This window comes from Lithobates pipiens, unplaced genomic scaffold (genome assembly GCF_037356315.1).
Source record: "Lithobates pipiens isolate NorthernLeopardFrog02 unplaced genomic scaffold, aLitPip1_a1.2 Scaffold_18, whole genome shotgun sequence".
Taxonomy (NCBI): Eukaryota; Metazoa; Chordata; class Amphibia; order Anura; family Ranidae; genus Lithobates; species Lithobates pipiens.
Window position 1 is genome coordinate 491987612 of NW_027507758.1, and position 72089 is coordinate 492059700.

Below are 72089 nucleotides of genomic sequence, written 5' to 3' on the forward strand. Positions count from 1 at the left end.
TTTGTTCTTTCAAATGATGTCACTGAGCATGCCCAGATCTCCCCTGATTTACGGCACACTCTCTATGTGCTTATCTGTTATCAGGACTTCCTTCGGCACAACACTGAACTCCCGGGAGGCTGCATAGACACTCAGAGCTTCCTCCTACACACCATGTGACATCACATGCAGTGTAAAGCAGGGCACGGGACAGCATAGCTGAAGCTGATAGGACTCAGGCAAACACTAGATAATCAGCACAAGTAAATACTATGAAATAAAACAAGTCAGCTATGAACAGGGAAGCAGGGTTGCCATAGAAACGTTGGATTGAGATGGAGGCTTGGTTAACAGGACAGGAAGTGCTCAATGTAAGGGCGGAAATACACTCCACTGTGGACTCAGAAAACAATACTTAAGATGGCGCTGCCTAACCCTGGAAACAAGTTTTTTTAAGTTTCTTTAAACAGTAAGTAATATGCGATTTGGGCTGGATTACAGTGGCTATAGTCTGATAATTACTTATTATAATGGACTAAATGAAAAGAAGCATCAGAGTGGGAGAGTTTACTTCCTCTTGAAGTTAGAAGGTGACTGCGTACCATGTACAGCTGCACCAGATTCTGAGTTCTCCACTTTTAGTAAATCTTTCTCTTTATGTCCCAGGAATAAACAAACATGCTTTCTGGATACAATGACTCTAGTAAGACAAATACAAAGCTGAAAGCCACAAATACTAGGGCTGCATCGATACCACTTTTTTTTATTTTTTTTTTACCGGCAGGTACGAATACCGATACTTTTGGTCAAGTACCAATACCAAGGACGGATAACTTTGCGGTGTAATATGAGCCCATAGAGAATGAATGGGCTCAAATTGCACTGCAAAGAATCGAATACGAGTTGAACAGGAACGCGGTGCGATTCCTGTCCGAATCAGATGTGGTTTGCAGCACCGCTCCTGTGTGAACCCAGATAAAATCACTGCTTTCCTGTTCAAATTGCATGTGATTCTTTGCAGTGCGATTTGAGCCCATTCAATCACAAAGGTATCGGTTTCAGGATTCGGAGCACAAGTACTCGTGTAAATGCTTAGTATAGGCACTGATACCTGTTCGGGTCCAACCCTAACAAATACAAACAAAAAGAGTAAATAATGCATGTATTAGTATAAAACTTGCAATTTTATTATTAAATCCCATATGTACATAAACCCTCAGTTGATAAAAAAAATAAAAATAAATTATACATTCCTGATCAGTACCTTTTTGGATTAATCTGGCCATGCTAACATCTGCCACAAATCAAAGAAGTAATTCCATAAGGATCTTCTAGCATGCCACAGTTAAAGCTGAATAACAAGACATTGGATGTCCTATAGCTGCTTCAGGATTGTGTACAACCAACCTCTTCCATGGATGCCTCTATGAATATCATTCTAAAGGCAATACCCCCTATGTCAGCTGAAACTTCATTATACAAGGAGATGTTTTTCAACGGGAAAAAATATGGTAATTAAATATAAAAAGGAAATCATACAGCAAATACTATCATGATATGCATGATTCACTTAACCACTTAAGGACCAGGCCTCTTTTTCAGACACGGTGTTTACAAGTTTAAAACAGTTTTTTTTTGCTAGAAAATTACTTAGAACCCTCAAACATTTTATATTGTTTTTTTTCTAACACCCTAGAGAATAAAATGGCGGTCATTGCAATACTTTTTTTCCACACTGTATTTGCACAGCGGTCTTACTAGCGCACTTTTGGAAAAAAATTACTTTTTTTGAAAAAAAAAGACAACAGTAAAATTAGTCCAATTTTTTTTTATATTGTGAAAGATAATGTTACGCCGAGTAAATTGATACCCAACATGTCACTCTTCAAAATTGCGCCCGCTCGTGAAATGGCGTCAAACTGTTAGCCTCAAAAATCTCCATAAGCGACATTTAAAAAATTCTACAGGTTGCATTTTTTGCGTTACAGAGGAACGTCTAGGACTAGAATTATCGCTCTTGCTCTACCGATCGTGGCGATACCTCACATGTGTGGTTTGACCGCTATTTTCATATGAGGGCGCTACTCACGTATGCAATCGTTTCTGCGCGGGGTGTTTTTAAAAACATTTTTTTTCTTATTTATTTTAATTTATTTTATTTATTTTTACACTGTTTTAAAAATAAAATAAAATAATTGATCACTTTTATTCCTATTACAAGGAATGTACAACATCCCTTGTAATAGAAAAAAAAGCTTGACAGGTCCTCTTAAATATGAGATCTGGGGTCAAAAAGTCCTCAGATCTCATATTTGGACTTAAATGCAATAAAAAAAAACAACAAAAAAAAAGTCATTTGAAAAAATGACATTTAAAAAATATACCTTTAAGAGATATGGGCGGAAGTGACGTTTTGACGTTGCTTCCGCCGTCCTATGGTATAGAGACGGGTGGGGGCCATCTTAGCCTCACTCGTCTCTATACCCAGCTAGGAAGAGGACCCGATCGCCTCCACTGCTACCGACAGTTCCGGTAAGCGGCGGAGGGCGCGGGAGGGTGGCTGGCAGCTCTCCCGCTGCCGAGACCACCATTATCGCACAGACGACCGGCGCCTGAAGAGATGGATATCTCGGTTGTGGCAGCAGCTGCTGCCGTTACCGAGATATCCCTCTTCAAAAATAGGACTTACATCGGCGTGCGCTGGTCGTTAAGTGGTTAAAGTGGAGCGCCGTCTGGAAAAAAAATTCAAAGTCAGCAGCTATAAATACTGTAGCTGATGACTTTTAATATAAAAAGGACACTTACCTGTCCAGGGACCCTGCGATGTCGGCACTCCAAGCCGATTCGTGCAAACAAGCAGAGCTTCCCCTTTAGGGTGGAGACACACACAAACAGATATATATATATATAAAATCTGTTTTTGTGTACACCTACCCGGAACCGGAATAAAAGAAAAGGCCCCGCCCTCCCTGTTAGTGGACTCACACAGTGCAACACGCAAGTAAATTAAAGCATCCTACAATCTTGAGCAGGGATCTCCAACTGTGGCCCGGGGGCACATTTGGCCATTTGCTTGCTTTTATGCGGCCCTTGGGGGAATGTTTCATCCACTGATACTAACAATGGGACATAATCAACCCCCACCCCCACCGATGAAAAGACACAATTTCTCCCAATTACACCAAAGATGGGGCACAATTCCCCCCCCCCCCAATGATTCCAACGATGGAGCACATTTTTTCCCAATGACATCAACAATGGAGAACAATTTCTTCCAATGACACCAATAATGAGGTCCAATCATGACACTAGAGATAGGGAACAATTCCTCCAAGTGATTCCAACAATGGGGCACAATTTCTCCCAATGACACCAGTGATGGGGCACAATTACTCCCACGGAGACAAACAATGGAGCATTATTTTTCTTTCAATGATGTCGGGACCATTTCTACTCCCAGTGGCCTCAGTCTCTCCCCCCTAAAACCTGAAGGACAGTAAATCGGCCCTTTGTTTAGAAAGTTTGGAGACCCCTGATCTTGAGGAATGTAAAAGGTGTCATGTTCTCAAATTCCTTTACAACTGATGAGCCAGAAGAATAACCATTAATAGCAAACAGAAACAATTATCAAGGAGATTAAACTGTGATCAACATAAAAACAACACGCTGTCTCCCTATCATGAAGATAGACCTGCATATTTCTACCCAATTGGTGACAAAGACCTGTAATGACTTGCTTTTAGAGGTTTCCTGCTATAGATAACAACATGTAAGCCCTGGTTCACACTGATGCGATTCATATGCGTTCCAGAACACATGGAATCACATGACAAGTGAAATAACATGATTTTCTATGGTGTCCGTTCAAATATATATGCAGTCTGAACGCAATATTTTTTTAAAAAGGGTCCTGTGGGTGTTTGGTGCGTTTCAATGCGATTTTCATCTCCACAGAGTCCAATGGAAACTGCATATAAAACGCATAGGTGTTCAAAGACTAAGCAATTCCTGTGTGATTTCTAGCAGGCTATGGTGTCTTTCTGAGACGCTTTTTAGATAGAATCGCAGCTGTATCCAAGTCACATTGGAATAGCACCTGAACCCACATGAAGTCTCACTGGACATTACAAAAGCTATTAAAGAATGTATTTTCTTTTCATTTAGACAGTGAGATATCAGTCTAGACTAAAAAAAAAAAAGTAAACATTAACCAACATAAGTGGAATTCAATGAAGGAGTGAAAAGTGCAATGCTCATGAACAAAATTACAGACCCCCCCCCGCAATCAGAAACAACTTCTAATTGTAATTGGGTTCAATAAACCAAAATCAGATTTGCTGCCATGGGTTACTTGACTTTGTAAACTGCCATTGTGCTTCGAGCTGTTTACAGTAAAAGTCATTTTGTTTGAATTTCACTTCCTTGTTTTGTCTCTGATGTAACTGAACTTTGCCAATTCAACAAGTTCCTTCTTTCAAATGCTATGTGGACTTCTGCTTGTGCTTGTAAATTGTTCTGAGTAGCATTCCCGTGCAAATCAGGGTGACAGCAATAGTCACAATACAAACAACTGGTCCATGTTGTTCAATCCCCACTGGCACTTTCACCGTTGTGTTGTCTATAACCTGTGAAGAAAGTAAAGATATTGTCATTAGTCAGGGATACCGTGCTTCTCATTAGTAAAGTATAACACATTCTACAAAACATTTCAGCAGAGCTAACTCTAAATAGACTAGCTCTTTTTAATGGAAAGGTGAAGGTTTTATTCAAGGGCAATCTTTCCCCACCACATCTATGGTTGTGAGAATGTTGCATTTAAATTATTATTCTGGGAACACTGAGTTGTTCTCAAACAATACAAAAAGTACCTTACAGTGACATATGCTACATGAACTAAATTAAAGCACTTGTTATTGCTTTATGTGGCTTTGGAATCATCCCTGCTGCTACCATCTAGATTTGCCCCACGTCATCTTTTTTTCTAGAAACAAGATTCAACTATAAAGTAATTCCCATTGTCAATATAATAGTCTGGCTGTTCCCAGACTAAAAACAAGCAGAGGTATGTGTTTTGCTAGTTAGTAGTTATATCCATATTTCTCAGAAGGCAGGCATAGAGAAGTTATTAAATGACCAGAAGCAAAAACATGCTTGCCTACCATTGCCTAATTGACAGAAGAAAAACTAAAAAAAGGGGCTCAATTTTGGTAAGAAATTATAGTTAATATAGAAAATCCATTGACACCAGGAAACAACATTTCCTAGGCTTTTTAAAATATTGTTATGCAGAAACCAACTGGGGAACATCACTTTTTCCTCATAAAAATAAACATAGCTTTAAGTTAAACTGAAATATGATTCTAAAATAATTTTTCATCAAATGATTTGTGAGTACGAACAGTGGTAGGTCTTTGTGAAAGTTGTGATATAGAATTAGAGGTCATGGTTGCAAATAGGGGATCCTTAGGGGATCTAAAGCCTTGTTACTACTCAGTTTCCTTTACTCTACCCAAATACTATCTTGCTCCTTAATAATTATATGAGAGGACCTGGGAGAGAAAGAGGGGAGAGACCAGTGGCATTCATCAATGTTGCATAATTGCCCAAAGCTCCAGGATATTGAACGGGAGAGAAGATTCCTCCGAAGGCCAAGTCCCCTGCACTGACAGAACTCAGGATTCCTCCCTCAGCTGGCATTCCTTGTGAGGATCCTCCAAAAGATGGGAAAGGAAGGACTTCCCTGGTTGCACAGACAATTTTCTAAACCACCAAGCCAGGGTACAAAACAAATCAGTCAGTCCAGGGGTCAGTACTGACTTGTTCAATGACGGTAAAATATTGCATTTAGGTGTGTGCAGTGAAACTAGCCAATGGAACTGCCTTGATAGATCCAGGGTTCTTGTGCAAAATCAGAGTGTTGGATGACTCCTGGACTGGAAAGTACGAGTCTGAGATCAGAAAGTTGGAAATTTCTCAAGGAAGAAATACTCTGGCCAGAGCTGTCTAGGACTACTCCAAACAATGGCAGTCATAGCAGGTTAGAAGGTTCAGTGTCCATCCAAACTGTTGTAATGTCTGCACAGTCAAGGCCACATTGTTTGACAGAGGCTGCACCAACTCTTCCTTCAACAGGAGGTCATCTAAAGATCCCACAACAGGGATGCCATGAGTAAGCAGCAGGGACAGTCCTGGGGACACCGCTTTGTGAACACCATTGGTGCAGATGAGAGTTCAAATGGCAGGTCTACAAATCTGAAAAAGGCAGGCCACTGCAAAGCATAGGAAATGATGGTGTGCTGGTAAGGTGGGGACATTCATGTACGCAGTTGATGTCAACAGAAGCCAGGAATTCTCACTGGCGAAGGGAAGTGGTGACAGACCAAGTGGATTCTATGCAAACATTTCTTGGCTCCAATGAAGACATTGAGTATTTTAGGTGAGAAACCAAGGAGGGGAATAAGAGAAAAGCTCTAGCTTGTAGCCCCAGCCTCGCATCTTGGATACAAACCGTCCAAGTGTCTGCAGAGGTTAATAACCACTCTCCCCCCCCCCCCCCCACACACACTTTGGAAAGATGGGGCACACTCTCTCTCTTTCACTTTGTTTTTAAAAAATTATTATCACAGTAAATAAATTATACAAAACCTCCACCCTTAGCATAGAGTGACAAAAACAGGATGGTAGAAATACAGTAGAGCCTGGATGCATAATTGTCAGAATATGGCTAAACAGATACTGGGAGGTGGTCTCAATCTAAAACAAGTGCAGAGCTTATTGACAGAAAAAGACAGATCCAACAACAGATTAATCAAAGCAGTACCACATAAAGATCCACGGCCGAATGAGAACCTGAGAACCGGGGGAATAAATAAAATAATTTCTTTACACAGCATGGGATACTATGAGAGGGGAAAAAGGGGGGGGGGGGAGACAATCAGCCAATGCCAGGATAAGGGAGGAGAACGTTGGGAGAGCTCAGGATGAATAAAAAAAATAAGGTGAGAAAAAAAAAAGAGAGAGAGGGGGGTCCAAGAGTGGAAAAAGGGTACAGATTGGGGGTGCCCTGGAGACACACTTTCATGCCGAAGAAGGTTTGGCATACTAGGGGCCCCAGACCTTGTGGGAGGACTGAAAACCAACTTAGGGGACTTTGGATGTGGATGTTGCATGAGTGGTGAAATGAAAAAGACTTTTCTTAGCCATAAGTGAGGGACAAACTTTCCCAGTATGGGGTTTGGGCTTCCTCCGCTGATGAACATGGGTACTCTTGCGACCAGTGACATCCTTGGTAATAGTATCCAGAGTAAATCTAAATCGGTGTTGTTCCTACAAGCATGTGCTGAGCCTCATCGTTGTTATTACAATAAAGCTGACCGTCCGCTCTAAAGAATGGGTAAAACCCCTGAAGCAATAACCAGTAATATCAGGCAGTTTTGTGACCGATAACGATACTTCTAAAAAAGTGAATAATCAGTTGCACGGATAATCGGTCCCTAGTGGCAGAATCCCTTTTAAAGGTTCTTTGCCAAATCAGCCAGGTTTGGAAAAGCAGAGACACAGCTAAGATGGGAAGAAAAGCAGGGCCTGCTGACAATAACAGATCTAGAGAAGATTTCCAACTTCTTATCTGGTCTTCAAAGACAGGTGTATCTTCCACAGAATGGTGGTTGCCTTGTTAAAGAGGAACACTGTTGGATCCACAGTGGAGACAGACCATTTTACTTGCAAACCCCTCTTCAATTAGGTACAAGGTTAATGGGGGGGGGGGGGGGACATGGGATAGACTCTAACAGCAGAGGGCTGCAGACTTTGGCCACAATAGTAGGCATGCTGCCAGCATCAGAAAAGGCTGCCGCTAGTGGCATGTTAGCTGAGGCACCTGCAGCAGCTGGTCCTTCGTGTCTGGAATCAGATATGTTGTGACCATGTGGCAGTTAGGCAACATAAGACTAGGGATATGTGGCAAGCCACAGCCAAAACCCAGACCGCTGGTAGCAGGAAGGGGTCAGATGACAGGAGGTTATCACAGATACTGTAGGTGGGCAGCGAGAAAAGAGCAGGATCAGAGTTCCACATGGTTCTTTGCAAAGCAGGAACTGCAGCCAGGAGGTACTTTCTCAATACTGAATGGCAGTAAAGTGAGTGTGGATCGCAATTGCAATACTTAGAAACACGAAGAAAGTGAGAAATTCAAAGGCGTTCAGCAACTAAGTCAGTCAGATAGCTTCCAGTGCTGAGCCCTGTCAGCTTGTTTATAAGTCTTCAGAGACAGGGCAAGTGTTGCGACATTGTTAACGGATTGTAACCGGAAAAACACTCCGTAAGTAACTTGCAACCAGAATGGGGTCTTAAAAGGGCAGGGACTGATGTCAATACACAGTATGTTAAGCAATACATAATTGTTGGCACTGTATAAATGTCCTATGCAATTGTAGAGATCAGCTCTAGCAGTAAAGAAAATGTTTAAAGGCCAAGTTCACATTTGGAACATGTTACATGCTCCTGCCAACTCTCCCCCCTCCCTGTGACAGCAGGCGGAGGTCCTAGCCAGCAGCTGTCATTTCTTTTTAAAAACAGCACAGCTGTGTGGGCTCTGCCCCCACAGTCGCATCATCATTCATTCACAAATTCCCATGAATGAATAAACTACAAGTACTATCTGCAACCATTGCAGATGGACTTGTAGTTATAATGGGCTGTGGGGGCACTAATGAGTGCTTTCAGTGTCCACTAACATGTCCTCTGGCTTTCATACAAAAGCCTGTGCAGAGGTATGGGCTGAAATCAGTAGGACATGTCTGCAGGAATCCACATTGCACCAGTGATCTACAGATTGCAGGTGCAATGCTTTCAAAACTTGAAAAATAATAAGTGCACATTTTTTAGTTTTTAGTTTTTTTTTTATATTTGCTTTTATTATTATTTCTGTAAAGGTGAACTTATCCTTTAAGAAAAAAATAGTATGAGCTAAAATTGGTTAGTCATTACCACAAGAGAGCTGAAAAAAAAGTCAATCCGCTAGAACACTAGCAAAATACAGAGGCATTCTGGTAGTAGTGTGGGTTATTCTGGACTGGCCTACAGTTTTTTGGTTTGCCAGTGTTCAATTCTCCCATAGGCAACAGCATAACCTGAAAGTGAGAGACTTCCTGTATCCCTAAATGGATGAGAAAGAAATGTAATTTAATAACATACAGTGGGTATAGAAAACAAACAAACAAACAATCACCACATTTATAATAAAAACATTTTGTTGCTTTGCAGCCTGAACGAAGACAGGCACTTTTTTTGTTTCATCTAGCTGTACTTACTTATAACATTCAAGTGAAAGATATAACATCAACAACGACTGAAATGCTCCAGGAAAGCCATTTTCATGCTGAGCTAATCAAAATGATCACAGCTGATCACACCTGAAAGTCAAATGGCTTTTTGTGTCATTGAGAAGGTGATTAGCAACACCTGATTGAGTTTACAAGTCATTTTTAGGAGGGGCGATCCTTTTCCAACATAGTGATTCCGTTTTGGAATTTTTGTAAATTCTTTGACATCTTGGAGTTATATCTTTCACTTGTTATAAGTTGCACTGAGTAAATACAGCTAGATAAAACAAAAACTGTGCCTTTTATCATTTCAGGCTGTAAAGCAACAAAATGTGATTATTTTAAGAGGATGATTCTTTTCTATACCCACTGTATTTGCATTGGTGTTGAGTGGTAAATGTTATTCAATATCATATCCGCACTGCTGTTCCAAAGGAAAGCCTATTATCTGAGATACCAGAGTAGTTTTCTTCATCCAACCCCAACTTAACTATCTACTGCAATGGTAGTCAAATGGTGAAAAACCATTGAGTTAGGACATTATTTACAAGTAAAGCAAAGTTGGTTAGTAAATTCAGACCATGCTGTTATAATGCATGCCTATTTCTATTTACAGTATTCTTTGGACTATAAGACGCACTTTTTTCCCCCAGAAATATGGGGGAAAATGTGCATGCATCTTATGGTGCAAATATACGATTGGCACCGCCTCCCGCCGTGATATGGAGCGATCCGCGGCCTCTGCCATAGGAAAGGCCGCGGCTTCAGCCTAGCTCCGGAGCGGCGGCCCTCTTGGAACAACCGCCGTTTGCAATGTGATAGATCCGTCAAATGACGGAGCGATCACTTTTAAACAAACCGGCGTCATGATGAAGCCGGTTCCTCTCTCCCCTCTGTGTACAGATCTGTACAGTAGAAGGGAGAGATCGGATGGCAGCAGCGCTGTGGGCTGCATCTGTAGCGCCCACATCGCTGCTCTGTGACAAGTGCAGTCACAGCCATCCCACAATACCCTGCCAATTCTTTCTATGGTAATGGTCACTCTGCATTTTCTATGGTAATGGTAACTCTGCATTTCATGGGCACTGGAAAATATTTTAGTACACCATTTGGTTCAGAATATTTTTTTTTCTTGTTTTCAACCTCTAAAACCTAGGTGCGTCTTATGGTCAGGTGCGTCTTATGGAGCGAAAGATACGGTATGTGTATTTTAAAGTGGATCTCTCACACATTACAAACTTTACAATTATTATCCTAATTTAAAACTTGAATGTAATGTACAGATGTACCATGGGTCACTATAACATAATGGAAATTGTCTGCTTTCCTAAGAAATGTGACAATGATTGACTATTACTATTTATAAATATGTATGTGCCTACATGAAAGCAACAGCATACAGACATACAACAATGAAGACAGAATAATCTAGTTTTGAATATATAACACACCAGTGTGTATGGCAGATCCATCCATTCACATTCTTTTTCAGTTGAAGATCCACAAGGGGCTTCTACTAAAGGGTGCTTTGTGCAATCCCTTGGAGGAAAGTCTAAAAATAAAGTGAATACAAAATGTAAAAGTACACTTCAATCCAGTATAAAAAAGGAAAATTAAATTTGTACTCTATGCAAACAAAATCACCTGCCAAAAGAATGGTAATCATAATTAGCCAGTCTTGTGATCCAAGCATCCCTGCCAAACAGCAGAGCCAACTTGTAATTTGACAACACAGAGCAGTAGCACAATTATGACATCCCTCTGTTCTCCCCTCCTGCAAGCATATCCACACTGTTATGCCCCATACACACGGTCAGATTTTCCACTGGAAAATGTGCGATCAGATCATGTTGTTGGAAAATTTGACCGTTTGTGGGCTCCATCTGACTTTTTCCGTCGGATTTTCCAACGCACAAAGTTTGAGAGCAGGATCTAAAATTTTCCGACAACAAAATACGATTGTTTAAATTGCGATCATGTGTAGACAATTCCGACAGACAAAGTGCCACGCATGCTCAGAATAAATTACCAGAAAAAAGCTATTGACTACTGGCCCGTTTATAGTCCCGTTGTACGTATTCTATATGTCACCACGCTCAGAACGATCGGATTTTCTGACAACTTTGTGCGACCGTGTGTATGCTAGACAAGTTTGGGCCAAAATCCGTAGGAAAGAATCTGTCGGATTTTGCCGTTGGAAAGTCCGACCGTGTGTATGGGGCATAAAGCCCCATACACACTATCAGATTGTCTGGTGATTTTTTCCATCAGATTTACCAAAACCATATAATATGAGGTCAAACCTTAGGGGTTTCAATGTGTATGCAATCAGGCAGGCCCTGGTACTACATGGTTTTGGTAAACCTGAAGGAAAAAATCAGCAGACAATCTGATAGTGTGTATGGGGCTTAAGAGTGAAAGCACTAAAGAAAGCAATAGGCTCATTGGTTTAGCATTATACCCATCCTTCTCCCAGTCCTGCCGTGCAGGAGGCGTATATCAAGACATATTAGGTACTTCTGTTAGTTCTATGTAAAATATATGTCATGATTTTCTAACAAATAAATAAAAAGGTATAGTGGTTATTTACAACTGCCTAGAGTCATCTGACTCACTAACAGTATAACCACTATAACCACTCTATGACTCTAGTTTTCATTTTGTGTACTTGACTGTCTTGCTAGCAGATGTAAAAAAACATGTTCACATGGTCCTGAGTGTGAAGGTGTAGGGGAGTGTGTTGATCACTGGGGTACAACAGAACAGAATTTTGTGAAAAGACTGCAGTCTTACCAAAAGCCCTGTAAGAAATTATTTTACTTTGGTTAAATGGGATTATAAAACATGGGATTATAAAACACAGAGTAAGGTACATTGATTGGCTTTTCTTACCCAGCACAATTGACATGTTTTCCATACAGTAAAACATATGTATTCTTCTGTTAAATTTTTTTTTAAAAATAAAGATTTTACAAAAAAAAAAAAAAACTTGGGTTTTTCCGACGGATGTTGGCCCAAACTTGTCTTGCATACACACTGTCACACAAATGTCGGAAATTCCGAACGTCATGAATGCGGTGACATACAAGATGTACGACGAGCTGAAAAAAATTAAGTTTAATAACCAGTGCGGCTCTTCTGCTTAATTCTGAGCATGTGTGGACTTTTGTGCGTCAGAATTGAGTACACACACTCAGAATTTCCGACAACAAGTTTTGTTGTCAGAAAATTTGTGAACCAGCTCTCAAACATTTGTTGTCGGAAATTCTGACAGCAGATGTCTGATGGAGCATACACATGGTTGGAATTTCCGGCAACGAGCTCACATCAAACATTTGTTGTCAGAAATTCCGATTGTGTGTAGCGGCATTAGAAGCTGCTCCCTTAAGCCCCATACACACTATCAGATTTTCTGCTGATTTTTGTCTTCAGATTTACCAAAACCATGTAGTAGAAGGGCCTGTCTGATTGCATACAAATTGAAACGCCTAAGGTTTGACCTCATATTATATGGTTTTGGTAAATCTGAAGGAAAAATTCAGCAGAAAATCTAATAGTGTATATGGAGCTTAACTCACCAGGCACAGTCCTGACCAAGGGGAGGGAACAGTTAGGCTTTCAGATCTTGTGTACATGGGCGGTAAAATGAATTTACCATATATTATATGTGTGTACTATGCAATCACATATGACAGAATTAAAGCAAAGCACAATCAGAACTCAGATTACCTTAACTGATTCAAAATACATTTGTATACTAGCACTGCCACTGCCACTTGCTTGGCTTTCACGTGGACCCTCTTGCTTTAAAACATGGAGTTACTGACCCAGGAGAAGTGTGACTTTAATTTGACTTTGCTGATCTACATACTGTTTCTGAGTGATTCAGATCGTTTTAAAACGAGTGGATCAGAAAATCAGCTAGACTACAAGCATTTTCAGGAGGTCATTAATGGTCTTTTTTCTCTCCTGATAAGTGAAATGCAAAAAGTAACAACATGTAAACCTCAGTCACCAATAACTAAAAATCAGGTGACTGTAGTCAGATCAGCAAACACAAGCTATGCCACTGCTCTGTTTACTGAGTAAAGCCAGCAGAATACCACTATTGAGTCACCTTTACTGCAACGCATAAGTAACTGAGGACTGCGGACATGTATAGACATCTCATAGACTTCAGCAGACGGGCGATGGTATCGTGCATGAACTGGCACCGTGGAGATATAACAATCTTTGCAAGTTTCATCTGGTTTCATGTACACCAGAGCAGTGTGTTCTTTGGAAAGGTATTCAGGAGCTTCTACATCAATGGATGTTGGCACTATTGCCTGAATAAGAGACATAAGCATACAGGATGGATTACTGATTTGACTACATCAAGCAATAAACAACTGCATGCTAAAGAACTGGAGTAACACTGTAAAGATCACTATCAGTTCCTCATCACATGTGTAAAAAATACAACTAAAATCCAGACTTATAAAAGACACAAATGAATGAAGCTCTGTATTCATTAACACATCATTATATGCATTTCTTTAACTGCAAGCAGTTTAATAATGTGACTTGGTATCAACCTCCTGCAATCCCTGAAGAGCGGAGCTCAGACTGGGAGAAGTAGAAGCAGTTCATAGAGCTAATCAGTTGTGCTGCAGTACTGATGTGCTACCAAGTAACATGGTTATAGGAGGTGAGAGCAGAGTGAGAGGCAGATGAGCTCATTAAGTCTGCCGCTTCTCCTTTGCTGTCCAGTCATCGTGATCATGGTGGGGTGGGGAGGAATGAGACCTTAAGATTGACATGACTGACTTGATAGACAAAACAGGAAGTGAGAGGAAACCCCTCCAAAATGAGGAAATCTCTGGTTGTCACCTGGGTCACCACAACTAGTGTCTCCATTCGAAGATTTCCCCTCTATTCCTGTCCTGGGGCCAGCCCACAATTTGTGATTTACTTTTAATTTCACTACCAGTGATAACAGTCAACAAGACAAATAGAGATGATGAATCTGCCAATCAGGGAACCTGGTAAATTTTCTAATCCTTCTCCACTCTATTTAAAACAAAACAAAAATGTTCTGCCTTTCATTATACTTTAACCACTTCCCGTCTGCCCTATTGTAATACAAAAGCCAAGCAGGAGCTCTCCTTTCCTGGAAAGACGTCATATGATGTCCTCCCAGGATCAGGCCTGGGATCCTGGGAGGACGGACCTCCCAGGATCCCCGCTGTGTTCACTGGACAGTTTATTTTTGGCTGGACTGGAGATCCTTTTTAGCCTATTATCATTTTTGATAGTTAAATACTGCAGCCTGAAGGTGCCAGTCTTCATCTGTAGGCTAAAAGTTTTCATTTTCATCAAAGAGACAAAGCTGACATAGTGGTCACGTGGTCAAGAACCACTCTAATGAGATCCCTGACTGTTAGTGACAGCAGGGATTGAGAGCCAGCAGCATAAGCTACAGTATACATAAATGCATAAAAAAAAGCAATGTGCCTAGTGTGACAGGTACAAATCATAATTTGGTATTATAGAGACTGATTGTGAGCTTGGACGCACATCTAAAAAAAACTATGAAGTTATAAAAGAAAGCATTATAGCTGATCTCATCTATTAAACAATAAATTGTAGCAGAACCAATAAACTGTAAACCTTCATCTCTTCTCTTATTTTGACCAGGGCCAATACACATGTATTCACTATAAAAAAACAACAACATGCTCCACCTTCAGTGTTGCGACCAACATTAGGGCCGGTTCACACAGGGGTAACCCGACTTACAGCGCGACTATGCACGGCGATCTGCACATGACTTCAGCGGTGGCTTGCAAAAAGACTTTTGCATAGAAGTGAATGCAAGTCACCCTGAAGTTGTCACAAAGTAGTACAGGAACCTTTCTCTAATTCAGAGCAACCTGAGTTGCTCCTATTAAAACGGTTCCCTAGTACAGAATGGAGTGTGACTTGTAAGGCAGCCAAGTTGCCTGACAAATCGCCCCTGTGTGAACCGGCACACAGAATCTGTTAAATCACTCACCAGAAATAATGGCTGATAATAAACCATCAAATGCACATTTGTATACACGTTAGAAAGGAACTCATAATGTAAAACCATTAAAACCTTTTATTCAATAAAAAAACAACCCTATCCACTTACACAATTCACTCCTGGAGGATGTCAGTCGACAAAACACATAGGGGGGAGCCTTTTATGCGACATCATCATGCACCCCTGGTCCGGACTCATGGTCAAAGGATGCTACCGGGGACGTGCTGGTAAAACCAATTGCACTGTAGCAGGTTTATATTGTGTAAGTAGCCATTATTTCTAGTGAGCGATTTAGCAGGTTCTGGTGATGGTTGCAACGCTAAAGGTGGAGCATGTTCTCTGCTTTCTTGGAGATGGGATCTTCATCTGTTTTCTTAATCTTGAATGCAGACCTTTGAAGATTTTTTGAGTGCAAGAGACACTTTACATGACTGAAGTTATTATATTGTTTTTTTATTTTTAGATCATATTTATGATATGATGATAGTTTTTTTTTTTCTACATCTTATTTCTATAGATATACAAGTGTGTTTTTTCTGTATGGATTGTTTCATATCACTATATAAAATGGTAATAGTGCTGTCTGCATGAAGTGACTAGATTTGATGGCATTCACATCACACAGATAGCTGCTGCGTCCAAATTTATTGGTTTTATATATATTGCTTCTTTTCCTTTTTGTGGCGCACGTTTTATCAAATGGTAATCACTGATGAAAATGGCAAAAAACACCTTTTCATGACTGCAATCCTCCACCTTGCAGGGCCCAGGTGGGTGGCACTACGCTGCAATGCATCACGTGCGTGGCTAGACTGCTGATCACTATGATTTCAGTGAGGTTCTGTGCGAGGTGGGAGAGCACCATGCAAGTCAGCAAAGCTTTCTTCATATCACTGTGGGGAGCAAGTGCACCACACCTGTAATGCTTACCAGGCTACAGCCTACAGCAACCTGTTGACAGCCTGAAGCAGGAAGCTGAACAAATTGGCAGAACCAACAAGCATGTTTTACTCATATTAAGTGTATTTAGAAAGAACTTTTGGGGTATAATATATATAATAGCACTGATAAAAATATATATTTTTGAAATTGTTTAATTGAGTGAAAATATTAAAGGAAATTTGTTCTGAGAAAAGAAATGAGATACCAATGCTGAACTGATGCCAATTAGAAAATACAATGTAATACAGCTGGAATAGCAATTTGACCCGAAAATGCCATTCCATCGTAGTTCTTTACTGGCTTCCATTTGTAATTAAGAATTGGATCCTGCTGAGCTTTTTTTAAATACAAAGTTTTGAACATTACTGGTAATAAATACATGTCAAGGTATACAGTGGGGCATATTCTGTAAGTTTGCCCACTTACAAACACATGAAGGGTCTATCATTTTTATCATGGGTGTATTTTAAATTATAGAGACAAAATATCAACCAAAAATCCAGAAAAAACACAATACAAATGTTATAAATTAAGTTGCAGGTCAGTGAGTAAAGAAAGCATTTGATCCCCAAGCAAAATATGACTTGGTGGAGAAACCCTTGTTTGCAAGCACAGAGTTAACCAGTTTCTTGTAGTTGGTGACCAGGTTTGCACACATCTCAGGAGGGATTTTGGTCCACTCTTCTTTACAGATCTCAAAATCCTTAAGGTTTCTTGGCTGTTGCTTGGCAACTTGAAGTTTCAGCTCCTGCCAGAAATTTTCTATAGAATTAAGGTCTGGGGACTGGCTAATGCGCTTTTTCTTTAGCCATTCATTTGTTGTCTTGGCGGTATGTTTTGGGTCATTGTCATGCTGGAAGACCCACCCAAACCCATCTTCAGTGTTCTAGCTGAGGGATGAAGGTTCTCATTCAACATTTTACAATACATGGCCCCGTCCATTGGTCCCTCAATGCAAAAAAGTCAGAAAAGTCGGCCTGTACCTTTAGCAGAGAAACAGCCCCAAAGCATAATGTTTCCACCTCCTTGCTTGACTGTAGGGATGGTGCTCTTAGGGTCATAGTCAGCATTTTTCTTCCTACAAACACAGCAAGTTGAGTTAATGCCAAAGAGATCAATTTTGGTCTAATCTGACCATAGCACTTTCTCCCAATCCTTCTCTGAGTCATTTAGATGTTCATTGGCAAACTTCAGACAGGCCTGTACATGTGCCTTCTTGAGCAGCGGGACCTTGTGGGCGCTGGAGGATTTCAATACATGGTGGCGTATTGTGTTACCAATGGTTTATTTGGTGACTGTGCTCTCAACTGCCTTGAGATCATTCACAAGCTCCTCCCATGTAGTTCTGGGCTGGTCCCTCACTTTTCTCATGATCATCCTTACCCGATGAGGTGAAATCCTGCATGGAGCTCCAGACCGTGGGCGATTGATGGTTATTTTGTATTTTTTCCATTTGCGAATAATCACTCCAACTGTTGTCTCCTTCTCACCAAGTTTCTTGCAGATGGTCTTGTAGCCCATTCCAGCATTGTGCATGTCTACAATCTTGTCTTTGACATCCTTTGACAGCTCTTTGATCTTGTCCATGATGGTGAAGTGTGAATGGAAGAAAGATTCTGTGGACAGGTGTCTTTTATACACATAACGAGTTGTCCTTATGAGCACCTTCTTAAATTGACAGGACTAATCCAGTCTGTGGGCACCGGAATTATTGTTGGTTGGTAGGGGATTAAATACTTATTTTACTAACTGAACTGCAACTAATTTTATAACATTTGTATCATGTGTTTTTTTCTGGATTTTTGATTGATATTCTGCCTCTATCATTCAAAAAACACCTATGATAAAAATTAGAGACCCTTTATTTCTTTGTAAGTGGGAAAACGTTCACAATCTACAAGGGATCAAAAAATAATTTTCCCCACTGTAACTGGACAAAATAAACATTTAACTTGATTGGGGTGACTACATATCAACTTTAACATTTGCAGGTTTCATTAGACATAGTGTAATTAGATCACGCATGTGGATACCTCTACAAGATGGTGCTGCTGTAGAGAGGAAATCTGAAACGGATCCATAAATAGTCCAGATGGCATGGTCTCATTGAGCAAAATTCTGCAGCTGTCCACCTGCTCCACAAAGTCCTGAATACTCACTCTGGTTACTAAATCCCTAATAACATGAACAAGAAAGTATATTAAAATGTCTGCATGCAATATGATTACTAAAGCATAACAATGAAATAGACTGTATTCATAAGTTACATCAAGAGGATCAGAAAAAAATGAAAAGCGCTTCAAGATATAATACCTTGGCAAAAATATTTTTATTTGGCTTTTCTACATTGCATGTACTACATTTTAGTTAAAGGGTAACTCCACTTTCGTGGAGGGAAAAAAAGGCAAATAAAAATAAATAAATAATATAGCATATAGAATTGCAAATCAAGTCATATTGTAACTGAATGCTATTAAAAATGATCTTTCCTTTTAAATCTGCAGCGCTAATTTTCTGTAAAGTGCAGTGCAATATGGCTACCTGTAGGTGTTCTGTACAATGTGTACGCACAGAACGCCCCCCCAAAAAAATTCTAGTTAGACACGTTTAATCAGTACAGTTTTCTTCTGAAAATACAATGCAACACATTACATCACTTCCAAATTTTAGTAACCTCTTTATTTTCGATATAGTGCGGACTAGCAAGCGTTCATTCGTCCAATAATCTCATTTTGTGCACTAGGCTTAAGGTTAAGGCAAGAAGAGAAAAATTACCTGTGAAATCCATTTTTCAAAATCTCTCTCTCAACTTTCAGCTGAGGACATGAATACTCTGCACCTAAATGTAAACAAAGTTGCAATATAATTACATGAGTTATACTAAATACACAGCAGCCTTTTCTCTGTCTACTGTACCACCAACAAATCACTCGAGGAGCACAGCCAACCTGAATAGCTGTAGTCATCCCAGCATTTATCAGGTATAGCTGGCTGATCTGTTCTTTAACCACTTCAGCTCCGAAAGGTTTTATCCCCTTCATGACCAGGGCATTTATTGCTATTCAGCACTGCATTACTCTAACTGGCAATTGCGCTGTCACGCAATACTGTACGCAAATTATTTTTTTTCACACAAACAGAGCTTTCTTTTGGTGGTATTTGATCACTACTGTGCTTTTTTTTTTTTTTGCGATATAAACAAAAAAAAGAAACAATATTCAAATTTCATCATAAATTTAGGCCAAAATTTATTCTGCTACATGTCCCAATAAGTGTATATTAATTGGTTTAATATGCATGAATGCATATATAGCATCTACAAACTATGGGATATACAGTATATTTGAAAATTGATCAGTCCTAATCTACATAGTAGGCGAGGTTGAAAAAATGCACAAGTCCAACCCATGTATGTGATTATATGTCAGTATTACATTGTATATCCCTGTATGTTGTGGTTGATCAAGTGATTATCTAATAGTTTTTTTTAATTATCCCCACTGAAACAACCGCCTGTGGAAGGGAATTCCACATCCTTGCCGCTCTTACACTAAAGAACCCTCTACGCATTTTAAGGTTAAACCGCTTATCTTCTAATTTTAGTGAATGGCCGCGCATCTTATTAAATTCCCTTTCACTGAAAAGTTAATCCCTTTTGTGGGGTCACCAGTATGGTATTTGTAAATTGAAATCATATCCCCTCTTAAGCGTCTCTTCTCCAGAGAGAATAAGTTCAGTGCTCACAACCTTTCCTCATAACTAATATCCTCCAGACCCTTTATTAGCTTTGTTGCTCTTCTTTGTACTTGCTCAATTTCCAGTACATCCTTCCTGAGGACTGGTGCCCAGAACTGGACAGAATATTCCAGGTGCGGCCAGACCAGAGTCTTGTAGAGCCAGAGAATTATTGTTTTATCTTTGGAATGAATCCCCTTTTTAATGCATGCCAATATTCTGTTTGCTTTGCTTGCAGCAGCTTGGCATTGCATGCCATTACTGAGCCTATCATCTACTAGGACCCCCAGGTTTTTTTCCATCCTAGATTCCCCCAGAGGTTCTCCCCCTAGTAAGTACATTGCATTCATATTTTTGCCACGCAAATGCATTATTTTAAATTTTTCTACATTAACCACTTCAGCCACCGGAAGGATTTACCCCCTTCCTGACAGAGCCCTTTTTTGCGATACGGCACTGTGTAGCTTTAAAATGGTGTTTCCTCCAAAAAAAAAAGATGAAAATTCCTTAAAAAAAATAAAAATGTTTTAACTCACCTCTGTTGCTAGGGGGTCCCTCGTAGTCTGCCTCCTTCAGTGCCCAGGCACCTGACGTCACTTCGCCTCGGTGCAGTCAGTCATCTGGGACACGTGATGGGTCCCAGATGCCTGTGTGGCGTATCACGGCGCGTGGCGCCACTCGCGTATGCACAGTGGGTGCCCGGCTGTGAAGCCGCAGCCGGGTGCCCACAGTAAGAATGCTGGCGCCGCCGAGCAGAGTGGGGAATGAGAGGGGCTTCGTTCCCCTGCATCGCTGGACCCTGGGACAGGTAAGTGTCCGATTATAAAAAGTCAGAAGCTGCAGTATTTGTAGCTGCTGACTTTAAATTTTTATTTTTTTTAAGGTACACTCCACTTTAACTGACAATTGCACGGTCAAGCAACTTTTTCCCCCCACAAATAGAGCTTTATTTTTTTAGTATTTGATCACCTCTGCAGTTTTTATTTTTTGTGCTATAAACAAAAAAAAAAAAAAGCGAACATTTTGAAAAAAAAAAGCAATTTGTTTTACATTTTGCTATAATAAATATCCCCAAAATATATATAAAAAAAAAAATTTCTTCCTCAGTTTAGGCCGATATGTATTCTACATATTTTTGGTAAAATCGCAATAAGCGTATATTGATTGGTTTACGCAAAAGTTATCGCGTCTACAAAATAGGGGATAGATATATGGCATTTTTATTTTTTTGTTTTTATTAGTAATGGCGGCGATCTGCGATTTTTATCATGACTGCGACGTTGCGGCGGACAGATCGGACACTTGACACTATTTTGGGACCATTGGCATTTATACAGCGATCAGTGCTATAAAAATGCATTGATTACTGTGTAAATGTCACTGGCAGGGAAGGGGTTAAACACTAGGGGGCGAGCAAGGGGTTAAGTGTGTTTCCTGGGCATGTTCTAACTGTAGGGAGGATGGGCTCACTAGTACTGTACTACTATTTGGGGGGGAATGATCAGGAATTTTTTTTTTTTACACTTTGTTTGCTGTTACAATGAAGTTCATTATAAAAGGAAAGTTTTCAACTGTCACGAATGGGTTACATTCATGACAGTTGTGATCACTAGTGATCTGTGATTGACTACAGCTAATCAAATGGTACAGGGTGCTGTTATTGGCCCAAGTACCATGTGATAGCTGGGAGCCAATCACAGCATAGGAAACACAGCCGTTATGTATGAATTCATTCATGACAGCTTTGTTGGCATAGTGATCACATGATCACCAGGCCCTAAGTACAGGGATCCGCAATCCACTGTGTCCGTCGTTCCCCTAAACCAGAGCAGGCAAAATCACATACATGTACGCAATTGTGCCTGCATGTGCCACTAAGCCACAGTTTATGTACTGTGGCTGGTCAGCAAGTGGTTAAAGTGGATTTCAACTAAAACATTTTTGTTTTGGATGAAGCAGGGTTAGGACCTCTGCCAGATTTTATTTGTACTGTGGAATACTAAGAAGATTTTCACTTATTTTATTCCAGTGGACATCTCTGGGAGACACAAGCAAATTAAAACACTTAATAGACCAAGGAAGGGGTCAGAATATCTGTCATGTTTTTACTGAGCTGCTGGTGCCCATTGATGAGATCTCTCCCACCTTTTGTTCTGGTGACAGGTGGTCTAGCAACATGAAAATTTATTTTTCCTTACTTGCAGCATTTGTAATGAGACACAACATTGGAAATAGTGCATGTATTGCAGAGATGTACCTAGATTTTTTTGTCAGTTTTAAAGTCATACACTTTAACCACATTGGGCTAAGATTATTTATATGAAGGTTACAATTTAATTCAGTTGCCTCCAATATTGCAGCATGCAAGAACTTTTTCAAAATGTACGGCAAATTATCACTCAGGTGAGAACAGGCCCCACTGACATAAAGGGAGCTTTAAATGACCATGTAGTGTATCTGCGAAAACTATCTGACTAAATTAGTTCTAAAATACTATAGTTCCAGCTTTAAAAAGGTGGGTGTTATCTTAATAAAATTAACCTAGCCTACTACCCTCGATGCCACTAAAAAAAACTAAATAGTACTAAAGCATAGGCCTGAGATGCAGACCTAGGACAAGCCCATATAAACTGCCCAAAGCTTTGGTGTGGCTTATCTGTAATTATTATTCTCTGTGGCAGATGCCAATGTTTATGTATGTATGTATGTATGTATGTATGTATGTGTTATGCCCCACTTACCTGTACTGACTGCTGAATTAATGGTAATCAGTAATATAGACACCACTGTGACTTGTAATTTTGACATGACGATACGACAACAAAAAGTGTTATATTTCTTGGACAGCGTGAATTGTCTGGAGTCTTCACCTGTAAAACAAGCGATACATTAACCACTTGCTTACTGGGCACTTAAACACCCCTCCTGCCCAGACCAATTTTCAGCTTTCGGTGCTCTCACACTTTGAATGACAATTACTCAGTCATGCAACACTGTACCCAAATTAATTTTTTGTCCTTTTTTTCCCACAAATAGAGCTTTCTTTTGGTGGTATTTGATCACCTCTGGGGTTTTTATTTTTTTGCGCTATAAATGAAAAAAGACCGAAAATTCTGAAAAAAAGCGCATATTTCTTTGTTTCTGTGACAGAATTATGCAAATTATAAATTTTTCTTCATAAATTTTGGCCACAATTTATACTGCTACATATCTTTGGTAAAAATAACCCAAATTAGTGGATATTATTTGGTCTTTGTGAAAGTTAGAGAGTCTACAAGCTGTGGTGCGAATCGCACAAAATTGATCCCATCTGATGTACTGGTGGCCGATCTCACAAGCCAGGAAAGTACAAATACCCCCCAAATGACCCCTTTTTGGAAAGTAGACATTCCAAGGTATTTAGTAAGAGGCATGGTGAGGTTTTTGATGTTGTCATTTTTTTCCCACAATTCTTTGCAAAATTAAGATTTTTCATTTTTTTTATTTTTTTCCACAAAATTGTCATTGTAATAGGTTATTTCTCTCACATGGCATGTGTATACCACAAATGACACCCCCAAAAAATTCTGCTACTCCTCCTGAGTATTACAATACCACATGTGTGGGACTTTTTCCCAGCCTGGCCACAAAGAGAGGCCCAACATGCAGGGAGCGCCATCACATGTTCTAGGAGCATACATTGCACATCTAACTTGTTGACTACTTATAAAGGCCCTGGAGTACCAGGACAATGACACGTGACACTGATGACAGATGGCACTGATACGTGGCAATGATGACACTTATACGTGGCACTGACACGTGGCACTGATGACAGATGACACTTATACGTGGCACTGATGACACGTGGCACTAATACGTGGCACTGATGACAGATGCCACTAATATGTGGCATTAATACGTGGCACCGATGGCAGATGGCACTAATACGTGGCACCGATGACACAGATGACAGATGGTACTGATAAGTGGCATTGATGACACGTGACACTGACAGGTGGGACTGATGACAAATGGCACTGATACGTGGCACTGATGACAGATGGCACTAATGACAGATGGCACTAATATGTGGCACTGATGACAGATGGCACTTATACATGGCACTGATGACAGATGGCACTGGGGACAAATGGCACTGACAACAGGTGGCACTGGGGATAGATAGCACTAACAGGTGGCACTGGGGGCAGGTAGCGCTGGGGCGGATGGCACTGGGGCAGGGTGGCACTTTTTAAACTTTTTTTTTTTTTACACTTACGGCCGCTGCAGCCGTTCATCTCTCCCCTCTCACACGCTGTCTGTGTGAGGAGGGAGAGCGGCGCTGAGAGATGATCTCATATGTTTACATATGAGATCATCTCTCATTGGATAGGCCGATCGCGCTGTAAACGGCCGCTGTGATTGGCCGTTTACAGCGATCTGTGTTTGCCTGTCTCCGGGGGACACGGCAAACACAAATCTTTTGCCGAAGCGCGCCCGCGGCAGCGCGCATTGCGGAAGTAAACAACAGGACTTCCAGGGACGGCCTCCCGGACTAAAGCGCTTGCTCTACGGCAGTCATTCGGCTATAGGGCGGGCGCGAAGAGGTTAATAATTACTACTGTAAGTTCTAAAACTGCCAAATCCCTCAGAGTCTAAACAATACAGGCAGTCCCGGGTTAAAAAAAAGATCAGGACTGCAGGTTTGTACTTAAGTTGAATCTGTTTGTAAGTCAGAACAGGTACATTTTAGTGTAGCTCCAACCCAAAAAAATGTTTACGCTTTTTGGATAGCATGGGGAAGAGTTATCACCCCTGTAACATTTTGTTTTGCTGTCTGCGCCCCTGTCCAGAAGATTTCACCTCACTTTCTGTTCTAATGACATTTGGATTTTGAATTTTTTTCTTTTTTTTTTTGTGGAAACAAGCCTTGGTGATAAAGCATCAGTGGAGACACCTTTTTCCCCATAATAACTCTTATGCCGCATACACACGATCGGAAATTTGGCCAGCAAAAGACCGTGTGTATGCTCCATCAGACTTTTGCTGGCGGAATTCCAGCCAGCAAAAGATTGAGAGCAGGTTCTCTATTTTTCGGTCAGAAAAAGTTCAGATCGGAAATTCCAATCGTCTGTACCAATTCTGACGCAAAAAATTCCTACGTATGCTTGGGAACAACTAGACGCATGCTCAGAAGCATTGAACTTCATTTTCTCGGCTCACCGTAGTGTTGTATGTCACCGCATTCTTGATGGTCGAAAGTCCAGCAAACTTTTGTGTGACCGTGTGTATGCAAGCCAAGCTTGAGCAGAATTCCATCGGAAAAACCATCCAAGATTTTTCCGACGGAAATTCCGATCATGCATATGGGGCATTATAGGAGTGAATTTCTCTTCCTAGGGGTAGATTTTCTCTCACTTCCTGTTGTCTCCCTCCGTTTGTAACTAGGGAAACAACTGTACACCTTTTCAGTAACAAATCCATGTGATAAAAGTTAATATATAACGTCAATTGTTTTACTTTATTTTATTTTTCTTGAAAACTACATTTTGTAACAGAAAACAGTTTAAATGGCTATTTTACTTCCTACCAAATGCATCTAAAGAGGCAGGTTCCCAGGAATGGTCAAACTGAGTTCCACATCAGCTGCAAAGCTTAAATCTGGTCAGACATTAGTGTTGGCACAATCCTATCACCCTCAGATATCTTTGCTACCTAGTGCACCCCTAAACATGAATGCATCATGTGGAGGAGACACACTATAGACGATGCTGATGACATCTTTGGCCCAAGCAGGTCCTAATGAACTATTTACTTCACTGTGGCTGTGTTCACTCATTCGAATTGAATGCAGGTTTTTTCCCCATCCAATTCGCATGAGAAGCAAGTGTTTAACAGCTCTCAAAGGAGCCGGGTCAAACATGTCTGGGGCAGCTGGGTCTGGATTAAAAAAGGGTCCAGTGTGTTTTTGGGTCTGGTTCTGGTGGGAATTCAGGTAAAAAAAGACCTGAATCGCACCTGAACCGATGTACAGGAACGCACCGCACACCCCAGGCACGAACCCGCAGCTGCATATGTGTGACCCTAGCCTAATGGTTGCAGCGGCTGTGTGCATTGTATAAACTGTATTGTCTCCATGGCATACAGTGCTGTGTTCTGGTAGCGGAATGAGAACTTCCTATCCTGCTCCCGAAACAAAATCGATTCAGGCCAAGCGCTGCTCAGTCAGTCACAGGAAGCTTTGGATTCTGTAAGAGCCCTTTCACACCGAGCCACGAGGGATGTCGGCAGTAAAGCAGCTTTACTGTCATTTTAGCGGCGCTAATCGGCCACTAGCGGGGCAGTTTTAACCCCCCGCTAGCAGCCGAAAAGGGGTTAAATCCGCCCGTAAAACGCCGTCGGTATTGCAGCACGGCTCCATTGATTTCAATGGGGAGCAGCGATGAGTTCACTGCTCCAAAGAAGCTGCTGGCAGGCCTTTTTGTGACGCCCTGCCAGGGCATCTCTCCAAGCCTTCAGGCTTTCACACTGGAGTGAAAGGAGCCACTTTTTTCAGGCGCTATTTTTAGCGCTGTAGCACCTGATAAACACTGGCAGTGTGAAAGGAGTCTAAATAAATACAAAGCTTCCTCTTGTTGGCTGTGGTAGAAGAGGGCTGATGACGTGACAAACTCCACCTCAGCCAATCCGAGGAGGGTTTGAGCAGAGCTCAGCCCAGCTCAATTTTTTTCAAGTGGGACGAGAAGTTCTCACTCCACTGCCAGAACACAGTGCTGTATACTATATGTAGCTGAGGTTACACACAGTTTACACAATACTCACAGCTGCCGGGATTGTGAGTGAATAAAATACTGTATTTATCGGCATATAACACGCACCATTTTCCCCTGAAAATAGGGGGAAATGGCGGGAGCGTGTTATACACCAGAAATCACTGAGCCGTCATCTCCTCTCCAATCGGCTTGCATAGTCCCGTCTCTGCCACTGGCATTGGACCAGTGTTCTGTCTATCACAAGAGCTGGTCCAATGTCGATGACGGAGGCGGAACTGTGTATGTGATATGCAAGCCGAGTGAGAACCTGAATTAGAGCCGAGTGGAGAGGAGATCACAGCTCAGTGATTTCCGGCAGCACTCATCCGAGCTGAGTAAACACAGGATGGCTCGGTGATTTCCTGCGAGGAAAGATGGTGAGCTGCATTGATGTGGGGAGGTGGGCGGAGATCAGGCTGCATTGATGCTCACTGACCATTATTTTGCTTCAAAGTGGTTTATTAAAAAAAAAAAAAAAAATTCCCCCGAAACTTCCCTCTTAAATTGGGGTGTGTGTTATACACCGATAAATACGGTAGTTCTTTTAGACCTGCTTGGTCATAAACTATTTAAAATGAAATTAAAGCTAGAGATCAGTTTTAACCACTTCGCATCCAGGCCAATTCTGACATTTCTCTCCTACATGTAAAAACCATAATTTTTTTGCTAAAAAATTACATAGAACCCCCAAACATTATATATGTTTTTTTTTTTAGCAAAGACCCTAGAGAATACAATGGCGGTCGTTGTAACTTTTTATCTTGCACGGTATTTGCGCAGCAGTAAAGTTAGCCCAAACTTTTTGCATAATGTGAAAGATGAAGATACGCCGAGTAAATAGATACCCAACATGTCACGCTTCAAAATTGCACACGCTCGTGGAATGGCGCCAAACTTTGGTATTTAAAAATCCCCATAGGTGACGCTTTACATTTTTTTTACTAGTTACATGTTTTGAATTACAGAGGAGGTCTAGGGCTAGAATTATTGCTCTCACTCTAATGTTCGTGGCGATACCTCACATGTGTGGTTTAAACACCATTTTCATATGTGGGCGGGACTTACGTATGCGTTCGCTGTTTTGAGTTACAGAGGAGGTCTAGGGCTAGAATTATTGCTCTCACTCTAATGTTCGTGGCGATACCTCACATGTGTGGTTTAAACACCATTTTCATATGTGGGCGGGACTTACGTATGCGTTCGCTGTTTTGAGTTACAGAGGAGGTCTAGGGCTAGAATTATTGCTCTCACTCTAATGTTCGTGGCGATACCTCACATGTGTGGTTTAAACACCATTTTCATATGTGGGCGGGACTTACGTATGCGTTCGCTGTTTTGAGTTACAGAGGAGGTCTAGGGCTAGAATTATTGCTCTCACTCTAATGTTTGTGGCGATACCTCACATGTGTGGTTTAAACACCATTTTCATATGTGGGCGGGACTTACGTATGCGTTCGCTTCTGCGTACAAGCTCACAGGGACAGGGGTGCTTTACATTTTTTTTTATTGTTAATTTTACTTCTTAGTTTGACACTTTAAAAAAAAAATGTACTACTTTTATTCCTATTACAAGGAATGTAAACATCCCTTGTAATAGGAATATGGCATGATCGGACCTATTTACAGTGAGATATGGGGTCAATAAGACCTCATATCTCACCTCTAGGCTGGGAAGCCTAAAATCAAAAAACAAAACAAAAACCAAAAAAAAACGATCCTGGCTTCCCAGCCAAAGCGGCGCCATTAATTTGAATGCAGAGGCCGGGCGTGACATCATAAAATCGCGCCCAGCCTCCGAACGATCATAGAGACTCCGGGGACCATATCACTGATGGAAGCGGTGAGTCGGTACAAGCACCGGAGGGCGGCGGGAGGGGGGGGTGTCCCCTCCCGCCGCCCTTAAGAATGATCAAGAGGCGGAACAGCCGCTATGATCGTTCTTATGGTGCAGGGAATCCTCGGCTGAAAATGCCGATATCTGAATGATGTCTGTAACCTCAGGCATCATTCAGATATACCACCACAAAGCCCACGACATCATATCACGTAGCTTGAGCGCCAAGTGGTTAAAATTCTTTAAAAAAAAAACAAATTGGAAAAAATATTTTTTTTTTTACTCACCTCTAAATACCTGTTGCTAGGGGGTCCCTCGTAGTCTGCCTTCTTCCTTGCCCGGGCTTAAAGCGTCGCCTATGGGGATTTTTAAATACCAACATTTGGCGCCATTCCACGAGTGCGTGCAATTTTGAAGCGTGACATGTTGGGTATCTATATACTCGGCGTATCTTCCTCTTTCACATTATGCAGAAAATTTGGGCTAACTTTACTGCTGGGACACATATGCAGAGCGGGAGGTCTGACATTACTTGCTGCATGTCTGTGACTCAGAAAGCATGGAAAGCAAGAGACATCCAGGTATCTTGGATTTTCAATAAGAGGCCAATAAAGGTAGCCTCCATATTTTTCTCAGCACAGGTTCCCATTCAGAAGACATCAGAGTCATAGGTTAAACAGTTTACAGAGCTGTCCCCTGCCTCTATGTAAAAAGTTGCAACGACTGCCATTGTATTCTCTAGGGTCTTTGCTAAAAAAAAACATATATAATGTTTGGGGGTTCTATGTAATTTTCTAGCAAATAAATTATGAATTTTACATGTAGGAGAGAAATGTCAGAATTGTCCTGGATGCGAAGTGGTTAAACACTTTTTTATTTTTTGGTGGCAACACCACTTTAAGCACAACAGGAAGTGAGTTGAATCCTCAAAAGTGAGGAAAATCCTCTGTTAGCTGTCACCGGGGAAGTGTCCCCATTGGACGATTTCCTCTCTATTTCTGCTCTGGTGACAACTCAGGGTTTTCATTTCTCATCATGTTCAGTGCCAGTGATAATGGTCCCTATGAAACAGAGAGCGGGGACACAGTAATAAAGCCCCTAAAAACCTGACAAGGGTTCTAACCCCTTACTACTCTATTTAAAACCAACAACAACAACAAAAAACCCTGTCTGGTTTTAGACACCGTTAATCTAAATAAAAATATAACAGGGTTTACAGACAGAAGGCATTAAACACAACATTCCCACATAAGAATTATAGACTGTTAATGCCATTCATGTTTAAATCCATTTACGAGACACCATCCCCCTACTAAGGCCTGTGCCTTCCCAAACTTTATAACTACTCTCAGTACTGACCGCACAGCGTGTCTCCCTGCACTTCCGCCCTTCTCTGGGGTCCTCCTGACAGGAAACATGGAAAAGCCCCCGTGCTGCCTGTCCCAAATAGACTTAAACTGCGACCTCCGAACTATAATGCGTCGTTCTGGGGATGATATTGGATATTTTCATTGAGAACGGAGCATCGTTATTACGACTTCTCCTTCTGATATAGAAAGTCATGACTGCAGGCGCGATGAGGACAGCCCGGCTGAGGGTCTTGGCTGTTTGTTGCCAGGGTAACGCATGTCTAGAGGTTAAGGTGAGTGACTGCAGCGCCTCCTAATGTGTCTTCTTGTGAAATCCATTGTAATGTGGAATGGTTGTGGGGTGATAGCTAGAAGAAGCTTTGTTATCCAGGCGCTCTCATTACAATGTGTAGCAGCTGTAGTGTTGTTCGTGTGATCGGCCATTGTCAGCCTCTTGTATAGTCCTGGTATCTCCAGCTTGCCTGGACCGATTCCTATCCTATACATGTCAGGTACACGCAGCTGAAGGAAACTGTCACTGGGAGTTGCCTGCCTGCCATAGGATCTTCAGGCTTTCAATGGATGAGGACAAGCATGCAGCCAGTGAAGTCCCCATTATCAGATCTGCAAACCTGCTGTATGTCATTGACTCAGAGAGGATGTAAGCCCCTGGCTCAGGATGACACATTTTCAATTGGTCAGTAGGGATCTTAACTAGGATACAAATACACCTGAGCTCATCCCTATTGGTCAGAATGGCAGCCTACACGTCTAACTCAGTACAGGTTTACTTTAACCTGTTGTCATCTGCGTAGCACATATCAGCATGACAAAAGGGTGGGCTTTAATGCCCATACGTTGCACATATGCGTATGCATTGAGCTGCCACTGTTCAATGTACATTTACCGCTGGCAGCCTCAGGCACCGCAACGTATGTTGTGTACCTCCTGATTTAGAGGCATGTATGTGCCCGCCCCTTGCTGACTTGTGCTGTGATTGGACACAGTACGAGTTTCTGTGCAGGTTACAGCCAACCGTTTAGGCTGTATATCATCTGTGGCCAATCACAGCAGAGATCTATGTGTTGGTAAACAGAACACACAGATCTTGCTGGTTTTCTCCCTGTAAACAGTTACACCTCAGAACTGAAAGCAAGGGGAGACCCAGCCAGATGATCTGCATGTTTTACCGCAGTTATAGCAGTGCTTTGCTGCTGCTTTTTAGGTGGTAGCAGGAAGCTTTTAACCCCCAAGAAGGGGTTAAAAAGGAGTTAAAAGTGTCTGTGATGATGCGCTTCGGAAGCAGTGCCCATTCATTCCAATGGGCAGGAGCGGTTTGGGAGCGGCGTATTCAGCGTTCCCACCCCACCCCAAATATGCCGCTTGCAGGACCCTTTTACCCGTTCTGCAAGCTAACCGCCCCAGTATGATAGCACACAGCTTTCACACTGGGGAGGCATAAGAGGTGCTATTTTTAGCGCAAGAGTGCCTCAGTGTGAAAGCACTCAGTGACTGGCCCCTTAGCCCCCCCGTTTTACTCCAGCCTTGTGTAGGTCTACAATCTTGTCCATGACATCCTTGGACAGCTCTTTGGTCATGATGGAGAGATTGGAATCTGGTTGATTGCTTCTCTGGACAGGGGTCTTCTAGCCCTGGTTCACATTGGTGTGATTTGGCGTGCTATTTGACATGCCAAATCGCATGCCAAATCGGCAGCAATTGCCAGCAATGGCACCATCCTAATCGGTGCGATGCCACACCAATTTCCAAAAGTAGTTTTTGTACTACTTTTGGCGATTTCCATTGACATCTGTGCAGAAATACACACAGATGTCCCTGAAATCATCCCCAAAATCGAAAACTGACATCAGCTGAACTCACACGATTTAATTCCCGCACTCAGTGTGAACCTAGGCTTATATAGGTAACAAGCTGAGATTAGGAGCACTCCCTTTAAGAGAGTGCTCCTAATCTCAGCTCGTTACCTGTATAGAAGACACCTGGGAGCCAGAAATCTTGCCGATTATTAGGGGATCAAATACTTATTTCACTCATTAAAATTCAAAATCAATTTATAACTTTTTTCAAATGCGTTTTTCTGGATATGTTTTTTATTATTCTGTCTCACTGTTACAATAAACCTACCATTAAAATTTATAGAATGATCATTTCTTTGTCAGGTGGGCAAATGTACAAAATCAGCAGGGAATCAAATACTTTTTCCGCTCACTGCACAAGTTTCTACTTATTTATTAGGTCTGAACATAAAAAAACAAAAAAATTACTATATATTTTGTTTATCAAGTGGCACATTGCTGTATGGCATGTGTGGAAAACTATTTTGCCTTTCTGCAGATTTTTGTGATATAAATATATTTTTTGAAGGGATTTACACTAGTTTTAAAAAAAAAAAAAAATGAAAGAAGTATAGTGCAAAAGAGTAGTGAATCGTTTTCTAAATAGATGAAATTATAAGTTGGAGTTAAAAAGGCAGTTCTATGAAAGAGTTTATCAAATCACAGGTTTTATAAAGTAGATCTGTAAGGATAGCAAAATACGTTAACGTGTCTCTCATTCAGGCTAAACAAAAGAAATGAGTAGATTTCCACATTTATGGTAAGCAGCAATGATAGAGGAATCTCCCCTGCTGGCTATTGTATTCAGAAACGCTTTGCTCCTGTGGCTTTCAGAATACCCAAACAGCGACTACATCTTGATTGGTTGCAGTCACTGTTTAACTGATAATTTTCTGACCAACTCCTTTGATTTTGGGATAAAAGCTTGTCGAGTTGGGTGGTGCTGACAGGGGCACCTGCAACTCAAACTCCAGCTGATCTAACAGGAATTGGCCGAAATTCAAGCCATGTATGGCCCACATTAGAGATTACACATAAATTCCATCTTTAAAGTACAGGGATGCAGGTTATGTGATTTTAGGGCAGGGTAAAAGCTGCTTAATGGAGACCTGCAATGAGAAAACTATTGGAGACCATTGCTGACATTTCCTGGCTGTCATTCGGTTCTAATGTCTATATTACTTTCAGAGTCATTGACCTGGGATACATATGCAGAGCGGGAGATCTGACATTACTTGCTGCATGTCTGTGACTCGGAAAGCATGGAAAGCAAGAGACATCCAGGTATCTTGGATTTTCAATAAGAGGCCAATAAAGGTAGCCTCCATATTTTTCTCAGCACAGGTTCCCATTCAGAAGACATCAGAGTCATAGGTTAAACAGTTTACAGAGCTGTCCATTGCCTCTATGTAACTACCTAAGGGTAAGTTAACAAGACTCTCGAACCAAAATAATGCCCTCTTTTTACAGGCGTAGGTATTTTCGATCCAACCAGGTGCCAGCTTACTCATTCATAACTATACTACACAAAGGACAAATCCAGTGGGTTTCTGGGGAAAGACCTCCACTTTTCTTTCCATCATTATTATAAAAATGTTGCCCCTGTTAGTAGCCAGATTGCTGCGAGTGTGAAAAAGTCATAAGATCATCTTCATTTTTATCCATTATCTTTTGATTTAAAGGCGGCAGGTTATCGGTGCCATGAGCTGCAAGGCCAGGAAATGCGGTATACGGTTTGAACCACCAGCCATTGTCCTGGTATATGAGAAGACCGAAGGGAAGACTCGGCAACGCATCATGCCTATCAGGAATTTCTCTAAGTTCTCAGGTACAGGATATTTTTCAAAGTTTAAAAGGTAACATTTTATGAGAAACACATCAGAGCTGTCACTGAAAATCACCTTGTGATTATGCTATTTGCCTGGCTACTACACTAACCAACTGGGTTCAGTAATTGACCTGGGACAAGCATGCATATTTGTAAAGGCATACAGGTAAGTATATGGTAAGGGACACAAAGTATAGAAGCACGAGAGAAGAACGTGACAGCCAGCAAGCTAGCATTTACAGAGGAAGAAGCAGTAAAGGCAGCCTTGTGTCTCTCTCAGGAAAGGTTTATTCCAGCCTGTCTCTTACTATACTTAAAAATGTTCCCTTCTGCCTCCTGCTACCTATCCTGTGTCAAAAATATGTGTACACTTACCTCATTTTAGTCCACTCCAGTCACGTCACGCAATCCCCATTAGGCCTCATTCACACTGGCCGTTTTTACAGCTGCTGTTTTGACGTTTTTAACTGCCTCTAAACTCCCCTGCATGTTATCCTATGTGTTCCTGCACACATAGGCTTTTATCAGCGTTTAGTGAAAAAAAAAAAAAAAACCCTGCCAGCGCTTTTCTGGACCAGCAGCGTTTTGGCAGAAAAAACGCTGACAGCTCTTTTCTGGACACCAGCTTTTTTTTTTTTTTTTTTTTTTTTGAAGCGGAGGTCGCCGGCGTCCTTAACAGCCATTGATCAGCTGATTGTTAAGGAGTGGCCAGGAAGCCAGCAGCGGCATCCTTAACAATGAATGAGTCGTCAACGGGGTTCCCCACTGACAGCTGAATGTAAAAAAAAAACATTGTCGGCAATACAAAAATGTTAAAAAAACTATGTGTAATACCAGCGCATACCAGGCCACGTGCCCTCAACATGGGAGATGCTTTGGGGTGGGGGGATACCCAGAAATCCCTCCCATGTGAATGAGTAGGGGTACATTGTAAAGACATAGTAAAAACACCCCCCCTGTAGATCCATCATCAATCACGCCGCCAGTGCCAACCTGAAAAAAAAGACTAAAGTCCTGATGCAAGCATCCACCATCTACCAGATATCGTCTGACAGGGCCTGGTATGGATTGGGGGGGACCCCATGCTGTTTTTTCCCATTTTGTATTGACCGCAATTTTTTCATTTTTTTTTTTTTTTTAACATTCAGCTGTCAGCGGGACCCCGCTGATAACTGATGACTCATCCGCTGTTAAGGACACGGTGGCTGGCTTCAACAACGGATGAGTCATCAGTTGTCAGCGGTGTCCCCGCTGAGAGCTGAATGTAAAAAAAAAAAAAAAAAAAACATTGTGGGCAATACAAAAATGTGAAAAAAACAGCATGGGGTCCCCCCAATCCATACCAGGCCCTGTCAAGCGATGTCTGATAGATGGCGGACGCTTGCGCCAGGACTTTTCTTTTTTTTTTTCCTTTCCTTTTTCATGTTGGCACTGGCGGCGGGCGGCGTGATTGATGATGGATCTACAGCGGGGGCCATATTTATTTATTTTTTATATAAAGGAGTTGTCAAACTTGTATTGTATTTTACCATGTACCCCTACTTATTCACATGGGTGGGGTGGAGGGGTCCACCCCAAAGCACCCCCCATGTTGAGGGCTGGTGGCCTGGTATGCGCTGGTATCACACATCGTTTTTGTTCATATTTTTGTATTGCAGACAGTTTTTGTTTTTTCATTCAGCTGTCGGTGGGGAACCCCGCTGATAGCTGATGACTCATCCATTGTAAAAGTGGAGGCCCGCCGTGTTTTTTTTTTTTTTTTTTTTTTTTTAAGTCAGCAGCTACAAATACTGCAGCTGCCTACTTTTAAAATAAAGACACTTACCTGTTCAGGGCGCCTTCAATGTCAGCACCCGAAGCCGATCTATCCCTCAGCTGTCAGGTGCTGCCACCGCCATCTTCGGTGAGGGGATAAGGAATGAAGCATTGTAGCTTCACTTCCTGGTTCCTTACTGCGAATGCGCGACTCGCGCAGCGCTATTCCACTGGTCCCTGCTGTCTTTTGGGACCTGTGTGTCTCCCAGAAGACAGCGGGGGGGGGGGGGCCAGATGGCACAGTGGCGTAGATACCCGCAAGTGACTCAGGTATCTATGCCCAGAAGTTGGAGTAAAATACCTGTATTAGAAAGGTATCTGCTCCCCCTCCCCCTTGAAAGGTGCCAAATGTGACACCAGAGGGGGGGAGGAACTGGAAAAGCGGAAGTTCTATTTTTTGGGTGGAACGCCGCTTTAAGGACGCAGCTGCTGGCTTCCTGGTCTGCTCCTTAACAACCAGCTATTCACTGGTTGTTAAGGACTCTGGCGGTCCTGCTCCTTAATGCTGCAGCTACTAAAGGTAGCTTACACACTAGGCTAAACACTGCTAAAAGCCAACAAAAAACATTACCATTTTTTTTTTTGTCCTGCGATTCTAAAGCAGTTTTTAGATTTCTAGTATGCATGATGTCTTATCAGTAAGTGGTGGCTGCAGGGGAGAGGAGGGAGAGCTCAACATCACACCTGGGATTTCCAGGAGCTGTAATGTCACTGATAGGTTCCCATGAGCCAGCTGTTGTCCCACTCCCTCCTATTCCTGAAGCCACCGCTCACTGACATAGCCAAAGCTGTGGGATCACGTGGCAAGACCGAAGTGGACTAAAATAAGACAAGTATACAGATCCTTTCTTACTCTAGTTAGGCAGAATAGGTAGGGGAAGAAGGGAGGGAACATTTTTGAGGCATAGTTTGTCTTGGGCTGGAATTTTACTTTAAAGGAGACCTGTTATGAGAGATACACAGATGGCTGCTACTGCTGAAATGCTTTCCTGGCATTCTGACTCTTTGGCTTTGATAGTTTAAAGGTACTGACAAGGAAGCTGTCAGAGTTGGATGGGAAGCACTGTGCAATTTAGTATAGCCTGATTGCTCTGCCACTCCTTCCTTTACTAGTGCTTATGTATGGAGATTACAGGAGGCCGATATCAACACAGGTCATATATATATTTTTTTTTTTTACACACTCTTTTTTATATATATATATATATATATATATATATATAAAATAGATAAAGAGATTTAAAAGGCCCCCTTAAATCTATCTATTTTTTTTTTTTTTTTTTACATAAACCAGTCAATGAAAAACAATGCCGTTTGTGTTTTAGTGGCCTTTCAATTATATGTCCTCATTTATGTATCATCGTATTTATTCACCATTATATTTTTTTACTATTATATTTATTTGATTACGAATAGATAAACCCATATAAAAATATATTCTATGTACCTTCTGATAATGACTACATAAAAAAACAAAAAAATTGGAAGTCTTGCTATAGGATATTTTATTTGGGTAATTTGTAAAACATTCTCAGCTCACCTTGCTGACTTTTATTCTTTTTGTAGACTGCAGCCGAGCAGCAGAGCAGCTTAAAAACAATCCCCGGCACAAGCAGTACTTGGAGCAGGTATCGCTGAAACAGCTGGAAAGGCTTTATAAGCTACTTAGGGGACATTTAAAGGAGGAGACTTTGGAGGCAAGCCTGGATTGGATTCGGAAGGAGGAAAGTATTGATCCAGATGAAGATCTCAACAAACTGGATGACAAGGAACTGGCCAAAAGAAAGAACTTAATGGATGAGCTTTTTGAGAAAAACAGGAAAAAGAAAGATGACCCAGACTTTGAGTACAACGTGGAAGTGGATTTCAACCAGGGTGGAGTGGTGGAGAGCTGTGGGTGGGATGATAACTCTGAAGATGGCTTCTGACTACAACCTTAAAAATATGAATTAACACTACAATACTGTTTGAATGTATGGAAATCCTTGGAAATTTTGATATACTATATACAGTATATCTCATCGAATGTGACAGTTTGAACCATGACACAGCAGTTTTTTTTACTTATTTAGAGGATGTGCAATCAATATATTGTTTGTCTTGTTTTTTTATTTATATTCTTTGTAAACACATATAAATGGGAAAAAGTGTAAAGGGTCCCCTTTCGTATTACCACACAATATACAGCAAAGTATGTTGTGTGTAGAAGAAACAGTATGAAACTTCAGAGCTCATCTTCAGCTTGATGGTTCAAGCACTGGTTGTTGGGGCAGCAAGACTACTCTTTTCCCAGATACAGACACCTCTTTCTGGGAAATATCTGGTCATATGTAAGCCTGCCTAAGCTAAATTCCCTCCAGTGTACTCTGAATCTGTTCTTGGGATTTCCCCCCAATAGTTGCAGCTGGAGCTGCTCTAGTTGGAAGCCAAGGGTAATGTGCAATCTTATCAAAAAGTTCAGTATATTCATACAGTATTCATTAACTGACATGGCAGAGCAGCTCCAGGCTCTGAAAAGATCCCAGTTTTGTCAGGATCCACTCAGCTGCCTGATTGACAGCTGGACTCAGTGTGTAAGTGAGAGCCTGAGCCAGCTACACCCACTCCCTCCCCAGCCTGGCCCTCCGGTGAGAACTGGTGGAGCAGAGTGGAGAGTTGTGACTGCAGTCATTGCTCTCTGCTCTGTTACGGTCCTTTTACTGAGCAGTTGTGTGATCGCTTAGTTCTCAATGTTAGAACTGATGTGGGACAACTTTTTAAAACCCCAAACTTTTCATTTAAACTGCTTGTATTTGAAAAATACAGTTAAAGTATTAATTAATACTTGGTGTTAGGCTGAGTTCACACTATTGTGACTCGGATGTGAGATTTGCACAGGAGTCCTGTGTGTCTTTTGGTCCATTTCAGATCTGAATTCAGCCAAAAATTCAGGCTGAAATCGGACCTGAAATGGTGAATGGGGACGCACCAGACCCCTGCTGTGAGCCACATGAGAATATAATTGTGAATCCAGCCTTAAAGTGTATGTAAACGCCTTACTATTACCTTTACTGATTTACTCCTTTTTAGTCTAATAAATACACAATTGAAAGCATTTTGATATACAGTACTAAGGATGAGCTCAGGCATGTTCGCATACTCCACGTGCAGAGCCCGCCAGGAAGTCTGTGCAGCACTAATCACAGGCAGTGAGACATTGCCCCGATGTGCGGCTGCAGAGATCGGGCAATGTCTCACTGCCTGGGATTAGCACAGCACTGCGCGGCTTCCTGGCGGGCTCTGCACGTGGCGTATGAGAACACGTCGGAGCTCATCCCTATACAGTACCTGTTTCCTGAGTGCCAAAAACACCAGATGATACAGCCAGAAATCCTGTGTCGTTCTGTTCACTCTGCAATTTTACCTCACGCACTTTTATTAGCCCCAGCCACTTCGGCTCTGTGGACTACAGAACTCCTGCTTCTATTATAAAGATGAGGAGAGGTCCTGTAATCCTAGCAACACTTCTTCTCTAGTACAGTAGAGTTAGTGAGCAGTGTCACCCTACAGGGGTCTCCAAACCACAGCCCACCAGTTGTTCAGGAACTACAATTCCCATCATGCCTCGTCATGTCTGTGAATGTCAGAGTTCTACAAGGCCTCATGGGATGTGTAGTCCTGCAAAAGCTGGAGGGCCGTAGTTTGGAAATCCCTGCGAACCTAGAATAAGAAGTGAGTTACTGGCAGAATAACCAGATGGGGGGAAAAAAGTCTGTAACAAAAAAGACAACCAATGCAGATGCCACATCTAATGACTTGTGACCTGCAATATATATATATATATATTTTAGGTTTAGAGAACATCTCACGTGGTAATTGAGCATTAACAACCTGTAACTGAGCTTTGTAACTTCCCTTTTCTCTGTTGCTGGTATCACCAATCGTATTTAGACTTCCAATGTAGAGTTACATTTTGTGGCTGAGAAAATAACTTTTCAAAATCACACTTTCTGTGTGTAAGTTAGCAAGGAGCCTGAAGTAGTATTGTTTGGGAATTCCCCTCCTGCATCAAAATCAGGGGTTCACAAATCAGAGTTTCTAAAAAAAAAGGGAATGGTGTGGACGAGTTCACTTCTGCAGGGCTTGGGTGAGAAACCGAAGTGCAGAGCAGCCAAACCACACTCTGTGTGCATCTCAAGGCTTATTTTACATTGAAAAGAATACAGTATTTATTAAAACAATTGCGTATATAGCATATTGAAACAGATAAAGAAAATTGTACATGACATACTTCCGTTTAAGCAGTTACAGTCAAATGTAATTGTATTGGACCACTGGGGTTAATTGAACAAGTTGAAGTTAGAACCTGATTGGCTACTATGCACAGCTGCCCCGGGTTTTGCCCTAGTTGCCCTAGTTTTAGTAAATCAACCGAAGTCTGTCCTAACAAAGGTTTAAATATATAGAGGCTGGGCTTCTTGCATTGTATTGTATGTCAGACTTGGGACAGGCTCACAATAACATTGTTTTTAAAAAAGAAATTACTATTAACCATGACACCTCCTCCTGAGAAACATCAAAAAAGTAAGAAATATTTAAAGGAAAAAAAAGACATGCTGTATAAATTGGAACACATAACAAACATACAGTGGGGTTTGATTGCAAAAGTAGAAACACGCTTTAAGTCCCGGTTCACACTGGTGCGAAAAGCTGTGATTCCTGTGCGGGTTCCCACATCACACCTGAATCGTAGGCAGTTCGCACTGACATCTGCGAACTGCTGCGGGTGTCAATGTAAAGTTAATGACACCCCCAAATCGGTTCACAGATCGCAGTGCGAACTGTAAAATGGTACAGGAATCAGATCGCATGGGTGTTCACACCCATGCAATCTGATTCCAGTTCAGACCAAAAAGAGGTCCTGCGCCATTTCGGTGCGAATGCGATTTCAGCCATGCAGTTTATTTGGCTGAATTCGCATCTCACAGACATCGCATGCGATGTGCACAGCAATGCGGTGCGAATCACATGCGATGTCTGGCATCGCACTAGTGTGAACCCAACCTAAGTGAAAAAAAATTGTCAAAAACAATCAGTAGATCCAGAGATATGGATCTCGACATCGTGGGCTGTTCATTCCACCTCCTAAACCTTCATATTGCCTTAAACAACCAATAGGGAGGCTTGGCAGGCGAAAAGAGCCGGGCCAAATTAAACTTTTACAGGAAAAGTTGAGATTTGCAAAATTTCAGCTGCTTACAGCTCTACATCTACTGCTTCTTTAGACACGTAATTTTGTTCCAAGGTAAACTTTGCAAATGCATTGTGAGTCATGTTCTCTCTTTCAATTGATGCTGAGATACAATTATGGGTTATGCTGCTATTACTTGGAAAGGTTTATTTCTATGCCAGGGTCATTTTCAGTGATCACTGTGTACTGTATTGCAGTGATCTTAGGATAAAAGGGGCTTTGGCAGGCCATGCACACTATTGTCTTGTGATCTCATCTGTCTTTCAATAATGGTGAAATGTGGTAGCAATTTTTTTATATATATATATATATATATATATATTATTTTTGTTGTGTTTTATCCATTAAAATTACTGTGTATGTCAAAGTGTCAATTGTGTTCTACATTGTGTTTAGCTGCAATTTTAACCACTTGCCCTCAGGAAGATATACCCCCCTGCATGACCAGACCATTTTATTTTATTTTTTTGGGACTGCATTAACTGAAAATTGCGCGGTAATGCAATGCTGTACATTTATATCCCCCCCCCCCCCAACAAATAGAGCTTTCTTTTGGTAGTATTTGATTACCACTGCATTTTTTATTTTTTGCACTGTAAAAAAAAAAAAAGGCTGACAATATTTAAAAAAAAACAAAAACAATCGTTTTTTACTTTCTACTATAAAACATATCCAATAAAAAGAAAAAAATGTCTTCATAACTTTAGGCCAATGTATGCTACATATTTTTGGTAAAAAATTTCCAATAAGGGAATATTGATAGGTTTGCGAAAAAGTTATAGCATCTACAAACTATGGTGTATATATACTGGAATTTGTATTTATTTTTTCTTATACTAGTTATGACAGAAATCAGTGACGTAGCGGGATTGCAATATTGCTGCAGCAGAAATCTGACGCTAACTGACACTTTGTGGGAACCAGTGACACTAATACAGTGATCAGTGCTAAAAAATATGTACTGTCACTGTACTACTGACACTGGCTGAGAAAGGTTTAAACATCTAGGGCAGGGATATGCAATTAGTGGACCTCCAGCTGTTGCAGAACTACAAGTCCCATGAGGCATAGCAAGACTCTGACAGCCACAAGCATGAAACCCAAAGGCAGAGGCATGATGGGACTTTTGCAACAGCTGGAGGTGCGCTATTTGCATATCCCTGATCTAGGGTGATCAAAGTGTTAAATGTGTGCCTAGCCAGTGTTTGTGTGTACTATGTGCACTGTTTTTACTAAGGGATGTGGTAGATTTTATTCCCTGCTTTGCAAGGAAACACAATCCAACCACATCCCTGCTGACCGAACAGAGCTCTGCCTTGTTTACATAGGCAGAGCTCTGTTCTGTGTTTCTCCTCACCGATCAGCGGGTGCCTGCGGACATCCATTGGCCATTGGCCAGCACCCATTGATCGTCTTGTACTGTGTGTAATCGCAGCACAGCAACGGCGCATGTGCCTCCTGCCTGGAAGTGGCGGATCACATATTAGCTATTGAATTCCGGCAGAGGAGAGCCACTCTGCCACTCTACTCCTACGTGAGGCAGTCGGCAAGCAATTAAGATGATATTATTTTAGAAAACTATGCCTCAAAGGTTCATGTACATGGACGCAGAAAAAAGCTGAATTTTTATGGCTAGTTTTTGCTTTAAACTCATGTCTTTTATGCATGATCCTTCTCCCAGCCTCTGCCAACAAGATCTTGCATAGATAATCAGTCATTTCATTGCACCCATGTGCTTGTACCCTTACCAAAGGGCAATGACTGTAGATAACCCCTATGCTTTCCTTTGTACTGGGTTTCATAGATGTAATATGCTACACATTGTCCTTCAAGTAGTAAACACCAATAATGGACAAAGCAGGAAGTTGTGTAAGAATTTAGTAATATGCTGGTTTTACTTCTTGTTTAGATAAGCTGCAGCACAGTACTATTAAAGAGGAGCTCCAGGTGCCCCCACTGTAGCTGATGACTTTTATTGTTGGGGCACTTACCTGTGCAGGTATCTGTTTTTTCAATCTGCTATCAGGTGCTGCATCTTGACTAAGGGAAACCGGCCGTGAAGCTGCAAGACTTCATGGCTGGTTTCCTACTGCACATGCATGAAGCATGCTGTGCTTTGTGAATGGGCCACAGTCTTCTGGGACCTGTGAAGTGTCCCAGAAGGTTGTGGGAAAAAGAGGGGGGTTGAACTTCTGTCTCAGTTCGCTGGAGTGGGTGTCAAAACCAGGTACCCGCTCCCCTCCAGAAGGTGCCAATTGTGGCAGCAGGGGGTGGAAGAGGATTCAGATAAGTGGAGCTTCCCCCTTTTGGGTGGAGCTCCACTTTAAGCTAACTACTGTAACTGGGATAATAATAGTTAGCCCTAGGAACCTTCTAAATAGTGTTGTTGTTTTTTCATATTGCACTGGAATTTTGTTCATTAGACGCAAAGAGCATTTAAGTTGTTCATTAATCACTTAGACTGGCTTCGTATCTGGTTTAGATTGTGGTAAAGTAGTCTGATGCATGTTTTACCGCACAGTCAGTTTTGTGTTACGCTGCCAATTTTGAATTTTGAATGGCACCCTTACCTCCCTATCACAAGGCTGCCTTAAAGTGGTATTAAACCTGAAAGCAAACATTTAATATACTGCAGCTTAACATTGCTTGGATATGGTGGCTGTTAGTGTATTTAAATCTGCTAGTCCATATAACACTAACCCCCTCCCCCCGATCGATTATATCCTTTTTCTGAATACCTGTCAGCCCACCCCTACCACCACCAACCAGTAACCTACACCAACCATAACATCATTATAGCGGAACTACTGATTGATGCCAAAATTAAATTTGGAAGAGGGGTTTTGAAACTAAACACCACCATACTAGAAGATGAGAAAATGTGGGCCAGTTTTCAAATACATTACCGGAAGTGGGAGGAGCTTAAAACTCTACACAGAAACATACTAGATTGGTGGGACTGGTGTAAACTAAAGATTGCTGAATTCTTTAAAGAGGAAGTAAACCCTAATGGGTTTACTTCCTCTGTTTCTCTGCAAAGGTAAAGCATAATGGGCTACTATGCATCGCATAGTAGCCCATTACGTGTCACTTACCTGACACAGGAGCCAGCGATGTCACCCCTGTCCCCTCTTCCAAGGAGCGTCCATATTCTTTTTGGTTATCGTGGCTCTGGTGCTGTGATTGGCCGGAGCCACGATGACGTCACTCCCGCACATGTGCATGGGAGCCGCCACTAATGGCATATCGCCGTTAGCAGCGGCATACTCAGTGTGCGTGCGAGGTGCCTGTCTTTTTGCAAATATCTCCTAAACCGTGTATGTTTAGGAAATATTTCTTGGACCTACAGGTAAGCCGTAATCTAGGCTTACCTGTAGGTCAAAGTGGTCTGTAAGGGTTTACAACCACTTTAAAATAAAAAGTATCTCCAAAGCAAAGAAACAAAAAGAGAAGGAACATAAAAATATGCATCAACTACATACTATGTACAAACTTATGCCCCATACACACGGTCAGAAATTCAGATGGAACTTTTTCCACCGGTAAGTTCTACGGAAAAAATTTGAGAGCATGATCTCAAATTTTCCGAAAACAAAATCCAATTGGACTTTTTCCGATTGTTTGTAGAGAATTCTGATCTGACAAAATGCCACGCATGCTCAGATCAAAGTACGAGAGCAAAGCTATTGGCTACTAGCCTGAACGTAGCCCCATCGTAATGAATGAACGTCATCACGTTCTGAACGATCGGATTTTCAGACAACTTTGTCCGACCGTGTGTATGCAACACCAGTTTCGGACAAAATCCGACGGATTTTGTGGTCGGAATTTCCAACCGTGTGTACGGAGGTTAAAAGAGGCTGGTATTGATGTTTCGGTGGAAATTAAAGCTCTAAGGGAGGAAAGAAATAAAATACTTGAAGATAAAGGGAAGAAAGTTATTTACAACTCCAAAATAAAGGATCTAAAAGAAAATGAAAAATGCTCCTGATACATCTTCAAAAAGACTTTCAAAAACAAAGAAGTATTTGAGCCCATCCTGGCTCAGGGTAAGAAATACAAAGGGAAAGCCATGACCGGTCAAATTAAAGTGACACTAAAGGTTTGAATATTTTTTTTTTAAAATAAAAAACATGTCATACTTACCTCCACTGTGCAGCTTGTTTTGCACAGAGTGGCCCCGATCCTCGTCTTCTGGGGTCCTTCGGCGGCTGTCTTGGCTCCTCCACGCTTCTGATAACCCCCTCTGGGAAGCACTCTCCCAAGGGCGTTACCTTGCGGGCACGCTCCTGAGACCTGTATTCGGCATCCATAGCCGCCGACTACAGGACTCGGCCTTGCCCCCCGGTCCTTGCATCATTGGAGTTGATTGACAGCAGTGCGAGCCAATGGCTGTGCTGCTATCAATCTATCCAATGAAGAGCTGAGAAGACATGGAACTCCTGGAAATGATGGACTTCCCAAGGAATTCTATATCAAAGTATGGCCAGTCATCAAAGAAGAATTTGTGGCAGCCATACGTTTTTCTTTCCTCATTTGAGCTTTGCCTGAATCTATGAGGAAGGGTATTCCAGGGAGGCGTATAATGGACAATTTAATCTTACTACAAGATACCATCTACTATGCTCAGTCAAACAACCTAGCACTGATCACAGAAGCAATTGACCTGGAGAAAGCTTTCAATAAACTTTCACATAAATTCCTATGGCACGTCCAGGGCTTTTTTTCAGCGGGAACACGGGGGAACGCAGTTCCGGCACCTCCAGCACTGACTGTATGTAATGGCAAGAAAAGCTGGGGTGTGCTGCCGGCTCTATTGATTGGGGGATCTATTCTGGTTGGAGGGGGGTCTATTTTTGCAGGGGAGTCTATTGTTGCTGAGGAGGTCTAATGTTGCTTGCTGGGGTTGGGTTTTATATTGCTGGGGGGGTCAGATGTTGCTGGGAGAGATCTACTGTTGAGGGAGGGATCTATTGTTATTGGCTGACGGAGAGTCTATTGACGCTGGCTGCAGGGACGTTTTGTTGCGTATGGTCCATTGTTGTTAGGGGGATCTATTGTTACTGGCGTGGAGCCCTATTGTTACTGGCTGCAGGGGATCTATTTTATTTATTTTCTTGCTATCATTACCAAATTCCATACAAATTACTGAGCACCACAAAATGATATGTAATTTTGTATTCTTTAAAAGGGGCAGTACTGGGAGGTGAGTGGGGGTGGTACCAAGGAATAAGGCTCGGAGGTGGGTAGGGGCGATGACAAGGGGTGACTCAGAAAGGGGAGTCCCTGCACCTATTCTCTGAGAAAAAAAGCCCCGGGCATGTCCTAAGGAAAGTAGGAATACCCCAAAGCTTGCTAAAAAATCATCATAGGAATGTATGAAGGTATTACTAGACAGGTCTTAGTTAACGGCTAGCTAAGTGAAGAATTTGCAATCAAGTCAGGAGTGCAACAAGTTTGTCCTTTATCCCCAATTGTGAATCAAAAGTTAGAACACCCCAAGTGGTGGACTTTTTAGGCACATACACTGAGGCCGCGTACACACGCGGGGACTGTTCGCCCAACTTTGTCCGTCAAACAGTTTCGGCAAACAGTCCGCTCAAAATTAGCATGGACGGACATGGCCACACACGACGGACGAACAGTTTGCTGAAACCGTGCGCGATGACGTGAACGGCACGTACGACGGGACGAAAAATACGACGTCCTATACACTGCATTATAACTTTCGGCGTGAAAATCCTTTCTGAGCATGCGCGCAACTTTGTTTGACGAACAAGCCTACACACGAGCGGACTGTTCGCTGAAACAAGGTTTCAGCGGACAGTTTTTCGGAAATTCCGACAAACCTTGTTCATCAAACTGTCCGCTGAAACTGTCCGCTGAAAGCCCACACACGAGCGGACTGTCCGCCCAAACACTGTTCAGCGGACAAAGTTGGGCGAACAGTCCGCCCGTGTGTACGCGGCCTCAGTATCAAGTATGTAAAGTACAAAAGATTTTTTTATTGAAATAATGTTATAAGAAAGACATATAAAACAAGGAATGCATAAATACACTAATAATCTGTATACACACTAATTGATTAGAATACCCTACACGTTTCAGAGAGACTGAATCTCCTTCTTCTGGGGTATGTATACGTATAAAGAAGGTCTATTAGAAAAAGATAGAATATATATTAGAAAAAATGTATTAAACGTACATGCATTATATATATATATATATATATATATATATATATATATATATATATATATATATAAAAACACGACAGAAGGACAGGATAGATATTGCCGATGGCTATTCTCCCTCCAGGAACTTCTAGTGTGGTCGCCCCAGCAGAGATGGCCGAAAAAAGCTGCAAGGTGTTAGAAAAAAGATCAAACCCCTAGTGCAGGTGGGACAGTGGAAGTCATCCTACCGCTTCTACTCTACACTAACACGATATTCTGACCCACACCAAAATTGAAAGATGCCACAGGGAGATACTTAAAAAAGATCCCAGTTTTGGAGGCTATGGTCTACCGGATCTACAAAGTTTCTTTAACTTGCATTCATGGCTCTACATGGGGAAGACAGTTAAAGGGAAAGACACTAAAACAGCTGCCATGATGCACTATTTAACAAGATGGCTTTCCTCTAAATGTGGATGGTGGCATTACGACAGTAGGGAACCCTTTGCTTTTGTAGTGCCCCAATCCTACCTGAGTTTAAAAAGTTTCTCTGAGAAACACAAAATAAACAAACTAGGGACAGACAGTCTAAATAAGGCAAAACATAGAGCCTTGCTGAGAAAAGGTCAAATTAATGACATTCTTGTCTTAGTACACAAAAGCCAAACTCACTTGATCTAAAATGAATCTCAAAGGACAGACAAACAAATAAAAAGATGTACAATGGTTTTCTTTAACCACTTGCTTACTAGGCATTTAAACCCCCCTCCTGCCCAGACCAATTTTCAGCGCTGACGCACTTTGAATGACAATTACGCGGTCATACAACACTGTACCCAAATTACATTTTTATCATTTTTTCCCCACAAATAGAGCTTTCTTTTGGTGGTATTTAATCACATCTGGGGTTTTTATTTTTTGCTAAACAAACAAAAAAAATGGAAAATTTAGAAAAAAAAAATCACGTTTAGTAGTTTGTTCTAAAATTTTGCAAACAGGTAATTTTTATGCTTCATTGATATGCGCTGATGAGGCGGCACTTGTGGGCACAGATAAGGTGGCACTGATGGGGACAGAAAAATCAGTACTGATGGGCACAGATAAGGCGGCACTGATGGCCACTGATAAGATGGCACTGATGGGCACGGATGGGTGGCATGGATGGTCACTGATAGGTATCACTGATAGGTGGCACTGATGTGCAGCACTGTCCAGGCACTGATTGTGGGCACTGATAGGTTGTACTGTGGGCACTGACAGGTGGCACTGTGGGCACTGACAGGTGGCGCTGGTGGGCACTGGTAGGTGGCACTTGTAGGGGGCACATATGGGCACTGAGGATCTGGCGGCACATCACAGTGATCGAGACTGATGTCCCGCTCACTTCCACCAGTGATTGGCTTTTTTTTTTTCTTCAATTTTCTGTGGTGTGTTGATCTGCAGTGCATAAAAAAACTGTATGACAAAAGTGTGCTGATTGCACGTTTAATCGTACAAATATGAAAATTAGTGATAATTGTTTATATATTTTGCTGCTTTATCCCTTTTTTCAATCAAGCATATTCTTATTTTATACAACTGTGATAATCACATGGCTTGGCCTTCCATACTAGCCAAACACAAGCATGAAGAGTAATATGACATTTTGATCTCTGACATGTTTAATGCAGTACATATCGTGACCAGAAGAGGTCACTCCATGCTCTCTGCATAAAGACACAAAGCTAAACACCACAGTTTACATCTAAACTGGCCATAGGTATCTGATTATTATTTATTAGGCTTCATTCACATGGCCGTAAAATTTTTACTGATGTTATTATTATACGTGTTTTCTAGGAGGAAATGTCCTGCATAATGATCGGAAAAATACTTATGTACAGATTAAACGCGTAAAGATATGTAAAGATGTGTATGTGTACATAATGGTATTTTTTTTGCCCCTTTGTTTTCAATTAATGTACACGCTTACAAATGTGTATACATGCATTTATAAGAGTAAGCAAGTAAAGCGCATGTTCTTGGACGCAGATTTTTGGATTCTGTGTTATGGATTAAAATGCGCTGCATGTTTACACACCGGTGTGATTGGCTCTATTGAAAACAATGTAGCTGCGCTCAGATCTGTAATTAAAAATCACTTGTATATGTGTTATTTCATGGCAATGTGAATGAAGCCTTATAGGTGCAATATAGGTACTGCGGCGGTACCCTCGTAGGGACTGCTGAAAGTTGTGGCCCACCTGCCCAGCCCGGCATTCGCTTTTGAGACAATGAACAGTCCATGTGCTTGTTTTTTATTTTTATTGAGGGATTTGAACTTGGATAGGAATAGGAATATATGGGGTGCCCAGTAGAACAAGCAATTGGTTAATTGTATATCAATCAGTTGGGATAACTATATACACTTGGCTACTACAGTCTCCTCCAGCACAACTCTTGCTTGCAGACGGTTTCTCTCTTTCTCTCCGGCACAACTCTTACTTCTCAGGCACAGCTAGCACATGTTTAGGCCTTACACTGACTCAGCCAAGCCTTGGTAACCGCCATTTGCAGGCAGGGACTGCAGGCCTCTTTATTGTAGCAAAAACAGAAATAAGAAGTTTTTAGTGCTAGCTGTCCTACTGTTCCCAGTAAGCCCTCTTCAAGCCCTGCCAGTCCTCCTGGCTGCAGCTGCCTGTCTTCACTGCCCATGACATGGCAATCCACACTGGCACCACACTCAGCTCTGACTGTTTCCTCTCAGTCCTCTCTGGCATGCTTCTCCCGTCCTTCCGATAGTCACTCACCAGCCCACCTGGCTGCAAACTGGTGGTTTCCTCCTGAAGACTTGCCCAGCAGTACTAGCTCCTGCTGTCCTCTCTGACTCCTCTCTGTACCTCTAGGTTTGCCATCTGTCTGAGATTCAGACATTCCCCCTGATTATCTTTAAAACAAGCCCAGACCTCACTCTCCGGCACCCACAGTGGCTTAGAGACATGCAAAAATTCCCAGATCGGGTAATCCTCCCACTCTCCCCGGGAGTTCTCCATGATGTCCATAATCTGGGGAGGGACATATGGAAAGTCCAGGCCTCCAGGGCTATCCTCCTCTGCACTTCTTGCAGGAATCTGGAAACCCGTGGTAATTCTCTAGGGTTTCCTTCCCCAGCAAAACACAGGCTTCCTGCGCACTCATGACCCATTGACGATAGGTGGGTGCTCTCGTATGGGTGTTAGAAGGCCTGTATAAGAAAAGCTGCCTGCTACTGATCAGGTTTCCTGTGGCTTCTCCAGACTCCACTACTGACTCTGGTCCAGTCCCGCTCTCAGACTGGGCCTCCAGGACTTGAGATCCTCCGGTTTCCCACTCCTCCTCTGAGCTTTCAATTTGGGATGACCACTCTGCGGGCCTCTCAATGGATCCAAATTCGGCCTGTAGTCTGGGGGAACCCCAATCAATGACCCCGCCCTTGCCTTTCCCGTCCAGCTCACCTGAAGGCACACCTTCCTCTGAAGCTGGCTTCTTCTGGACTAGGGTGGCAAGGGGCTTAGAGCTGGCCGGCTCTTTAGGGACTTGAACTGGTTCCTGCGGGGCAGTACGCACAGTTACCAGGTCCCTGGCCAGGCCACAGGTCAGGACAGACTCCTCTCCTCCGATGTCCTCTCTCTTCACGTGTGAGCCGCTAGGCTGCAACTCCGCTCCACCTTTAGGGGGTGATTCTAGGCCCTCTATGGCCTTCCGGGACTTCAGCAGAGTCCTGATAGCAGATCCACAGTATAGTAGTGTGGCTCCTGCTGAATTGACACCAGCCAGGTCAGCTGTTCGTTACAATGGCCACATTGGGTCCAGGCAGCGACCACCGCGGTCAGGATCCGGCACTCCGAACACAGCAGACACAACCACTCTATCCCATCGATTACTCCCAAGGTGAACCCCCCCGTGAGGCTCCTGTCGGACACCAGTATCCACCAGTGCCTGCTCCTGCTTTTCAGGCAACCACGTTAAGGTGGGTAGCAGCCGGCTACCTTCCATCACCTTCCTCCGCCTCGTGGTGTCTGCTACTAGCAGGAAACTTTTTCCAGATGGACTGGCGCCTGTTGAACTGATAGGCAGATTTCTTCCTGGGCACGCTGCTGTAGGATGGCAGGTATGTTGATGCTAGAAGGACTTGTCCTGGCATGTCACTCGGCACCGACTGTGCCCGAGCAACTGGGAACTGATGACCACTGACTTTTCTGGTGGTTGCCGGTAGCAACAATAACGATTGTAACCAATGTCTCACTAAAATGTACTATCTCAGCACAGTCCCACCTGTAGGAAATTCACAGGTGGACCCCGATCATCCCAGGCAACAGTAGACACTTCCAGGCATAGTTTACTAAATTATGCAGGAGTTTGGAGTAAAAGTTTAATATTCCCAGCATTTGCAGAGTGCTGGCCCTATTTGTAATCCAGTGAGCGATATCCAGCAATAGCAGAATGCTGGACATATTTGTAATCCATGGGCGCAATCGCTTGCTGTGGTTGCCACTGGTGACAGCACATGGTGAAAAGTCACTGAGTTGCAGGATTAGTAGAAGTGTCTGCCCCAGTGCTGGTTGGGACAGCTGGGTAAGCAGGCAGTAATAACTGCCAATGACTCCTGCTGGTTGCCATGGGCAACGGCACTTATTTTTACAGTTCTGAATAGCAGGCAGAGCACACAAGTATTTCCCAGAGTACCATTCCTCAATACTGGTGAAACAAAAACAGTTCCCTGGCTCATTCAACCGCGGATGCTAGGGGCAATAGCTGGCAGATTACCCATGAACAGGTGTTCACTTCCCGGTGTCTTGTAAAATAGTGTCCTCCATCAGATGGTGTCCCCTGCGTACTGCGCATGCGCAGTACACAGGAACACAGATTCCTAAAATTGCCGAGGATGAACGGCGCCTGCGCCGTGAGTCCAGGTTCTATCCCCACTATCCAAGTGGACATAGAGTTAGAATAAAAAAGAGCCGAGCGGAGCGAGGCCGAGCCCGAAGCGTGGCGAGCGAAGCTCGCCCGCGAGGGGCCCTCTAAAATTCTTAACCCTATGTCCGCTTGGATAGTGGGGCTACCTCCTCCACTCACGTCGCAGGCGCCGTTCAGCTTCGGAGTTTTTCCGAAGCTTCGTCTTCTCCGTACCGCGCATGCGCAGTACGGAGCGGACAGCATTTGATAGGCGGACTCTATTAGGCAGAACACCGGCATTCACTTCCCAGTCACATTTGAGACAATGAACAGTCTATGTGCTTGTTTTGTATTTTTATTGAGGGATTTGAACTTGGATAGGGATAGGAATATATGGGATGCCCAGTAGAACAAGCAATTGTTGATTATATATCAATCAGTTGGGACAACTATATACACTTTTCTACTACAGTCTCCTCCTGCAGAACTCTTGCTTGCAGACTCTTATGCACACATGCACCCTCCCAAGAAAAAAAAAACTCTTTAGCAATGCACACCAAACTGAGCATGTGCAGAGTGCCCCAAAGGCTCTGTACTATCAGGAGATTGATTGGGAACAGTGGAAGAGGGGGAGGATCAGAGAAGACAGGATCAAACAGCATTTTTACACAATGCAGAGGATTGACTCCTTAGGTTCCACAGTGAGTATAACAATCATGCCTTACTGCATATATAGACTGATTTTACTGTTGTGGGTTTAGTAACACTTTAAAAGCAGTGCAATGCTCCAGTCAGAAACTTTTTTTTATAGCTAGAGGTTAACCAAGATGCAGAAACATTTTACTCTCAGCATCCTGCTGGATTTAGCTGCAAGAGTTTGGGAGGTTGTTATGTAAAACTCTAAGTCATTGGATGGTTCACATTCTCTTTAAAAGGAATTATCCTAAATTTTGGCTTTATTCTAAAATTATATTATCAAATGTTTGCCTGTCACCTCTCTGGGAACTTTGTAATAGTGGCAATAAATTAAAAGAGAAGTTCAGGATTTAAAAAAATAAATACACATACTCACCTAGGTGGATACAGCAATGCTGCATCTGTCTCCCCACTGCCTCTAAAACTGAGAACAAAGTGATCAAGGTTCTTGGTCTTCAGTGGAGTGGGCAGAGAGTCAGCGACTATCAGCCACCAGCTCTCTGCTCTGCCCCTCCAGTGCTCACTGGAGAGCTGGACTTTTCAGGGGGCAGGAGCGGATGGTTTAGGCTCTCAGTGGTGTTCTGAGAGGCTGAGCCAGCTGTTGGGATCCACCCAGATACCTGACCGGCAGCTGGCTCAGCCTCTCAGAGCACCGCTGAGAGCCTGAACCATCCACTCCCGCCAAAAGAGCAACAAGTTCATGTACCTGTTTCCACTAAGTACTTGACTTGGTTGCACTCTTTATTAATTTCTATTGTCTTTGTATTTATTAAATGCAATGGCTTACATTTGTCTGTACTTGGTAGATCGTTACGCCTTTATAACGAGTAGTGCCTCAGACTTTTGCACCGTATTTAGCTTATGCCATAGCTTGGAGTATACAGCCTCTAAAATGGGATTTTTGTATTCAGGTAGCAAGAGTCAACTCAGCAGTTTCAGTTATACACTGGCCATGGTTGGCTTCCCTGCACATCTAGTGTCATAAACAGCTTACAGTATGTTCCCGGCACTAACTGCAAAAACAACATTTCTTTCTACCAGAGAAATTGACCTTGTGTAATTTCCTCACACACAAATAGTTCTTGACTGTCAAAACTGTCACCACGCAATTATTTTTTTTTTTGGACAACAAAATGTTCTGGCTTCCCCAAAGTTTGCAAGATTTCTGAGATCGACTTGGGAAAGCAGCTTTATCTTCTAATCTAAAGTGTATCTAAAGCCATTTTGTCTTTGTTTTGGGCAGAATAGTGAGACGTTAGAACCCCTGTCAAGTTTTTGTTGCTGTCTAGGGGGATTCACCCTCTCTACTTGTCCTAGTGACCATTCCCACAGATAATCAAAAAATTTTAGTTGTCACAGGAATAGAGGGGAAATCATCCAGTGGGGACATGTGTTCTTTTGGATAGGTTTCTTCTTATGCCCTGTTATCTATGGAGAAACAAAGTGAAATGAACTCTCCACTAAGGGACACCAAATTATCAATTCCCAACTCTATTGAAAAAAAAAAAAAGGTTTTGAAAATATATAGACTAAAGTGATCAGATTTTCATAAGGAAAATAGGGGAGGACCTACTGACCATGCCCAATTTAATTGGGGGTGGGCCAGGGGCGGAGCAGTGGGTTTGGGCTAATAATGTAATTCTAAGCTTGCCACACCAAATGTTGGGTGTGGCTAAATTGTGCTAACAGTAGGAGGGGCTTAAAGGGGTATGGGTTAATAACTTCTTAGCTTATTTAGCTCTGAGTCAAGAGTGCCAACCAGGTGTGCACAGTAGGTCAACATCACTAACAAGGGCAAGACGGGAAATGATCCACATCCTTATGTCCTGCAACAAAGTTTGCCGAAGACAAGATGGGAAGCAGTGGGGAAACAATGTAATATCAGCATGTGACATCATCAATAATCCTGGACTACCCTGGACCCTGGGAGAAGACACACTCTTCCCTTCCTTCCTCATACTCCAGGCCAATCACAGAAATGTTGCTAAAATGGAATACCGTTCAGCCACCCAGGCAGGGGACACCATTATTAACCACTTGCCAACCGTATAATTACATATACAGTGGTAAACTGGCACTGCTGTGCAGGATCACATACCTAGTACATGATCCTGCACTTCCAGGTAGGAGGCGCACATGTGCACCGCTGGCAGCCCATTTCCACTGTGGTTATACACAGTGGGAGCTGATCAGTGGGTACCACGTACTGAGGAAGAATGGCGGTCTGCCTATGTAAACAAGGCAGATCGTTGTTCTGTCAGTAGGGAAGGCATAGATCCTGTGTTCCTGCAAAGCAGAGACACGGATCCATATCTTTCCCTAGTAAAAGCACCTCCCACACAGTACACAAACACTGGCTAGGCACACAGCTAACCCTTTTATCACCCCTGATGATAACCCCTTCCCATCCAGTGTCATTAATACAGTGACAGTGCATATTTTTTAGCACCGATCACTTTATTAGTGTCACTGGTCCCCAAAAAGTGTCAGTTAGTGTCCAAGTATCGCAGTCCCGTTATAAGTCTCTGATCGTTGCCATTACTAGTAAAAAATAAAATAAATAATGAAGAAAAATATAATATAGTTTGTACATGCTAAAACTTTTGCGCAAAAACTATATATATATATATATATATATATATATATATATATACATATAATATTATTATTATTATTATTATACAGGATTTATATAGCGCCAACAATTTGCACAGCACTTTACAACATGAGGGCAGACAGTAAACTTACTATACAAATCAATACAGGAGGGATCAGAGGGTCCTGCTCGTTAGAGCTTACAATCTAGAAGGGAGGGTCATGTGGAAACAAAGGGTAATAACTGTGGGGGGTGAGCTGATGGAGAAAATGAAAATACAGTTGTATAGGTGTGGGTAGGGTAGACTTCTCTGAAGAGAAGGGTTTTCAGGGATCGTATAAAAGCTAATAGAAAAGGCGATAAGCGGACAGATTGGAGTAAGGCATTCCATAGGATTGGAGAGACTTTGGAAAAGTCTGGAGATGAGCATGGGAGGAGGTGACGAGGGAGCTAGAGAGCAGGAGGTCTTGAGAGGAACAAAGAGAATGAGTAGGTTGGTATTTAGAGTCTAGGCTAGTGATGTAGCTGGTAGCTAAATTGTGGATAGCTTTTTACGCAGTTGTTATAATTTTGAATTTAATTCTTTGGGTGAGCGGAGGGATTGACAGAGATGGGTAGCAGAGACAGAGTGATTGGTAAGGTGGATGAGTCTGGCAGCAGCATTCATGATGGATGAGATCACTGGAAGGGGCATATGGGGGAGGAAAAAATGATAAGTTTGGTTTTGGATGGATTGAGTTTGAGAAAGTGGTGTGACATCCAGACTGATATATCTGATAGTAAATTAGTGATACGTGAGGAGACAGAGGGAGTGAGCTGAGGGGTACCTTTATTAGTGTCACTGGTCCCTAAAAAGTATCAGTTAGTGTCAAATTTGTCCGCCACAATATCACAGTCCCGTTATAAGTCGCTGATCGCTGCCATTACTAGTAAAAAAATAAAAATAAATTATGAAGAAAAATATAGCATAGTTTGTAGATGCTACTTTTGCGCAAACCATTATATATATATATATATATATATATATATATACACGCTTATTGTGATTTTTCTTACCAGAAACCTGTAGCAGAATACATATTGGCCTAAAGTGAAGAATACATCTGTTTACATTTTTTTATTGGATGTGTTTTGTAGCAAAAAGTAAAAAAAAATATTGTTTTATTTTTTTCAAAATTGATGGCCTTTTTTTTTTTTTATAGCGTAAAAAAAAAAAAAAAAAAAACAGAGATGATTAAATACCACCAAAAGAAAGCTCTATTTGTGGGGAAAAATGGACATACATTTTATTTGGGTTCAACATCACTCGGCCGCGCAATTGTCAGTTAAAGTAACGCCATGCCGTATCACACAAAAGGGACAAATGCCTGAGAGACCGAAGTGTTCTGGTGGAAAGCCATCCCCCTGTCAGAACACAATTGAACAGCGGGGAGATTGCTTTACTAACATTGGATTGTATCATTGGGATGATATCAAGGATATTTTTTTCCGGAGATAGTCCCCTAAAATTGGGGACTGACCCTGGAAACCAGTGACATCTGGTCACCTTAACCACTTTCAGACCGGACCAATTTGCTGGTCAAAGACCAGACCACTTTTTGCGATTCGGCACTGCGTCGCTTTAACTGACAATTGCGCGGTCGTGCGACGTGGCTCCCAAACAAAATTGACGTCCTTTTTTTCCCACAAATAGAGCTTTCTTTTGGTGGTATTTGATCACCCCTGCGGTTTTTATTTTTTGCGCTATCAACAAAAATAGAGTGACAATTTTGAAAAAAACGCATTATTTTTTACTTTTTGTTATAATAAATATCCCCCAAAAATATATAAAAAAACATTTTTTTCCCTCAGTTTAGGCCGATACGTATTCTTCTACATATTTTTGGTAAAAAAAATCTCAATAAGCGATTATTGATTGGTTTGCGCAAAAGTTAGGCCGCGTACACACGGGCGGACTGTTCGCCCAACCTTGTCCGCTGAACAGTGTTTGGGCGGACAGTCCGCTCGTGTGTGGGCTTTCAGCGGACAGTTTCAGCGGACAGTTTGACGGACAAAGTCTTTCGGAAATTCCGAAAAACTGTCCGCTGAAACTGTGTTTGAGCGAACAGTCCGCCCGTGTGTAGGCTACTTTCGAAATGAGCAAACTGTTCCTGCTCGGAGGAAAGTCTGCTCATTTCGAGCGCGTGTGAAGGTAGGCGGGGCCCGCGACGGAGACGTCGCGGGCTCCGCCGCCTGGAATGGGCTTAAAGGGGAACCCCAACGCCGAAAAAAATCGGCGTGGGGGTTCCCCCAAAGTCCACAACAGACCCTTGTCCGAGCACGCTACCCGGCCGGCCAGGAAAGGGGGGCGAGCGAGCGCGCCCCCCCTCCTGAGCCGTACCAGGCCACGTGCCCTCAACATGGGGGGTGCCTTGGGGAAGGGGGGGCCGCGCGGCCCCCCCACCCCAAAGCACCTTGTCCCCATGTTGATGAGGACAAGGGCCTCTTCCCGACAACCCTGGCCGTTGGTTGTCGGGGTCTGCGGGCGGGGGGCTTATCGGAATCCGGGAGCCCCCTTTAAGAAGGGGGCCCCCGGATACCGGCCCCCCACCCTATGTGAATGAGTATGGGGTACAATGTACCCCTACCCATTCACCTGTGAAATAAAGTACAAAAAAAAACACAACACAGGGAAAAAATATTTTATTGCACAGCTCCGGGGGTCTTCCGTCTTCGGGGGTCTTCTCGCCGGACTCCTCCGCTATCTTCGTGTAGCTCTTTTGCTAGCGGAGGAGTCCGGCTTTCTTCCTCCCCGCCGCCGGCCTCTTCTCCCGACTTCGGGGGTCTTGTCCCCCTCTTCGGTTCTTCTGCCGGGCCACCGCGCCTTCTTGTAGCTCTTTTGCAGGCGGTGGCCCGGTCTTCTGTCGCCGCTGCCTTCCGTTCTTCTGTCGCCGCCTTCGGTTCTTCTGCCGGGCCACCGCGCCTTCTTGTAGCTCTTTTACAGGCGGTGGCCCGGTCTTCTGTCGCCGCTGTCGCTGTCGCCGTCGCCGCCTTCCGTTCTTCTTCTTCTTCTTGTTCTTCTTCTTCTTCTCCAGGAGATGTTGACACGTCGCTCTCTCCGGCCGGAATGCCAGAGCCGCGCTGTGCGGTCACTTATATAGTGACAATGGGGCGGTGTCACATGGTATATGTCACATGGGTTGGTCACATGGTGACCCCGCCCCCTTACGATGTCATAGTCCCCATGTGACATCAACCCATGTGACCAACCCATGTGACATATACCATGTGACACCGCCCCATTGTCACTATATAAGTGACCGCACAGCGGCCTGGTACGGCTCAGGAGGGGGGGCGCGCTCGCTCGCCCCTCTTTCCTGGCCGGCCGGGTAGCGTGCTCGGACAAGGGTCTGTTGTGGACTTTGGGGGGACCCCATGCCGTTTTTTTTCGGCGTTGGGGTTCCCCTTTAAGTCCATTCCAGGCGGCGGAGCCCGCGACGTCTCCTTCGCGGGCCCCGCCTACCTGTACACGCGCTCGAAATGGGCGGATTTGCCTCCGCCTTACGTGGGCGAGTCCGTTCATTTCAAAAGTTGAGCGAACTGTTTGGCAAACAGTTCGCTGAAACAGTCCGCTCAAAAAGTGCCGTGTGTGGCCATGTCCGTCCATGCTAATTTTGAGCGGACTGTTTGCCGAAACTGTTTGACGAACAAAGTTGGGCGAACAGTCCGCCCGTGTGTACGCGGCCTTATAGCGTTTACAAAATAGGGATAGTTTTATAGCATTTTTATTAATAATTTTTTATTATTTTTTTTTTTTTACTAGTAATGACAGCGATCTGCGATTTTTATTGTGACTGTGACATTGTGGGGGACCCATCGGACATTTTTGACACATTTTTGGGACCATTGTCATTTATACAGTAATCACTGCTATATAAATGCAGTGATTCCTGTGTAAATGACACTGGCAGTGAAAGGGTTAACCAGTGGGTGGCAGTGTAGGGGTTAAGTGTTCCTAGGGGTGTGTTACTAACTGTGGGGGGGTTGGGCTTTCATTTAGTGTACACTGATCTCTGCTCCAATCACATGGAGCAGAGATCAGCGTCACTAGTTGCTAGGCAGAATGGAAAAATGTTGTTTACACAGCATTTCCTCCATTCGCTCCGTGAGACGATCACGGGGATTCCCCCCAGCGATCGAGCAAATAAATATCTGAAAAGTGTGGCGTAAATTTGTATTCAGCCCCCCTGAATACAATACTTTGTAGAACCACCATTTGCTGCAATTACTGCTAAAAAGTCTTTTTGGGGATGTCTCTACCAGCTTTGCTCATCTAGAGAGTGACATTTTTGCCCATTTCTCTTTATAAAATAAAAAAATAAAAAAATTGAAAATAAGGGCGCCCTTTTTTTGATTGTATTAATGGTGTATGTCACTGTTAAAGGAGCAGCAACCTAGCCATTGGAAATGATTTGGTTTTTTGATCATATTGTTGGCACAGATTCTCAATTGGATTTAGGTCTGGACTTTGACTGGGCCATTCTAACACATAAATATGCTTTGATCTAAACCAGGGGTCTCCAAACTTCCCATGCAAAGGGCCCGTTTACTGTCCCTCAGGCTTTAGTGGAGCCAGACTGTGACCAGTAGGAGTAAAAAATACCCCATCATCAGTGCCCCATTATCAGTTGTAAAGGGATGAATAGTGCCCCATTGTTGATATCAGTGAAGAGATTAGTACCCCATTGATGGTATCAGTAGGGGGAATGGTGCCCCATCACTGAACTCTGATGGTGCAATAGTGCCCCAGGGGCCAGATAAAGGCAAGCAAAGGGCCACATCCAGCCCCCGGGATGCAGTTTGGAGACCACTGATCTAAACCATTGCTTTGTAGCTCTGGCTGTATGTTTAGGATCACTGTCCTGCTGAAAGGTGAACCTCCGCCCCAGTCTTTTGCAGATTCTAACAAGTTTTCTTCTAAGATTGCCCTGTATTTGACTCCATCCATCTTGCCATCATCACTGACCAGCTTCCCTGTCCCTGCTCAATAAAAGCATGCCACTACCATGTTTCATGGTGTTGAGGGTGATGTGCAGTGTTAGTTTTCCGCCACACGTAGCGTTTTGCTCTTAGGCCAAAAAGTTCAATGTTGGTCTAATTTGACCAGAGCACCTTCTTCCACATGTTTGCTGTGTCCCCCACATTGCTAACAGCAAACAGGACCTCTTATGGCTTTCTTTTAACAATGGCTTTCTTCTTGCCACTATTCCATAAAGGCCAGATTTGTTGAGTGCACGACTAATAGTTGTCCTGTAAACAGATTCTCCCACCTGAGCTGTGGATCTCTTCAGCTCCTCGAGTTACCATGGGCCTCTTGGCTGCATCTCTGATTAACAGCCTGTCAGTTTAGGTGGACGGCCATGTCTTGGTAGGTTTTCAGTTGTGTCATGCTCTTTCCATTTTCAGAAGATGGATTGAACAGTGCTCTGTGAGATGTTCAAAGCTTAGGATATTTTTGTTTATAACCTAGCCCCGCTTTAAACTTCTCCACAATTTTACGCCTAACCTGTCTTGGTGTGTTCCTTGGCCTTCGTGAAGCTTTTTTTTCACTAAGGTTCTCTAACAAATCTCTGAGGGCTTCACAAAACAGCTATATTTATACCGAGATTAAATTACACACAGGTGGAATCTATTTACTAATTAGGTGACTTCTGAAGGCAATTGGTTCCACTAGATTTTAGTTGGGGGTATCAGAGTAATGGTGCCTGAATACAAATGCACGCCACACTTTTCAAATATTTATTTGTAAAAAATTTTGAAAACCATTTAACTATTTCCTTCCACTTCTCAATTATGTTCCACTTTTTTTGGTCTATCACATGAAATCCCCCAAAAATAAATTTACATTTTTTGGTTGCAACATGACAAAATTTTGAAAATTTCAAAGGGTATGAATACTTTTTCAAGGCACTGTAGGCATGCATTCACATACTGTATACACATCTACACATTTTGTTTTTCAGTTTTTCTTACCAGGTTAGGAATTAAGTCCTCTACCCCCTTAGATTCTGTTGAGCAAGAAAAAAATTACCATGACACATCGCTTGAGAAAGCAGAAGTCTTTTACAGGAAGCTGTGTTTTGCAGCTTGCTCCCTTCCTATCCCTGAGCAACCGATTTCCTCCAGAGAAACATGTACAGTTTGCAGAGCTGCACCAAAAGAGGAACTGGATTGCATAAAAAGCCCCTCTTACTCCTCTCAGTAGTATGCCAGTTAAAAGGGCTCAGGCTTCCACCGTGACTTTAATTTGGCAGTATTGTAACAATTATGTTACATTATTGAACATGTTTTTTTACATCTCAGTCCCTGGCCAGGAAACATGCGGCTTTTTATTTGTATTTATTGCCACAACCGAAAAATAAATGAAATAAATGAAACTACAAATGACTTTATTAATGAAAAAAATGCATCATATTTGAAGCTGTGGGCACGTTGCTTTTTAGAATAGTATCGTTACGGTTAAAATCAGTGTTTATCAGGTTTCAAGTTCACTTAGGGTTTGTGTTTTACTAATCTTGGTGTCAGGGTCAAACATTTGCACTTAGCTCTAGCCTTAATGGGAAACCCGAATTCTAGCTGTAATGGCTATTTAACCACTACAATACAGGGCACTTTCACCCCCTTCCTTCCCAGCCCAATTTTCAGCTTTCATCGCTCTCGCGCTTTCAGTGACAATTGCGCGGTCATGCTACACTGTACCCAAATGAAATTGTTATCATTTTGTTCGCACAAATAGAGCTTTATTTTGGTGTTATTTATTCACGACTCCGTTTTTTATTTTTTTCGATATAAGCGCAAAAAAAGCGGAAATTTGGAAAAAAAACAATATTTTCTTTTTTCTATTTGAAAAGAAATCCAATAAAATCAAATTTTGTCATAAATTTAAGCCAAAATGTATTCTGCTACATGTTTTTGGTAAAAAAAATTCCGTTAACTGTATAATAATTGGTTTGTGTGATCACGGACATATGTACGCAAATGATCATGTACATATGTGTGCAGGTGATCACGTACATATGTGTGCAGATAATCATTGGGACATGTGATTTTAGTGGGACATATGTGGGGGACATGTTTTTATTATTAGGGACATGTGTTTTTATTATTTGGGGACATGTATGTTTTGGGGACATGTGTGTTTTGGGGACATATGTGGGGACTGTGTTTGTACTGTGTGGTGTGTTGTGTGTTGACACTAGACTGATGATCAGTGAGTAAAAAGCTGTAAAAAGCAGCCCATACTCACTGATCATCAGCCGGCTGCAGCGTTCTGCTCTCCTCTCCTCAGCGATGACTTCCGTGTGAGGAGAGGAGAGCCGATTGCCTAGCAACCGGCTGTTTGTTTACATCACATGACGGCCGTGATTGGACACGGCCGTCATGTGATCAGGAGGGCCAATCACAGAGCCCTCCTGCCGATCTCAGATGTGCCGCGACCGGGTGACACGAGCACATCGGGATCGCGCCGCTGCGTGGGCACGCGCGCGCGCGATCCCGCTACTTCTGTATGACGTTCAGGAACGTCCTATCAGGAGTAGACGGCTCCCACCCGGCCGTATATATGCATTGGCCGGGTGGGAAGTGGTTAAAGCTGAACAGCAGACTGTATGTTAGACCTATTTAGTAATTTGTCTGCTAGATATTTCTTAGCCTGTACCCCAGATCAGTATTTAGGTTGTGCTTTCTTTCAAGCTGTCCTATGTTGCAGATTTACCAAGCACTAGGTAAATCTAAGCTCCGCCATTCTGTATGGTATGACACTAAAGCACAGCATGAGGTGTTGTAGTCCCTAGGAGGCTACTTACCATAGATCAGCAGGAGAGAGTGTCTAGGAACCAGAGCTGTTGCCCTTCGCCTAACCCGTGGGGTTGCATAGTATTGCCCTTTCTCCTTTTCCCCATATACCCTGCTGATCCTGCTGATAGCTTGGAAGAACATTTTTGGTTCTGGGTGACGCCACCAGTGGCTAAGGCTCAATTTTTTAGCCCCTGTTTAACAGGGGCGTGTAATTACAATTTTGATGCAATGCTTTGCAGCAGGACTCATTCCTGCACTCCAAATAGAATATATGGGAGAGGTTGCAGTGTCGTGGCACCAGCACCAGTGCCTAAGGGCCAGTTTTTCAGCACCTGTTAAGCATGTAATTACAATTCTTGATATAATATTTCACAGCAGGGCCCGTTCCTGGGCCCACCGAGAGTAACTGTGAGGACTTACAGTGTTGTGGCACCAGCACCACCGCCACCACCACAACCACCAAAGGCCCAATTTTTCTACCACTGTTAAACAATGGCATGCAATTACAATTCTTGATATAATCGTTGACAGCAGGGCGCTTCAGCGCCCACCAAGAGTCACTTTGAGAGCTTACAGTGTTGTGGCCACACCTTAGGCCCAAATTTCTGCAGAGCACATAGGGCAGGCCCCTACTTCCAAACATCCAGCTTACAAACGTATCCTACTTGCAAAGGAGACAACAGGAAGGGAGATGAAAAAAGACGGATGCCAAAAAAAAATATACAGTGGTGATAACCCTTCCCTATGTTTTCCAAAAAGCTTAAAAATAGATTTTTTTGACTGGAGATACACTTTAAAAATGTACCAGTTCAAAATTACAAACAGATTCTACTTAAAACAACAAACCTACACAGTCCATGTCTTGTTTGCACCGCCTGTATACTGCTGTTCTGAGTATATAAGGCCTGGATGCCCCACGCCTTTCCTTTTTTTAATTTGGGTACGGGGTTCCCTGTAATATCCGTACAAGACCCAAAGGGACTGGTAATGGGCAGGGGGGGGGGTACCCATGCCATTTTTCTCACTGATTTTCATCCATATTGCCAGAACCAGACATTACATTAAAACCGCAAGCAGTTTCAAATGACTTTTTTTTCCGTTAAATGTCATTTTGTGCAGGGACTGTTCTAAACACGGGAAACATGTGCCACTTCACAGGCATACTATAGATACACCCCACTTTAATCCTCATTAAAATCAGTGCTCCAGAAAAAACGGGCGTTTTTAAAAAAATTTTTGGCATTGATCCATATCCCCTGTGGCAGGAGCCGGGTCCCCAAACCATTTTTAGGACAATATCTTGCATATTAGCCTTTAAAATTAGCATTTTTGATTTCGACGTTCGAGTCCCATAGACTGAAATGGGGTTCTAAAGTTCGTATGAATTTTTGGTCTGTTCAAAGGTTCTGGTGCGAACCGAACTGGGGGGTGTTCGGCTCATTCCCATCAGCAAGACTCCAGCTTGCAAAAACAAGAATTGATGCGTTCATAAAGAGGGTATTATCACACACCTCCCAACTGTTGAACTTCAGAAAGAGGGACACTTAAGAAAGGGAGTAGCGGCACGTGCATCATGCCGTGGCAAAATATGGGTGTGGCCAAACTCGTAACAGTGGGAGGAGGATGGTTAAATGAAACCCGGGCTTCCTTGTACCTATAAAATATGCTTTGATTGCTTTTTATGCGCCTACCTTAAAGAAGAACTTCAATAATATAGTCAGGGACTGCATAGCAACCAGCAACTGTTGAGACAATGAACATTTTGGTGAGAAGTATGTACAGTACTGTGTATATAGTACAGGAGTGTTTAACCACTTTGTGACCAGCCGTCGTAGTTGTACTGTGGCAACATGGCTCGGCTGCACGAAACGCTGTTATGTTACATCACTCCGTCTGGTGGCCACTAGGGGCGTGCGTGCCACAGTTCGCCCCCAGAGCTGATGCGAGTGCCCGGCGTTCTCGATGACCACCGGGCTCCCGTGATCGCTCGTAACACGGTGAGAACCAGGATCTCTGTGTGTAAACACAGAGATCCCGGTTCTCTGAGGGGAGAAGTGACAGATTGTTTGTTCATACAAAGTATAAACAGCAATCTGTCATCTCCCCATTCAGTCCCCTCCTCCCTTCAGTTAGAACACACACTAGGGAACACAGTTAACCCCTTGGTCGCCCCCTAGTGTTAACCCCTTCACTGCCAGTGAAATTTTTTCAGTAATCAATGCATTTTTATAGCACTGATGGCTGTATTAACCACTTAAGCCCCAGACCAATATTGCAGCCAAAGGACCGAGCCCCTTTTTGCGATTCGGCACTGTGCCGCTTTATCTGACAATGGTCGTGCGACGTGGCTCCCAAACAAAATTGGCGTCCTTTTTTCCCCACAAGTAGAGCTTTCTTTTGGTGGTATTTGATCACCACTGCGGTTTTTATTTTTTTGCGCTATAAACAAAAATAGAGCGACAATTTTGAAAAAAATTCAATATTTTTTACTTTTTGCTATAATAAATATCCTTCTATATATTTTTGGTAAAAAAACGTAATTAGCGATTATTGATTGGTATATAGGGGATAGTTTTATAGCATTTTTTTACTAGTAATGGCGGCGATCAGCGATTTTTATTGTGACTGTGACGTTATGGCGGACACATCGGACATTTTTGACACATTTTTGGGACCATTGTCATTTATACAGCAATCACTGCTATACAAATGCAGTGATTCCTGTGTAAATGATACTGGCAGTGAAGGAGTTAACCACTAGGGGGCAGTGTAGGTGTTATGTATGATGTTATGTGGTTTTTTTTATTGTAGGGGGCGTGGCCTGGCATGTGACGTCACTGATCGTCCTTCCCTATAAAAGGGAACAGATGATTGGTGATAGCCACACTAGGAAGCACGGGGGAGAGGACTGTTTACACAGACCTCTCTTCGTTCTTCAGCTCTGTGACCCAATCGCGGGACACCAGTGGCGATCAGGTCCGCTGGTCCCGCGGCCATGGTCACGGAGCTCAGCGCCGCTCCTGATCCGGTACGTGCTTGTGCCCAGCCATGGCATCAAAATTTTCCAATGTGTCCGTCATGTGTCGCAGTCACTATAAAAATTGCTACTATTACTGCGGCCCCCCTACCCCAAAGCACCTTGTCCCCATGTTGATGAGTACAAGGGCCTCTTCCCGACAATTATCTTATCGGAATCCAGGAGCCCCCTTTAATAAGGGGGCCCCTAGATCCTGGCCCACCACGCTATGTGAATAAGTATGGGGTACATCATACCCCTACCCATTCACCTGGGGGAGAAGTGTCAATAAAAAAACACAATACACAAGTTTTTAAAGTAATTTATTAGGCAGCTCAGGGGGTCTTCTTCCTACTTCTCTGTGCTTTCCGGTTCTTCTCCAGGCTCCTCCACTATCTTCTGCTCTTTTGCCGCTCTTTTGCTAGTGGTGGCCCGGCTTTCTCCTTCGCCATCGCTGTCTTCTTCTTCCTTCTTCTGTTCTTCCGATGTTGACACGCCGCTCTCTCCCGCTGTAATGCTGTGGACATGGTGTGCAACGACTTATATAGTCATAAGGGGCGGGTTCACCGGGTGATGTCACTCGGTGACCCCGCCCCCTTATGACGTCACTGCCCAAGGGCATGCTGGGACTGTGACATCATAAGTGGCGGGGTCACCGGGTGACATCACTCAGTGACTCCGCCCCTTATGCCTATGAAAGTCTTTGAGCACCGTGTCCACGGCATTACAGCGGGAGAGAGCGTCGTGTCAACATCGCAAGAACAGAAGAAGGAAGAAGAAGAAGAAGACAGCGATGGCGAAGGAGAAAGCCGGGCCACCACTAGCAAAAGAGCAGCAAAAGAGTAGAAGATAGTGGAGGAGCCCGGGAGAAGAACCGAAAAAGCACGGAGAAGTCGTAAGAAGACCCCCGAAGTCGGAAGAAGACCCCAAGAGCTGCCTAATAAACTACTTTAAAAACCTGTGTATTGTGTTTTTTTATTGACACTTTTTCCCCCAGGTGAATGGGTAGGGATATGATGTACCCCATACTTATTCACGTAGGGTGGATGGCCGGGATCTAGGGGCCCCCTTATTAAAAGGGTCTCCTGGATTTCGATAAGCCCCTGTCCGCAGACCCCGACAACCAAGGCCAGGGTTGTCAGGAAGAGGCCCTTGTCCTTATCAACATGGGAACAAGGTGCTTTGAGGTGGGGGGCCGCAGGGAGCCCCCCTTCCCCAAAGCACCCACCCCCCATGTTGAGGGCATGTGGCCTGGCTCCCCACCCCTTTCCTGACCAGCTGGGCTGTGTGCTTGGATAAGGGTCTGGTATGGATTTTGGGGGCCACGCCACGTCGTTTTTTCAGTGTAGGGGTTCCCCTTAAAATTCATACCAGGCGACGGGGCTCACAAGGTGTCAATCTCGCCGAAGAAAGCTGCGAGATTGACTTCCCTTTCTAGTCCCGTCATACCTGGAGTCACATTCAAAATGAGCAGACGGGCAAATCCGTTCATTTTGAAAGTCCGTCGAGAAGTCTGTCAGACCTAGTCTGCCGGAAAGTCCGTTCGTGTGTATGCAAGTCAGCTCGTTCGGAAAGTCCGTCGGTCCTCTGCTGAAAGTCCGTCGGGAAGACCATCGGACCTAGTCCGTTGAAAAGTCCGGTCGTGTGTATGTGGCATCAGGCTAACACCCCCAAAATTATCAAAAAGAAACAAGAAAGGTCTTTAAAATACATGATGTTACACATTCACAAACCATGAAAATAATTTCTTAGAGCTTATCTTTGCACCTCACCCACTCCTACAAACTCAAATCTTGTTTTTTCTAATCCTTCAAAGTCACTTTTTGGGTTCAACATACATTGATACTTACATTACTTATTATTGTAGAAAATGACTAATAACAGAAATAAGATAGTTTACAGAAATGGTATCACATACGTTGTGGGTTACACACTTCTACAGGCATAAAAGCAAAGTGTGTCAACAAGGCACTTTTTCAGTAGCTATATAATATGAGCTTACAGACCACAGAAATCCTGAGGAGCATTTCTCTTGAGAAGGTATCCAGATTACTGGGTCACCTGGAGATGCCCAAAGTCCTTAGAGGTGATGGTGGGAGACATTTTCAGTAAGCTGGCGGATGACATACCCTGTATGGGGAAACCTTTTCTTTCCCTCTCCCCATCACAGCTCTCTCTTTAACAAGTAGGGCTTCTGTATATGACTCCCACACTACAGAACTGCCTAATAATGCAGAAACTGCCATTTAACACTGCTGTGTCAACATGAACCCTTAAAATAACACAGGATTATGGTATTGATTAGCAGATTCCAGCATCCCAAGATAGCCACCAGGAGCTCATAATAGGGGCCAACACATGGTCAAAATATTTGGCAGATTTAGGTTGTCTGGTGGCCCCTACAGGCAAAGCGGGCCCCACCATCCATCTTACCACCAGAAGGTGGAGCATTCTCAACAGGAGGATCTGAGGGTTTAGAAGCAGACGAAGGTTGCATATCCTGAACTCCTTGATGCTGAAATTGAGTTTTGATTTGTAGCAAATACCCCTCAAATTAAGCCTCCAGAATTGGGGGCAAGCCTCTTAGTTCTAAATCAACAGGGGTTATGGAGGGCATTTAAAATAAATTAACACCCTGCACCAAAGACACAGGGGTTGATTTACTGAAGGCAATCAGATTGCGCACTTAAAAGTGCAGTTGCACTCTGCAAGTGCACTTGCTCCAGAGCTTAGTAAATGAGGACGAGCTCTGTTGACTCCCATTATCCAATCATGTGCAAGCAAAGAGCTGTTTTTTTATTTTCCTTGCATGTGATTGGGTGTCCTTTGTAAAGTGAAGCTTTACCTCATTTACTCTGGAGCAACTGCACTTGCAGCGTGCGGCTGCACTTTCAAAAGTGCACAGTCTATTTGCCTTTCTTTAGTAAATTAACTAAACAGGGTCTTAGCTGATTCTGGTGTAAACCTACCTGGTCTTCTGAAACCTGATGCCCAGGACAATCTGGAAAGGGCTGCTTTTCAGTGCAGTATGGATGAGACACCAATATTCACTTTATGGAAAACATGCACTGATCTTGAAGCTATTCCATCAGCTAGGGTGATCCAAACTAGTACAGATCAAATGCAGAGAAGGAGTGGGCAAAGGTTGCATGAAAAGTGTAATTTAATGAAGAAACAAACAATCGCTCACTTACAGTAAAGTGTAAAGTAAAGTGCCAAAGTGCAGCATGAGAGTGAGTTCCAGGATTTAGCTCAGACCCTTGTTCTCCTCAGTTGTCTGCTTTTATTTTCTGAGGTACTCACAGAGAAATAAGCCTTGTTTGAGGATTTTCAAGATGTGCTGGATGCTGCAAATGTCAACTCAAGGGGACCAGCTAGCAAACGCAGACTGTATGACAGATGAGCATAAAATCGGTCTGAGCTAAGCCTTGTTAGCCCCTGTACACACGGTTGGAGATTTTGCCAACCAAATCCGTCGGATTTTGTCCGTCGGATTTAGTCAGACGGATTGTGTCCGAAACTGTTGCATACACGCGGTCGGGCCAAGTTGGTGAAAAATCCAATCTTTCAGAACGTGATGACGTAATTTCGTTACGATGGGACTACATTCAGGCTAGTAGCCAATAGCTTTGATGTAGGAATTTAATCTGAGCATGCGTGGCACTTGGTCCGATCAAAATGCTCTACACATGATCGGATTAGGTCCGACTGGCTCAGTTGGTCGGGAAATATTTCCAACATGCTGGAAAATTGGGTCGGACGGAGATTCGGATGGAATCAGTCTGATGCATACCACACACAGTCGGATTATCCGACGACACGGTCCGATAAGACGCATTCCGACAGATTCTCCGACCGTGTGTACAGGGGCTAATTGTCTCTCATGCTGAAGCTTCGGCACTCCAAATTTGTCGCTCTCATTTTAAATTTTACTATAAATTAGTGATTATTTCTTCATTAATTTACACTTTTAGCACAATCTTTGTGCCCCCATTTGCTCTTTCTCTTTACAGTCAATATATAACAGTCCATTTCTCTTGTCTAGCGTGTCTGACTGTCAGAGCAGATCCAAGGAAGTGGGCTGGATTTGTTCATGATAAATGGGCTTTTGGTTCCTAGACAGGAATTTACAAACCTGAGAGACGTGGGATTGTGTTGTTAAAATTCACCCTATTCTGGTGGAGTATTTATTTAAAGGTACGCTTTGTTGTTACTTGCTTGCGGAACCCAGCTTACCTTGGAGAGCACTGGAAGCTTCTGGCCCAGCGGCCATGGCCCCTCCTATGTGTGTATCACCCTGTGTTTATTTAGGGCACATTCAGGTGACCGAGAACCCCAGTCTGATCTGTACTAGTCAGACTCACTGTACAACCACACTGGAATGTTGTGTATATATATATATATATATATATATATATATATATATATATATGTAGCGCTGGTTCTCCTGAAGAGTACACGCTATGTTTGTAAATTTAGTTTTTCCTAAGACTATAGTTTGGTCTTGGGGTTCATTTCACTAAATTGTGATTTTGCCATCAGTTTGGCTGGACTGTACTATGTTCTGCCTGGTCATAGGTGCATGTATCATCCCTGACAGGCATTGGAACACAGTCTGGTTGGACGCATTGGGTACCAATCTCTCTCTCTGAGCCAATCAGTGGGTGCGTTGTCTCGCTGTGTATTCCGGGAGAGGGTACTTAAAGTGCTAAAGTCACATGGTTCTGGGTTATGGTCCAGAAGTATGTTCTGACTCCATGGGCCTGGTCCTCCTTTTCAGCCCCCAGAGGCCCTCATGGCCTGGGGTGCGGATCTATCCGTTTCCGAGTCTTGAGACTGGCTAGTCCGAGGTGCAGTAACTGGAAGGAGGATTTCAAGGTGGTCCGGTGCCGTCTCGAGTTTGGAGAGGCCCAGCAACTCAAGACGCAACCAGGGGAGGACTCTTTAGAAGAGGGTAATGCATGAGGTTGGCTGCTCGGTAAGAGCCTGGAAGCTGAGCTGAAAGGACACCAAGTAAATCTGCATTCTTATGGTATCACCGGACCGGCTGCAAAATTCTGGTAGTCCGAGGTGCAGTAACTGGAAGGAGGATTTCAAGGTGGTCCGGTGCCGTCTCGAGTTTGGAGAGGCCCAGCAACTCAAGACGCAACCAGGGGAGGACTCTTTAGAAGAGGGTAATGCATGAGGTTGGCTGCTCGGTAAGAGCCTGGAAGCTGAGCTGAAAGGACACCAAGTAAATCTGCATTCTTATGGTATCACCGGACCGGCTGCAAAATTCTGGTACCGTAAGGAAGTTCCTAATTTCATCCTTCAGTTACAACTAAGTTCCTGTGTGAGATTTTCTGTGTTCATCTAAAGTTTTACAACCAAGTCTGTGGCAGAGACTTTGCTAAGTTTGAATCACTTGTTGGCTGCTAAATCCATAAACCAGGATTTATCCGACAGCTGAAGTATCCAGTTGTGAGTGGCTATTCCCTGGATCATCTAGAGAGAGACATTTCAAGTGTCAGCAGTTTTCCTAACAAGTGCCTGAGCTTTCCTACCCATACCCTCTATTCCCAACTTAGAGACTGTGTTTTGTTCAACGTTTTATGCAAATAAAAATTCCTCAAAAGGGATTTAAGTGTCAGTCTCTACAGTTATCGGGCCATCAACCTCGGGAACCCCTAGACAAGAACAATGAGGTGGAGAAGGTAAACGGTAAGCCCGGCAAAACCAGCCGCTCCTTCGGGGGTCAGTGCTACATATATATATATATATATATATATATATATATATATATATATATAGCCTCATGCTGTTGTGGACTTTCTTTACTAAGATCATTTGGGGTGTGGCTGTATCCTATTATTTTGTGTTCCTTGCATGGAGACCGGGGGCAGGGCAGAAAGGAGAGAGGGGAATTCCTCCAACAGCCTTCCCCTCTGATAAGGTGGTCTATTGTTACTGCCAGATCAGTTGTAGTATGCACCATTATCTGTGGCGACCACTTCTATAGTCTGCTGCCTTTCCTCTGGCTCATCTACTTCCTCTTCTGATTCTTTTGGGGGTTCTGTATCAGAGTCACCAAAACCATCATCTTGGTAACGGAATATGTCATTATGGACATAAAATTTGGTTT

General features: G+C 42.9%; 2 protein-coding genes across 3 annotated transcripts; one reads left to right on the plus strand and one right to left on the minus strand.

The window, feature by feature from the left end:
- Positions 1-1144: 1144 nt before the first annotated feature.
- Positions 1145-30145, minus strand: PIGX (phosphatidylinositol glycan anchor biosynthesis class X). Of its 2 annotated transcripts, none has more exons than XM_077488596.1 (7): positions 30016-30145; positions 22770-22898; positions 19069-19132; positions 18327-18468; positions 13420-13630; positions 10754-10854; positions 1145-4604 (listed from the first exon to the last, which is right to left on the minus strand). In XM_077488596.1, the coding sequence occupies exons 2-7, from the start codon at positions 22834-22836 to the stop codon at positions 4461-4463; spliced, it is 729 nt and encodes a 242-aa protein (XP_077344722.1). In that variant the 5' UTR covers positions 22837-22898; positions 30016-30145; the 3' UTR covers positions 1145-4460. The 2 variants fall into 2 exon arrangements, with proteins under 2 accessions (XP_077344722.1, XP_077344723.1); XM_077488597.1 differs by lacking the exon at positions 30016-30145 and adding an exon at positions 28944-29983.
- Positions 30146-30175: 30 nt separating this feature from the next.
- CEP19 (centrosomal protein 19) lies at positions 30176-41101 on the plus strand. The gene is made up of 3 exons (XM_077488598.1): positions 30176-30298; positions 33544-33689; positions 37071-41101. Exons 2-3 carry the CDS (start codon positions 33563-33565, stop codon positions 37430-37432), a joined length of 489 nt encoding a protein of 162 aa, XP_077344724.1. The 5' UTR covers positions 30176-30298; positions 33544-33562; the 3' UTR covers positions 37433-41101.
- The last annotated feature ends 30988 nt before the right edge of the window (positions 41102-72089 follow it).

Coding starts and splice junctions, on each gene's coding strand:
- PIGX (XM_077488596.1), bottom strand. CDS start 22,836: ATGTCAAAATTACAAGTCACAGTGGTGTCTATATTACTGATTACCATT. Junction 19,133..22,769: donor TAATTCAGCAGTCAGTACAG/GTAAGTGGGGCA, acceptor GTTTACATTTAG/GTGCAGAGTATTCATGTCCT. Junction 4,605..10,753: donor TGGATCTGCCATACACACTG/GTGTGTTATATA, acceptor CTTTCTTCACAG/GTTATAGACAACACAACGGT.
- CEP19 (XM_077488598.1), top strand. CDS start 33,563: ATGAGCTGCAAGGCCAGGAAATGCGGTATACGGTTTGAACCACCAGCC. Junction 33,690..37,070: donor GAATTTCTCTAAGTTCTCAG/GTACAGGATATT, acceptor TTCTTTTTGTAG/ACTGCAGCCGAGCAGCAGAG.